Here is a 72,089-nt window from a genome sequence, read left to right as displayed (position 1 = left end):
AGATCACCATCCGATCCACTGAAGCTTGGTTCTTGAGACTTAATGTTCAATCGTCGAACGGCTATCTGATCCATAGCATATTGATCAATCGTCGAACGGTTATCCGATCCAAAGCATATTGATCAATCGTCGAACGACCATTCGATCCAAAGCAGAAGTGTCAATCTTTGGATCACCATCCGATCCATAGCACTTTGTTTGATTTGATAAGTGTCAATTGTCGAACGGCAATCCGAACAGATTGCCATCCGACACCCAGCAACTATATAATCTTTGACTGGTGTTGACCTGGTTCGATCGGATTGACATCTGATCCACATGCCATCCGATCCATCTGTCATCGAATTCAATTGATTGAGTTTGTTTAAAACTGATTATTGTTTGGTTGTATTCGCAGGTTATAAACGAGAAACATCATGAGTGAAGAATTCTATAACACTTTTTACAAAGCTTTCACATCAGAATCTTCGGAAACTTCAACCGTTACACCAAAAACCATAACAAAAGCAATCAATGATAACATTAAACATGATAACTTCTATGGGACTTATTCTAAACCACCTAAACTTGAGAATATAGAAGATTACAAATGGTGGAAAGGGAGGTTTCTTAACTGGACAATGGCATATGCTCATGAGAGTTGGTTCTGTTTGGAGTTTGGATATAGCAGACCGATAAATGATAAGTATGAAGAGGTTCATCTCAATGATCTTTCCGATGAAGACAAATAAAAATTTTCATATGAACATAAAATGATTGCACTGATTCAGCAATCTATCAGAGATGATATTTTCTCTTTGTTAATTCATGATGGTTCTTCAAAATCGGTTTGGGAAGCTTTAAGGGTAAAAGCTGAAGGGGGAAAACAGACTAAAAAGAACAAAATTGCTTTACTAAAAAAGGAATTTGATCTGTTTGACAGCTTAAAAGGAGAGTCGGTGAGACAAATGATTGAGCAATTTTTTCATTTAAAAATTGAGCTTGATAGATTTGGGATAGTAAAAACTCGAGAGGAAGTGATTGACAAGATAATTGAAGCGTTACCACGAGCTGATCAGTGGCAAACGTTCGTGTTTATTTTAAAAAACGATGTGTTGTTTGATACAATTACTCTTGATGTTTTGATAGAAAAAATAGAAAGTCATGAGCTTGAGCTACAGAAGCAAAGCAAGATGAACAATTCTTCGCATCAACAGAATGTCGGTCTTTACTACAAGGGCAGTGTACCTTCGGTGATAGTGAGTGAACCAATAAAGACTGCATACAGTGTTGAAAAGACGAAAGACTCACAGAAAAGCTTATCAAGCTACGACCCGAGATATCATTCATCATCAACAACATCAAACTCTGAAGAACCTGATGAGATTCTCTGTAACATTGCTTTAAAGCTGAAGAATTCTCCATCAATGAACATCAATGCTGCTAAACAGCAAATGAGTCTTCTTGGATCCATTCTAGAATCATACGAAGATCTGGTAGCTGGTAAAATTGGAAATTTCGAACTAACAAAGGAAGATTACAACCAGATTGATCCAGAAGAGATGGAACTCATTGAACTTAAATGGTGTTTAGCAAGCTGCATTCGAAGAGCTCAGCGGTTCATGGACATTACTGGCGGACAATCAATCTGTGGACCATCAACAAAGCTAGGATTCGACAAATCAAAAGTGACCTGTTTCAAATGCAAGCAAAAGGGTCATTTCAAAAGAGAATGCAGAAACTCTGTTGTTGAAGAACTGCTAATCCGTTTAAAGAAGATTACTATCAAAAGGCGATCTATCACAAGAACAGAGAGGAATCACCAAGGTTGAAACAAATTGAAGACAATCCTGAAAAGGAGAAATCAAGAGCTTGTGTTGTGATTCAAGATGATGAAGGGTTTGAGTGGAGCGAATTCCTTCCAGAAGATGATCTTATTGATGATCGGTTCACATCACATGGCAGAACTGTATCAAAGAATAAGCATCGTGCATTTGTTGCTGATATAAAAGAGAAAACACGAGAAGACATTCTGAAAGAAAAAACTGAAAGAGAAAGATTCTTTGCAGGTTTTCGAATTGAGAAAATGCATGAAGAGTATGAGGAAGCAAAGTATTATGGGAGATATGACAAGAAACTAGATTGCTATATCAACAAAAATTGTGATCCTATCGTTCATCAAAAAGAAGTGGTGTTTGATGATGTTCTTGCAGTAATTCCTCTGTCTGGCGAATATTACTCAAATGTAAAAGATAAAACTTATCTAAAAGAGCTGGACAAGATAATTCGTGATGTGATGACCGCGAGTTTGAAAAAGAGGGATGAAGAAAGAATGAAGAAGAATGTTGATGAGTTGGTGAATGATTTGAAGAAGGTAGCTGAGGAAGAGAAAGAAAAGAAAGACGAAGTAGTTGGTGAAGAAGCTGTTACTGAAAAACAGCAGAATGAAGAAGACCAGGAGAAGAAAGGAGAAATAAAGTGAAGGTGGAAAATTCAGTTGAAGTAGTTGATGGTGTTGATGCTGGTGGGAAACAACAGGAGAAAGAAGTTGCTCAGACACAAGAGAATGCCGAAGTACCGATCACTGAGGTAAAAACTGAATCTGAAATCTTAAAAACTGTTGAACAGTGCAATAAATGCATGGAAACGTGCAGTGCTTATACTGAAAAAGGTGAAAAATTCAGAACAAGAGACTTAGAATTCATTAAAATCGAAAAAGTTTTCAAAGATAAATGCAAGGAAATGTTAGAAAACGAAAAAAATTTGAAAGATAATGATGAAAAGCTCACACAAAAATGCAAGAATTTAGAAGAAGAAAATGAAATTTTGAAAGAAAAAGTTTCAAAAATGACAGAAGATTGTTTGAAAAAAGAAAATTCTTTTCAAGAAATGAAAACGGAGTATGATTCAATAAAATTGGCCAATCACATTACAAAAGAGTCATATGAAGATGTGAAGAGTCAAATGAAACTTGTTCAATCCTGATTGAAATATTGTTCTGAAACAACTAATACGCTTAAGCGACAGTATTCAATAAAGCAACAAGTTGTAAACTCTTACAAGATAATAACAAGTTACATAGTTATCACGCTTCATCATATGTGCTTGAACGTATTTTCAACTTAAAACCGGGTGATGATGATTCTGAGAAAAACAAGAAAGGTATTGGCTCAGAGTTTCATCAAGTTCCACCATCGGAAAAGTTCGCATTTTATGATGATGAGAAGGTCGAAAAAGCTTTCAACATGGTTGATCAATTGCCAGAAAACATTGACGTAACGTATTCCAAATCTAATTATTCTAGTGATTCAGAGGTGGTAGGTAAGGTTGTTGAAAGTGTCTTGAAAGAAGAGTTGGTTGAGACAGGTAAACCTGAATCACAGAATGAAAATGAAGGTAGTTTTCATGAAGGTTATCTGAAAAACTCAAAGTCTGAGAAAAATATGAATGATGATTCAAAAGGATTGGTTTATACCATGGTTGGATCGGACAAATTATTCTCAGATACTGAATTCCCGATTCAGAATGTGATTTCAGAAAAGACTGACAGAGTGTTCAAAATGATTGAAATTGAAAAATACGAAATTTCAAAGTTTGTTGGAAAGAGTCATAAAACTTTTTATAACAAACCTGGTTATAAAAAGAAAAACATGAAGGCTGGTTTGGGTTATAAAAAGAAACATAATTGGAAGAAAAATGAAACGCCAAATTATCAGACAAAGATGAATATTGTTCACGGAACAAGTTCTGAAGAAGAGAAAGAACTCCAATTTAGACGACAGTCTAATGAAGAGTTCTTTGCTCAGAAAAAACAACAACAACAGGTCAAAGATGTCTCAAGAACATGTTTTAAATGTGATCAAATTGGACATCTTGCACGCAAGTGTCCAAATCTGAAACCTGTTGGTGTTGAGACGAAGAAGAAGTCTGATGATGTTGAGAAACAGAAATCTGAGGATGTGAAACAAAGGTCAACCAGATTTGATTCAAAACAAACTTGGAGGTACAACACAAACAAGTTTGCTACGAATCAAACTTGGAAATCAAATCTGAATAGGTTTGATTCAAGACAAACCTGGAATTCTCACATACCCAGATTTAGAACAACACAAAGTTGGAAAACAATTGTCGATGCAACGAAACCAAATCAGTTTTGGAAGACAAAAGTTGTTGAAAATCAAAACACTCAAAATGAATCACATTTTTACAAGAGAAGTGCTTCAAAAGGACAAGGCTGGGTGGTTAAAACACAACCTGGTTCTGAGTAGAAAACTGATTCAATTAAAAAGGATGAAGTAAAAGATGAAAAGTTGTTTGTTCAAAACGATGTTAATTTTCCAAAGTTGAATGAATCATATTGTGTTGAAATGCCTAAGGTCAAACAGACCTGGGCTAACTTGTTCAAGTAATTGAGTAATTTGAATGTGCAGGTGCTTCAGAAAGAGGATGAAAGTCAAATCAACGGAGGAAGCAGCCTGGCACGAGAGAAAGAAACTGTTGGTCCCTGCGACTGTTAAACAGGGAGTTTGTTTGATTTCTGTACATAAATAAACAATATTTCAAAAACCCTAAAAATTGAAAAATTTAAAAACCAAAAGTATGTTTTTATTTTGTCAAAAATTTAAAAAATTAAAAACACGATTGTTTTTAAATTTTGTCAAAAATTAAAAATTTCAAAAATTTGTTGAGTGAATATGCTGAAACCCTCACGGCTGAACAAACATGATTAATTTCACAAGATTGAAAAACGGTTTTCAAACTGTAAAATATCAATGTGTTGTTAATTATGGGGGTACATTATATTTTCTGCAAAACAGAGCATGTGAAGCAGAAAATGGATGGCGAGACAAAGCTATCTACATCGGTTATCAAATTTTCTTTAAATGGTTTTGAATTTTAGGGGGAGTAAGAGTAGTTAGTTGTCAGAAAATGTCCCAAAAAAAACATGATAAAATTCAAAAATGAGTTTTTGTGTAAAAAGAGGAAATGATAGTACATCAGTAGACAATCAAAGTACGCTAAAGAAATGGAATGTTAAAATGTGATAAACGGTCTCACTGATGATATGCCAGTAGGTTTTTACACGCTTAGTAGATTGTTTTTGAGATATAAACCTAAATATCAAATACTTACTTATCTCGTGGGGAACATCTCTCGGATATATGGTAACCCCTGAAATCTTGTTTGAGAGATTGCTTGATTCTGAGATACTAGGTCTTTATACTATTTGATATCTGGGGTATTATACCTGGTCTTCTGATATTGTGGAAGCAATGGCCTAGACCTCGTATAATACTTTACGCGCTTTTTAAAAGCTTACCCTCTGCATAAAAATTGAAAAATATCGAAAGATATGAATCAATTGTAGTTGAAGAAAAGATTCTCTAAAGGGAACATACCTAAAGTCGAGCCTTCATCTCTTTGACTGAACGGAAGTTCATACCTGAGCTCTCAAGGTCTCGTACTAACCCAGAATACAGATATCAAATTGGTATACTCACCTGTAAGACTGAATCTAGGGAATTTTGATACGGGAGTACATTCTGAGGTGGGACACGCGAATAAGTTAAGTCCTTAAAACACTAATCTCGTATCTCGAATCTATTAAACTTTGTGTGAAAATTTAAGTGGATCAGTATACTGACAATCTAAGTGAATCGTTTAAAACTTAAAGTGTTTAAAGCTCAATGGTGCTAGTGATTTGTCATAAACTAATATGATCCTCTGACGCAAACTCAAACAAAAATATTTTCTGTAAATATGTTTCTAAATATTTCTTTACAGCTTTATGTTTCAAAAAAAATACAAAAAGATTTTTGAAAACCGATGTCCGAGAGCTGAGTTTTAAAATCTAAATATGTTGATTGTGTTTCTGAGAATAAAACAAGTTCATTAATTTGAAACTTGAAGTTTTTAAATCAAAAATCAAAAACAGTTTGTGAAATCTCCAAGGTCGTTAAGTTGGACTTGGATGATTAACTGTGAGGGATTTGGATACTTAAATTGTAAAATCAGTTGTAAAGAGCTAGCTTTCGATCTTGGATACTTAACACTGCCAAATCTATAAAGATTGTTGATAGGGGGAGAAAATCAAGTAATCCTGGATATATTCATATTATTAAATTTAGATCCAGATTCTTGATTCAAAAAGTGTTCGAGAGCCAGGTCATCATTCCTGGAGAACCGAAAACGCTTTCACTATCGAAATGTTTTGGCTTATGCTAAGAGAGCCAGGTTTTTCAATCCTGGATGTTCAAAATGTTGTCACTTATAAATGTTTGAGAAATTGTAGATGTTGTACCAGATTACGATCCCGATAGCCGAGTCTAAGGGGGAGTCTGAAGACGAGCTCAACGCAAGGGGGAGCTTGTATCCGGAAAGCCAAGTGTCGATCCCAAAAGCATAGAAGCTTGACGAAAGGGGGAGCCTGAAGAAAGAGTCTACCGAAATGGGGAGCAGCTGAAGCTGAAGACAGATCCACGGGGATTCTGTTCAAGAAAGAGGGAGTCTATGTTGCTAAAGATGTAATAAAGCTTCAAGAAGACTCAGAGAGAGAGAGAGCGAGAGAGAGAGAGACAAGACGCTATGAGATTGACTGCGGCAATATCCAAGGGGGAGTCTGTTGGTGCATTTATGTTTATCGCCTCCGTCAATACGATTCTTAGCTGAAATGAGAAGAAATCAAGACATTATAGTGTTATATTTAGTGAAAAGGCAAGGTGGCAATATTGTAATTAATGAGAAATCTCATTAAACCCCTTGGCCTATAAATAGGAGAGTAGTGTCTTAGTTTTAGAACTTTTTCCATTTTGAAGACTTTGGAGGATAGGAGCTAGAGAGAGAAAGTAGAGAGAGAGAGGCAAAAGATGATTCAAGGCTCTTTGTACGTTTTCACATATTCAATCGAATCACAGATTATAGTACGGTTCGTGTGTTCGGTTCACGCACGTGTACGAATTCCGCACGTCACACGTGTTATACGCAATCGTTCGGGAGTCAAAAACCGATCCTACACCATGCTTATTAGCATATCATTTTCTTTTCCATAATTCATCAATAATCATCAACAATTATCCTACAACTTACCATGAGCCATAACTTGCACTTCTACAAGATGGTATGAACTTGAAGTTTTGTAAAATCTTGTAGTATTTTGACCTGATGTTTATCATGATTTACTAACACTAAAAACATGGTTTTTATTTCATAAAACTCATTCTTACAAAATTTCAACATTTACAACTTGTAACACATTTTCACAAAAATTCATCTTCTTGAATCTTTCATGTTTTCCATACATTAAGTGTTCCATTTTACACTTAAAACATGTTTACTTTCTTTCAAAAACCAAGCCATGTAAATCAAGAAGTAAACTTTATTTCTCTTGAAACTTTTATGTTTAAAATCTTTCACTTTCAGAACCTACATCTTGTAAGAATCATCATTCTTCACAAAATCAAGTTTATATTAAAGTCCATACTTAACATAAAGGATGATCATTGTGGATATTTCAAGATTCATCCTCATAATTGCTAGATCATGTTTTAAATCATCATCTAGCAGGCTTTTATGTGGTGATCTACACCATACACTCAAGAAATCAACAAACAAGTTCATTACATACACTAAACAACTTAGATCTTCATGATTTCAAGCTTTATTCTTATGTTCATGTTCTTGTTTTGGTGTGATTCTTTAGATCTTTAGTTACTACATACTTTAATCACTAAAACAAAGTGTAAACACAAGATCAAGAGGGCTTACTACTAGCACAAAGGCTAGGGATGAGCAAGATGCAAGATGAAGAAGAAAATAGGTGGTTAGTAGCTCCTCAAGGTGGTCCTTGCACTTCTGAAGCTTGAATCCTTCTTAAGTAGCCTTGATTCACCTTGGAGAATGCTTAGATTATGTTGAAGTGAGCTAGAAAATGGAGGTGATGAAGAGGGTGTTTGGGCCGTGAGTTATGGAGAGGAGAAGAGAGTTTGTGAGTTTGAAATTTGTGAGAAGATGATTATGTAAAGTCTAGTGGGTCTTGTACCTTTTAACCTCCAACAACAAATTATACAATGGATTAAGTGCTCCATATCTAAACAACATGTTCAATATTATAATCAAGAAAATGGTGGGGGTATGGGACCCCTTTGTAACCGTCCATTGGGGGGGGGGTATCTAGTTTGATTTTGATGGTAAGTTACATAATCTAGTTCAATTTCAAGTGTTTAGTTAGGGGTTTAATGTGTTTAGGGATTTTAAGGTGTAATATGGTGTTTAGTGTTAATAACTAGTTTTGTAACATTAAAACAATGCTTCTAGTTCAATTTTGGTGTTTCGGGTAGTGTCCAGGTATTCGTTTGGTTACCAGTTCGTTAAGGTGCTAAATTGCGCAGTTTAATGTGTTATGAGATACCTTTTATGATAGTTTTCATTCCCGACACTTTACAGGTTATTCTGGACAATTAAACCCTATTTATGCATTGTATTTTGGTGTTAAATTTCTGAATTTTGCAGAATTATGCATTTAGGGTGTGTTTGAGGTACTTTTTAGTGCTTAATAGTCACTCGCAAGGCAGTTTCATAATCCATACTTTCCTACATAGGATTCTAGTGTAAATCTTTGTTCTAAGACTCAATCTGTGTCCTAACATGACGTATGTCTGAGTACTAAACTCCCGTCAGTACTACTAGTTTGTCTGCTAATCGTGCTAGTTTTGTTCTGTGCACTAATTGAATTCTCTCGAGTTGCATTTAATAATCATAAGCAACATGCAACATGTAATGTATTAGTGAGTTCTTTGAAAAGAAACAGGAAATCATTCATATCATAAGTTCAAGCATGCACAGTCATATAGTACAAATTACTGTTCACATCGTACGGAAATACATGAAAAAGTGCCAGTTGTCACAGAACCAATGTGAACACAACCAAAAATACCTAAAAAATCTAAAAAAACACCCAATTTTTTTTACTATTTTTTTTGGAAAAATCGCTATATTTCGTGAATAATAAAAAAATTTTCAAAAAAAAAATTCGAGTAACAGTTATCTATGCACATGTGCATATGTATCATTTCTTTGAAAAATTCCGTAATTCATTACAAATATTAGACAATTTCACTTTCAATTAGATTACCATATGTAATACACTATTTTTTACATTACCAATATTAGAAATGCACATGTGCATCTATATGTATCAACATGAAATTAGGTGTTTTGGTACACTACTTTGAATACACTTTCCCTTTCATCTATCATACCATCCATAATACACTACTATTACCTCCTACCATCCATAATAAAATACCATTACCTCCTACCATCCATACTACAATACCATTACCAATATTCTCACTTTATTACATGTATATCAACGCCATTTATACCATCCAATCAACATATTACATCATAAAGTAACAACTATAGCCAAACCATCAACCACTTGATATAACTAACCAAAAAACATGTATATGGGCCTACTTCTCCATTCAAAATCACAAACTTTTTGTACCAAAACACGTTATATCATGGTTATACCTAATGATGCACATGTGCATTTTGAATATTGGTAATGTAAAAAGTAGTGTATTACGGATGATATTGTAAATTAAAGTGCAATTGTCTATTACTGATAACGTATTACGGAATTTCTCGAAGTAATGATACATATACACATGTGCATGGAGAAGTAATGATATATATGCACATGTGCATGGATAACTGTTACTCGAAAAAAAAGTTTTTTTTGTAACGAAATATAACGTTTTTTAAAAAAAATATTAAAAAAAATTGAGTGCTCTTTTGATTTTTTTAGATTTTATTTTGTGTTCACATTGGTTCTCGCGTTTCTCGCAATAAGGGTGGTTCTCAAATGAACCTTACCCTATATATATATATATATATATATATATATATATGTAAGACCCTTAATTTATAAATCGAAAGTTCATATAAGTTTCTCATATAAATGTGTATATACAAATACACATCCATTTAAAACTACGAGTTTCATAAAACATCTTGAAATTTAAAACATTTCAACATAATATCGTTGTTTAATTTCGTAACGACGAAACGTAATACGGAAGCTTACATTTTTTGGTTCTTTATTGAGCTTGATCGTCATCTGGTACTTCAAGATATGCCTACATTTCATAAATCATGAAATGTGTTAGTTATATGAAGTTTATAACATATCTAAGTGAGTCCTCAAAACAAATAAAATAAACAAGTTTTGCCAATTCTGGAGCCTGTCGAGGGTCGCGACAGGATGAGGCTAAGGCCTCGCGGGTGGCGAAAGGTTGTGGCGGGGTGCAACACCAAAGGGCGTTACCCGTCGCGGGCCGCGACAGCCCATTTTTCATAGAAAGTTATTAGTCGGGAGCTGCAAACTCCCATCTCTACCATTTGTCTTTAAAAGCTCGTAACTTCTACAATTCTCATCTGTTTTGCTTCAAAATTGTTTCTAAATGAGCGTGAAACCACGGCCTACATATTTAACCCAAAATCTTTAACCCGGGTTCATAACTTTTATGAATTACGCAACCATTACCCGGTTTATGCGTATTTTTTTTTACCCGTAATGAGATTTAAGCACTTTAAGCTTAAATTATCTACAACCCTTCTTAACTCTTATTCTCGCTTGAGGATCTTTATTCATCTATCATCACAACTTCAATTGTGAAGGATTATAATAGAAAATTTCTTTATATTCCCATTCTACCCTCATTATGTCATTTTTACGAAATTAACACATGATGTAGCATTAAACCAAAAAGGGTTCAAGGCTTCCATTTTAGATTACCGGAATGATTTGTACAAGTATAAAACTCATAATTGAACCACCCTCAAGGTCAGTTACCTGGTCTATCATTCAAGGGCATTCCGGTCAACTTTAGTCCTTTATTCGACGAAGGATTTTCGATAGCATGTTTTGACCAATTTTGCACATTTTAACCATACTCTTATTTAAAATCATTATGTTTCTAAGAATGTAATGTCTACAATTTAGATTATTAAATTTACCTACTTTAGGTAACCCAATGTTCATTCGTGATATCGTTTTACTCTCATCGGACCTTAAGTCCTAAATGAGAGTTTGACTTATTACACGTACCTGGCTCGGGTCAAAGCATAGACCCGTTTTAATACCTTGCCTTAACAGTTACTAATTAATAGCAACACAAATTCCATACGCTATTCACCCCTGTGAGCATAAGACTCGACAAGTGATCATTAGTCGTTATTATCAAAAGGTGATAACATCACCATTTGACCCGTTTGTCCTAAACGACCAAACATTATGTATATATAGAGGAATGATATTTATTTACCATTTCACTCATTTGACCCATTATGGATTTTCACCATATGGTCATATTCCTAAAGTCCTTTCCTTACGCATTTAACCCATCATGGCTTACGCCATAGGGTGTCTTTTAGAAAATTCAACTTTCATTCGTTTACATGGGACTAAATTACCATTTTACCCTTATTATTCATTATGGCTTACACCATAAGGTAACTGATGTGATTAAAATACAACATATAAATTATGTCAAATACGGCGTAAAAACAACCCTTTTTAGAACTAATGTTGGAAAAGCTCGTGTTTCGTTCCTTTTATATTTTCAGGGATAAAAGAGCTTAAATTTGCAAAAGGAGCAAAAAGATAGCAAACTCCAACATAAATGTAGAGAAGAAGGTATTGCCGCAGCTCGCCAAGCCCCGATTCACATCCAAACCTCAAAATAACAAGAACAGATGGTTGACACGGGGTTGTGTCCACCTGACACGGGCCGTGTCCAAGGATGGATACTGGGCAGAAGAAAACGATAACTGCAAAACACAAAAATGGCAGCCAACACGGGGCCGTGCTAGGCCAACACGGGGTGTGGTTAACTCAAAGATTTGCAGAATCTACGATAGTACAGCAAGTACTTTGGCCACGGGCCGTGCCGTTGACACACGGGGCCGTGTTACTACAACATCTAACAAGCAGTTAATGAGGAAGAGAGAGAGAGAGAGAGAGAGAGAGAGAGACATGGGCACGGGTCTATGCCAGGCGGGCACGGGCCGTGCTGAAGCTTCTGTTTACAGCTATAAATAAAAGTGCTTGGTTCCACTTCAACGCATCCCTTGGCAAACCACTTCTCTCTCACTTGCCACCACTCCATCAGCACTACTACACCATCATCCACCACCATTATCTATTTTCCATCTTTAGAGTGTGTGTGTAGTCTCAGGATCCAAGATTGATCATAAGAATCTTTGTCAAACAAAGGCCATGCTTGGCTAAATTCTTACATCACTTGGTGAAGACTTATCTTCTATGTATTTTCTTTTATGATTTACAATCTTTGGCTACTTTTTAATTGGGTATGTATTAATGACTTTAATAATTAGTTTTTTTTATATTGAAGGCGAATTTATTCAAATACTCTTCATATGTTCATTTACTCAACATTTTATGTCTTTACGGTCTATATAAAGCATGTTAATTAACCCGAAAGGGAGATTAGAAGGGTGGTTTAGGTAATTCTATGTCTCGTTTCAGTATATAGATCATGCGAGAACCTGATTCAAGCCTAGTAACACCTCACGAGTCGGAGCGGCCATTACCCACCACAGGAGAGGTGCAAAAAGCTTGAATCCCTTATTTTTAAACTACTATTAAAACTTTAAACCAACCCCGCGAAGACTGTATCCCTGCTGACTCAGACCAACGGGTTGAGGGTGATCGCCGCCCTTTACGAGGGGTCCACCACATTTTGTATTAATAACTTGCTTAATTATCTTTCAATATTCCGACCTAGTGGGATTGTATCCTTGCTGACTCAAACCACTAAGTTGAGGGTAACATCGCCTCCAAAAGAGGGGCCTACAACTATAACTAAGATAATATCTTAAAATGCCCAAAGTGCGGAAACCATCAAAAGGATACATGAATGATAAGTTGGATCCAAGTGATTCTTTCTTGTCTATCATTTTTATAATATGTTTTTTTTATCTTTTACTTAGTTTAAAAATATTTTCTCAAAAGTTGGTTCGATTAGACGTTGATGATAATCCGGTACTAAAAGCTCTTGTGTCCTTGGACGACCTGGTATCTCGCCATCACTATACTACGTCAGCGATGGATATACTTGCTCTAGCGTGTGTGTAGAGTGATAGTAGAATATCGTGTTTTATAAATTTAAAAATTGAAATCGGCGAGTAAAAATAGCTAAAAATATAATTAAAAATATAGACACCCGCACGCACGTCAAGTTTTTGGCGCCGTTGCCGGGGACACAAGGATCTTAGGAAAGCTTAAAATTAACGGCCTAATCATTTTCTTCCTTTTCTTTTTAGGTTTTTCTTCTTTTTCTTTTATTTTTCCTCTTTCTGTAGAATTGACACGGGGCCGTGCCAACTCTCCAGAATCTTAAAGTTATTTTCTCCCAGATACAGAGTGCAGCACTGGGCCGTGTTGTTCCAACACGGGGTTGTGCCAAACTCTCTGTTTGTAAGAAAATAGTGGCCGACTGATCCCAATGGTCTAATATATATATATATATATATATATATATATATATATATATATATACCGGAGAGAGATTCGTTAGGAACTACCCTTTATTGCAAGAATCGTGAGAACCAATGTGAACACAACCAAAAATACCTAAAAATAGCAAAAAAAAAACACACAAAAAAAGTTTTTTTTAATATATTTACCTCAAAATCGCTAATTTTCGTTACCAATTTTTTTGTGGTACTAAAAGTAGCGATTTTGAGGTAAAATATTAAAAAAAATTATTTTTTTGTATTTTTTAGGTTTTTTGGGGGTTTAGTTTTTAGCATTTTAGCTTGGGTGGGGGGGTTATTTATTTATTTATTTTTTTTTTTTGGGGGGGGGGGGGTAGTTTTATCATTTAGCTTGAGGAGGGGGGGGGGTTAGGTTTGGTTTGGGGGGTGGTTTTTTTTTTTTTGGTTGGGGGAGGGGGGTTAGGTTTTTGGGACGGGGTGGGGGTTAGGTTTTTTTTGATGTGTTCACATTGGTTCTCATTGTTCTCACAATAAATGTGGTTCTAAAATGAACCTTACCCTATTATATATATATATATATATATATATATATATATATATATAGGGATCATAAGAGAAGTCCACCCTATTTGAGAAACTTGAGAAGCATTCTGAACCACACATTTCCCTAAGCTTTTCGTAATATACACATATGTATAGCTTAAAATTGACTATATACATATATGTATATTGTCAAATCTTGAAATATACACATATGTATATAGTCAATTTTAACCTATACATATGTGTATATTACAAAAAGCTTAGGGAAAATGTGTGGTCCAGAATGCTTCTCAAGTGTCTCAATTAGCGTAGTGTTTCTCATACGATCCTAACCCTATATATATATATATATAGGAGAATGATCCGTTAGGAACCACCCTTTATTGCGAGAACCGCGAGAACCAGTGTGAACACAAACAGTAATACCTAAAAAATCTAAAAAAACACCCAATTTTTTTTTACTATTTTTTTGGATAAATCGCTATATTTCGTTTAGAATAAAAAAAAAATTCAAAAAAAAATCGAGTCACAATTATCCATGCACATGTGCATTTGTGTCATTTCTTTGACAATTTCCGTAATTCATTACAAATATTAGACAATTGCACTTTCATTTACACCACCACGCGTAATGCACTACTTTTTACGTTAACAATATTAGAAATGCACATGTGCATCTATATGTATCAACATGAAATAAGGTGTGTTGGTACACTAGTTTCTCTTTCTTCTATCATTCCATCCATAATACACAAACATGCACATGTGCATTTTTGTCATGTCTTTGACAAATTCCGTAATTCATTCCAAATATCAGACAATTGCACTTTCATTTATACTACCATATGTAATACACTACTTTTTACATTACCAATATTAGAAACGCACATGTGCATCTATATGTATCAACATGAAATAAAGTGTTTTGGTACACTACTTTGAATACACTTTCCCTTTCATCTATCATATCATCCATAATACACTACCATTACCTTCTACCATCCATAATACAATATCATTACCTCCTACCATCCATAATACAACACCATTACCAATATTTTCACTTTATTACATGTATATCGACACCGTTTATACCATCCAATCATCATATTACATCATAAAGTAACAACTACGGCCAAACCATCAACAACTAGATATAACTAACCAAAAAACATGTATATGGGCCTACTTCTCCATTCAAAATCACAAACTTTTTGTACCAAAACATGTTATATCATGGTTATACCTAATGATGCACAATGTGCATTTTGAATATTGGTAATGTAAAATATAGTGTATTGCGGATAGTACTGTAAATTAAAGTGCAATTGTCTATTGTTGATAACGTATTACGAAATTTGTCGAAGTAATGATACATATGCACATGTGCATGGATAACTGTTACTCAAAAAATAAAGTTTTTTTTTTGTAACTAAATATAGCGATTTTTTGTTAAAAAAATATTAAAAAAAGTTGAGTTTTTTTTTATTTTTTTAGATTTCATTTTGTGTTCACATTGGTTCTCGAGGTTCTCGCAATAAGGGTGGATCTCAAATGAATCTTACCCATATATATATATATATATATATATGTATATATATAGGTAAAGAGTATGGTACAAATTACCTAATCGTACATTACATAAGCGACGATAATAGCCATACACGTGTCCTGATTCGTTTTTTTATATATAAGGTTTAATCAGGCAATTAATTCAATCAACTGAGGGCAAATTCATCTCTTCATTTAATCAGTGAGCGAGAAGTTCGTTACACTAATATCCCGGTAATTATCATTCGAATCAATTTCAAATTTTTCATAATTCTCAAATTGCAGTTTTCATTCTTCTGTGTTAGAGTTTCATTCAATTGTTTTTTTTCGATGGATCCATAGAGCAGCACAGGATGAGCAAATGTTGATTTTGAAGAAAGTCGACCGATCGGTAATAATGCTCAATTATCTGTATATCAGAGAGTTTCCATTGAGGATGTTTTAAATCCGCGACCTGCAAATCCAAATCCAATTGCAAGTTCAAGTGCTATAAACGATTGTTCTAATGGTAATTATGTTAATTCAGATCTCTAAATTGTTCGTATACTTGTTTTTTGTTTAATCGTACCATTGATTTTACATTGTTGTAACTGTTTTTGAAGTTTGAATGTTGAGTATATTTTTCACATGAAAGCAACATGTACAAATTCGCATGTTATGAGTCTTTCAATTCGCATTTGATTTTTATTTTCTTTAAGTATTTCGCATGTTATGGTATAATAAATCGCATGTATAAAACAGATTAATCAAAATCATCAATTTCGCATGTTTTTTTCATAGATTTCGCATGTGTTGGCGTTCTTTAAAATGAAATTATGTTGTTATTAATATATCGCATGTAAATAGTCCGATAATTCGCATGTGTTTCTGATTTGATTCATTTAGATGAAAGGGTTTACACTCCGGAGGTTCAAGCATCAGCTACACCTGTTGTTGGAATGCAATTTATCTATATTGAACAAGCATATGCGTTTTACCAATCATATGCTAAGTTAGCTGGTTTTTCTATTCGGAAAGGTGGTGAAGTGCACAGTGGTGGTATAATCAAAACTAAGTATTTTGTTTGTTCTAAAGAGGGACATAAGCCACTGTGTATTGACGATCGTTATTCGAAGTCAAAGAAGCAATTCAAAACAAGGAACAGGAGGACTATTAGAACTGGATGCAAAGCTCAACTTATGATTTGCAATGTGGATGGTAGATTATATACAATAAAGAGATTTGTTCATGGCCATAATCATAAGTTTGTATGTCAAAATGATATTCACATGCTGCCAGCTTACAGACAATTGTCAGATGTCCAGGAGGAGATGGTATGGGAACTAGGCACTTTAAACCTTGGTCCTGTCAAAGCTTTACATATAATGAGGAAACGTTATGGTGGTTTCGAGAACGTTGGTGCCACGGTTGATGATTGCAAAAATTTTAGGAAGCGAATTAATAGCTATATAGGAGAATATGATGCTGATATGGTGATTAATAGGATGACTGACAAAAAACAGTATTTAGCTGATTATTCGTTTGAATATTCTGTTGATGATGACAAACGGTTAACTGGTTTGTTCTGGGCTGATGGTTTATGCAAGCTTAACTATATGGAATTTGGGGAAGTGATATCGTTCGATGCAACTTTCAAGACAAACAGGTTAGTGTTTCAAGACAAACATGTTTTTTTACTATTTTCGCATGTTATATGTCTTCATGAGCTTGTAATATCGCATGTGTAGAAGTGGTGTTGAATATATCGCATGTTATACTTTTTGTTTTCGCATGTGGTTTTTTATAATTCGCATGTTTTCAACGTGTTTTCGCATGTGTTGTTCAGGTACAAGATGGTGTTTGTTCCATTCACTGGCATTGACAATCACTGTCGAAATGTAACACTTGGAGCTGGGTTGTTGTCATCGGAGAGCATTGAATCATATAAATGGCTTCTGAATTCATTCTTAAAGTCATTTGGTCAGTAGCCAAAGGTTGTAGTGACGGATCAAGACCCTGCTATGAAACAAGCTATTGAGGAGGTTTTCCCTATCAGCAGACACAGATTGTGCATGTGGCACATAATGAAAAAAGTGGCAGATACGGTATAGCATGCTATATTGTCTTCTGTTAGCGTTATTTTTTTATATTATATATTTTTGTTATAGGCTGATATAAAAAGCATTTATTGTTATAGGTTGGACACGAGTTGTGCAATAACGATGAGTTTAAAAGGAGGATGTACGACATTGTATGGACTGATTCGATTGAGCCCGAAGAATTCGAGAGACAGTGGAAGTTGGTGATGATTGAGTTCGGTCTCACAGAAAACAAATGGATTGAAGATATGTTTGTGATGAGATCCATGTGGATTCTGGCTTTTTACCGTCACGAGCCAATGTCGGGACTTATGAGAACAACTTCAAGATCAGAGAGTGAGAACCATTTTTCTGCCAGGTGGCTAATTCACAACTCACTCTCGTAGAGTTTATGAATCATTTTGATGGTGCAATGGATGTCCAATGTTTTAATCATAGAAAGAACGATCATATTTCAAGATATACTGAGCCTGCTGATTGGAGCGAAACTACTTTGGAAAAAGATGCTGCCAAGAGATTCACCAGGTCTATATTCTTTGATCAGCAAATAGAGATTTATGGTACAATTTCTGAATGTCTGCCGATGGACACCAAAATAGAGGGTCCACAGATCAGGATAATGTTGAAGGACTTTAAAGCCCATGGAGATGGTTTATTGGAGGTATTATAGCATATTTATTTTAAACATGCGATTTTTGATAACATACATGCAAATTTCTTTTTTTTTTTTTCAGATCATCATCTTGCAATATGCGATTTTGGTTTTTCTCATGCGATTTTAAAATTTATTCACTTGCATGATTTTTTTAGACATGCGAAATTGTTATGTTACATATGCGATTTTAATTTTTATTATATATTTTTTTTGGTTTTTCCTAGGTGTGGTTCAAGAATCTTGAAAATGATGTAACTGCACAGTGTAGCTGTTTGCGTTTTGAGCAGTATGGGCTGCTATGCAAACACATTTATTTTCTTTTCAAGATGTTTGGTGTTAAAGAAACACCAAACAAATATGTTACGAAGAGATGGACAAAGGATGTGGTGCCGAATGAGTTAAATGTGAAGTACAATTTAAATGTGGGTGGCAAGGATGTGCAACACAAGTCTAAACGGATTGCTCGTGAAATCATCCACACAGGGGAGTATTTGGTTAGTAATTTGATTTCCGACCTTGATCAACTTGTTTTAGTGAGGGATCAAATGATGCAGCTTAAAGAGAGAGTTGATCAGAGTCGAATAACCAAGCAACTTGATCTAAAATTTGACCGATTTTCAAAGTTGATTGGTTATCAACAACCAGTAACTAATGCAACTCCTACTGTCCGTGTGCCGGCTGGTATAAGAAACAAAGGTCGCGGCTCGCATAAAAGTATTAAATTTAAGAAGGAACAAATGATCAGCCGCAAAGGGAAAAGGTCAAGGACATGTAGCGTATGCAATGAAAAAGGTCATGACATTCGGACTTCCGAGGAGCTGAAAGCCAAACAACAAGGTAAACAGCAAAAAAAGAAGACGAAGGGCGTCCAGATCAAAAATGTTGCCAGAGACAAAGACAATGAGGTCGAAGACGATGAAGAGGAAGAGGAACATGAGTTTGAAGATTACAGTAGTGATGATGGATCTGAAGAAGAAGATCAGTGGGAGGAGTTTTCGGAAGATGGTGAGGATGAGTAGTTTTTTCTAAATGAACATGCGAATTTATACGAAACACATGCGATTTTTATATTCATCTGTTTATATCATTCTTACATGCGATTTCAGTATATAAACATGCGATTTTGTAAGCTTCAGTTTATAATCATTTTACATGCGATTTCACTTTTATTACATGTAATTTTGAGTTACCTTGTTTTGTTCTGTGACAATGATGGCTATATCATTCATGCGATTTAATATTATAAGCAAGCATAATATGTGTTCAAAACATGTACCCAAAATATAAGAATAGTTGTTATTGCCTAACACAACCACAAAACGATTAAAAAGAGATTTTAGTTACTTGAAGCAAATATTTTGTCACGTTTAGAAGAGCTGAACTCCATCTTCTCCTTCACAGTGTTCAGAGCATCTGTCAGGAAAGACAAGGCTAAGTCATCAGCTCGAGATTGCTCCTTTATGTGATCCATAGCTCTGTCTCTGAAGCTTGTGGGTGGTTCTTGAAGTAGTCTTTCCCATACATCTTGATTTTTCTTGATTTGTTCAAGAATTTTGCCCTGCACATCAAGAACCAGATGAGAAGAGGTGACATCGGTGCTTATTTCTGTCAACGTGCGAGTTGACAATAGCTCTTTGATTGCAATGTTTTTTATTTTTTCTGAATCTTCAGATGCCATTTTTATTGGTCTGTTTTTTGTGTGTGTTTTTTCGTCTTCTATGTCTTAATATGGAAGGTAGTTATATCTAGGTTTTTTATATTAATATAGTAAATTTATTATGTAGGTAGGGTGGTAAGTTCAGTAGTATTTATTGTAAATTTGATCATTACATGTCAAATTACAGTCACATCGGTAATAAATTAAGTTTTTTTATATAAAATACTTCTATTTTTAGTTTTTAAGATTCGTAATTTTTTTTTTTTTTTTGCATTTTTAGGACAAAGTAATTTTAAAGTATTTTGCAGTGTTTTTATTCAAAATCGCATTTGAATCGAAAACAAATTCGCAAACTTTAAGAAACCTAAATATAAATATCTTTTTTTTCTGATATCGCATGTGTAAAGCATGAATTCGCACACTATATGAAATTTAAAAGAATACTTAACTTTTTACTGAAATCGCATGTGTATTGTCATGAATTCGCACACTATATGAAATTTCAAATAATTCTTAACTTTTTACTGAATCGCATGTGCATTGTCATGAATTAGCGCACTATATGAAATTTCAAAGAATTCTTCTTTTTATTGAAATCGCATCTGCATTGTCATGAATTCGCACATTATATCACACCCTGCATCATCTTCTTCGATAGTCGGTCCATCGATTTGTTTCAGTTCTGAATTTCAAAATTCATCAGAAGTTCAATTCACAGAAGGATTTGGTGAATAGGAATCGATCGATTTTTGATTAATTGTTATAATTTCGATTACGGTTTTGATTTAGAATCTTACGTTATGATTTTTGAGGTTTTGTTTGCTGATTATCAGGGGTTTTGATCTCGCATTTGACAATTTTAACGTTGGCGGTTTCTTTTTATTAATTTTAATTTGATAAATTTAATAGTAAAACACGTTGTTTAAATGAGATGATCTGACGGTTGTGTATGAAGCGTACATAATGTACGATTAGGTTATTTGTATGATAACCGGCCTCTCTCTCTCTCTCTCTCTCTCTCTATATATATATATATATATATATATATATATATATATATATATATATATATATATATATATATATATATATGGATTTCTTTGATTATTTCTACCTTCACCACTCTTACGGGTTATGGTGCGATTTTTGTGGGGATGATCATGAAGAAGAGGAATGTGGCGTTCTAAACTTCACTCCCCACTATTTAGCTCGATTGTTTTCCTGTTACGAAACCCCCGAACCGAGCAGGAGTGGAGATAATGAGGAAATCCCTCCGCCTAAACCCCATCGATCCTCTTTCCTAGACGACCTAGAACCCATAGGTGAAATAGAAAAGAGGATCATCCAAAAAATCTAAGAGATAGAATCTTACTTGAAGGCGCGAGATTCATGAAAGATTCCATCCGATAGAGAACCGATGGAGGAAAAAATAGGCCTACACGACAACACCGAGGTCAACCAAACCTCTACCATAGACGATCGCGAAAACGAAAGCGATAGTCGTCCCTGTATCGATTCAGCCATGACGGTCCCCCTAACCGTGTGTGAATCTCACACCAACAGCATGGACAGGAGCGAATCGACTCACATCTTCTTTAACAAGATCCCGGAAAAGGTAAATAAGGAAAGATCCCATTTTTCCATTTTTAAAGAACTCTTCTACCTTTCCGACAACCTCTTGCGTTTTCGTAACCCTCGCCTAAGTCTGCGGTATATCCGACAGTACGGTGTTGTTCCAACTAGTAAGGAACCGCCCGACATCGGATAATTCCTTAAATATATACATAAAAATTATTCGTGTTCCTTGAACACGGGGTCGTTCCCACTCTCTTCCAGTAACATGGGGCATGTCGAACTAACACGGGGCCGTGCCACTCGTATTTTTTCGACACAAAGTCAGCCTTTTAGAGAATGTTTGGAACCATTCTCAAAAGGTAAGATCTCTAAGATTCTTCACACATACCAGAAGAGGTATGTTCTTAAAAAGTTTTCAATTGAGCTTCTTGTCTTTTCCTCTTTTGTGCATTTCCTCTTCTTCATCATCCATGAACTCCATTGAAGTTTGAAGCTTCAAGCTTCAAAAACTTCAATAGGAGGCTCATACTCTTGATTTTTAGCTCAAGGTTTTGCAAATTTACGTTAGTAAAACATTATTTTAAGTTATTTACGTTCAGAAAATGAAAAAACAGTCAAAACTAACTTAAAATAAAATTTTTAGATCTAAAAATCTGGAGCAGATGGAGCAGCACGGGGCCGTGCTGAACGGTCTGATCTTTCATTTCTTTCTAACGGTTAGTCATCTTCTCTCAAGATAGCGAGCCAACAGAGTAGAACATCGTCGACGAGCTCTAGAAGTCAAAGGAGAGGAAGAAGGCTCTCAATCGAGGCCACTCTCGTAAGATACGTGAGTGCCTTAAGAGAGAGCGTTCATGAGATGACATTGGTGGAGGAGGTTCTCATAGACCGAGTGAACTACCTTACCATGGGGCTGGAGGATTGTTTTAGAGAAATCAACCTTTTACACCAAAGGTTGAATATCTTGGCTTTACCTCCCATGGAGCCAGTCTTCCCACAAGAAGATTGGAACCTAGCCAACGAGATCATACAACCTACGGGTTGGGATGTTGAGATTCCGGAACTTCCTCCTATTGGCGCCACTTTTGAGGTCCCGATCGATCCCGCACCCGCTCAAGACGAGGCGGAAGAAGAGCCCTTTATCTTCCTACCAAGGAAGATTGAAGAAATGCTCAACGACCTCTAGCTTGAGTATTTCCGATAAAAGCTATTAGTCCTCTATCTTCCAACATTCATAAATCTAGGAATATAGCTTTTAGGTTGTTAAAAATCGATCTAGTAAAGGTATTTCCAAGATTTTATCTATCTAGCTTTAGTTTATGTAGGTTTGTAATTTTTCATTTCCTTGTAATATTTCTATTTTAATGAAAAAAATGGATGTTTGGATTGTGGTATTTCAAATAAATGTGTTAGAGAAAACGGAAACACGAAATGGATGATGAAATGGAACCCATGCACGTAAAACAAAAGCCTCCCGACTCATTTTTTGCAAAACAATGGCTGCAGCATGGGGTCGTGCTCACTTAGCACGCCTCCGTGCCCGTCTTACTATTGTCAAACATTCCCTGACCAGAAGGTGGCGCGGGGCCGTGCTCACTCAGCATGCCCCTGTGCCCGTCTTACTATCGTCAAACATTCCCTGACCAGAAGGTGGCACCGATCGTGCTCACCCAGCACGCCCCATGGCCACCCCACTGTAAGTCTTCTTATTTCATTTGTTACTGGCACTTTGGACACGGGGCCGTGTCCCCATAGCACGGGGCCGTGCTGCAAGTGTCAGTAACAATTTTTTTTTCATACTTTTTACACATTTTTCCAAAATAAATCCTTTTTGGGACACATTGGGGACAATGTGTAATTTAAGAGTGGGGGGGAGATAATAAGAACCTTGAATCGTTTATCCTAAATCAAGCCTTACACAAAAATATACATCTTTACTAATTGCTCAATTTTCGTTTCTTGTGTGAATAGCCCGTTTGGTTCTCACGAATCTAGAACTTGACAACCCGATACGTTCCAAGTCCTTACCGACAAAAATCCAAGCAAGTAAATGATAGAGGCATCAGGACAAACCCATTTTTCAAACAAAACCTTTATTTTCTTTGCTTTATCCAAAAACATCCCTTTAGTTAAATCCTTTGACCCTTAAAACCTTTTTCATTTCAAACCCACAAAAACTACCCTTTTCATTTTTCATCCTTCATTTTTGTAAATTTATCGGTTTTGAAGTTACGACTATGGCTCAGTTTCAACTTTGGAAACCAAAACAAAAAAAATCAGAAAAATTTGAAAAATATGCCAAGGTTTTTTTTGCTAAGCCAAAAAGCAATAGAAAAACCGATAGTTTACGCTTTTACCCCTTTCCCGAATAAAACTTACCAAACCCGAACCACCACCTACCCTTCAAAGTCCTCTTGATACTTATAAGGATTTAACGTCAAAAGGTGAGGTTTGATCGATTGTCAAGCCTATGGTAGGAGTAAGTTCCAAATCGGGCACGAGCGTTTCACTTAATATTGGCCGAGTGTTGAGTGAATACTTGTGAAGTGTGTAAATTTGTATATAACTAAATAGAATTTTATAGAGGCATATTATGCCCAAAGTAAATAATTTTTCGTAAATTAAGTTTTAAATAAATCATGACGAATAGAATTGTAAATAAAATAAAAACAAAATAAATTTAGAATTTGGATACTCGACACTATAAAGATAGGACCAAAAAACCTTCTCTTCTACCTATTCTGTTTGGGTGTGTAAGCCACGTAATAGAGTTTTGCTTGAGGACAAGCAAAGATTCAAGTGTGGGGGTATTTGATGTGATTAAAAGACAACATATAAATTATGTCAAATACGGTGTCAAAGCAACCCTTTTTAGTACTAATGTTGGAAAAAGCTCGTGTTTCGTTCCTTTTATATTTTCAGGGATAAAAGAGCTTATATTTGCAAAAGAAGCAAAAAGACAGCAAAATCCAACATAAATGTAAAGAAGAAGGTATTGCCGCAGCTCGCCAAGCCCCGCTTCACATCCAAACCTCAAAATAGCAAGAACAGATGGCTGACACAGGGCTGTGTCCACCTGACACGGGCCGTGTCCAAGGATGGATACTGGGCAGAAGAGAAAGATAACGACAAAAAACAAAAATGGCAGCCAACACGGGGCCGTGCTACGCCAACACGGGGCATGGTTGTAGGATCGTCGTGCGACCTTAATGAGTCGATCAGAAGAGTTCTTAGACAGAATCAGAGGCGGAATTCAATGATTCACTTTTCGTTCAGCTTGTATAACACTAGAATATCATTAATCTGTCTTGTTTATTGATTTCACAATATTTTACAGGCTAGAGACACTTCGAAAGCACTTCGGCGTCGGAATCAAGAAGCATACAAACGAAATGACATCACAGGTATTTATAGGCAGTTGATTTCGTACGAAACAGGCATGTGTCATTTTGTACGAAATGAAAAATGTTCATTTCGTGCGAAATGACCTTCTCATTTCGTGCGAAATCACCAGTTTCACCTGAAAACCTATTTTCTCGTACAACGTGACCTGGACTTATCATTTCTAAATACTAGACTCGAACAAAGACGAAGTCGACAGACGTATGCACCAACAGACTCCCCCTCGGATGTTGACGAAGTCTTCGGTACGAGTCTTCAGCATGTCAACTCTTCAGTCTTGATCGATCTACTCATTTTTACAGAATTTGACACTGAAGGAATACTCAAACTCTATTTTCACTTTATCAACAACAACACTCTCCCTTGAATGTTGATTTCATAAAATTTTCAGCATCTGCATCCGTTCTTTCTCGAATGTTGTTCCAGGATCTATCTCTGGCTCTAGCCTCGTCAGACTCCCCCTTTCATCAAGCTGGGATCGCTGTCTGGAATTAGCTATCACCTTAAGATCAAATCCTGGTTCAAATTCTGCTTAGGTTTTCACAGGATCTGAAACATCTTTTGGCTCTTCATAGCAACAGGATCAGAAACCTGGCTTTATCCTGCAAAATTCTCAACCACATGTAAGATAAACAAATTTAACATTTATAATTTTCTTGAATTTGAAACATTCACAATTTTGATTCAAATTAATGAACCATGTTATACATTTCAAATTTATTTCTCATCTCAAACAATTTTCTCAACCCTGTTCATCATGTTTAGCACTTGGAATTTTGAAAGTCAGCTCATCAACATCAGTTGTCAAAAATCTTTTTGTATTGTCAAAATTTCAAACTAAAACACAATATTTTTGGATTTTTTATATTAATGGAAAGCAGTAAAGAAATCTATACAAACAATATTTTTGTGAGTTTGTGTTAGGGAATCATATCAGCTACTGACAAGTTACAAGTACCGTTAAGCTTTGATTTCATATTCAGAATTTAACAATTCGCTTAGATTGTCGATATACTGATCCTCTTAAATTTTCATACAAATTTCAATCTGTTCAGGATACGAATTTAATATTTTATGAATTTAACTTATACGCGTGTACCATCTCAGAATATACTCCCGTATCCAGACTACTATATTCAGTCTTACAGGTGAATGCACATTAATGATATCTATAAGGGGTAAATGCGAGGCCATGAGAGCTTAGGTTAGAACTTCTGTTCGTACAGAGAGATGATGGCTCGACTTTAGGTGGGTCCCCTTTGGAGATCTTTTCTTCAACAGCACATGATTAACATTTTTCAATGTGTCATCATTTTTTGTACTGAGGGCGAGTTTTAAGAATAAAGCAATGCAAAGTATTATACGAGGACTAGGCTATTGCTCCCGCAAAATCAGAAGTCCTGGTATAATACCCCAGATATCATCACGTACAAAGACCTAGTATGTCAGAAATAGAGTCTTTCAAACAGGATTTCAGGGGTTACCTATATATCCTGGAGATGTTCCCCACGTAATAAGCAAGTGATGATTTAGGTTTATATCCTGAATAAACTTACTAATTGTATAAAAACCTATCGGTATATCATCAGCGAGACTGCTTAATGCTTTAAAACTTTGCATTTCTTTAGCATACTGCAACTGTCTAGCTGATGTACTATCATTTTCCCTTTTTCACAACAAAACTCATTTTGAATTTTTTTTTCAATGTTTTTGAATTTTTCAAATTTTCAAATTTTTCTAAAATTTTTACTCCCCCTAAAATCAAAATATGTTTCAATTTTGATTTCCTGGGAAAATTTAAAAGCAAATTGTACAGACAAATTGACAACTTGATGTGAATTGCTTCAATTCGCCATCCACTTGGCATAAACAATCAGAACTCCCCCTTACAACAAACTATTTTCCCATTATGACTTCAAAACACTTAAGTTTGTTTTAATCAAAATAGTTTTTCCAGAAATTAGTTGTGTTGTTACCACTTGTAGAATAGGGGATAAACTCATCACTTTGTATCTCTTTTTCAACCATATATACGAAAGTTAAATCAAGTACAACTTAATGTCCTTGATAAAACATTTCTTCAAGAAAGATGCCGATTCCTACTCCCCAATTACCAACCTGGGAGTTCCGGCAAGTCAGGTTTTTCATTTGAAGAGATCCACCCAAGCCTGACGAACCTTGGGTGTCTTTGAGTGATCGTCACTCGGTTTCTTTTCAATTTTTTTTGTTTTAAATTTCCGTTTGACAATGATGGAAAACTTGCATCATCCATTGTCTTAACGGAATTATCACCTTTTATCTCAACAAATGGCTCTTCTGGCTTTGACGAACCAGATTCATCGCCCGAACGTGGCTCCTTTGACTTTGATGAGTCAAATTCATCGCCAGGAAGTGAAAATCTCACTTTCTTTGATTTGTTAATCTTTTGATTAACCACTTTTTCTTTCTTTACTCTCTCTTCTGTCCTCAGATTTGTATTTGATGAATTAGTTTTACTCGGCTGATCATTCTTTGGAGAGCAAAACAATTTATCAGAACTATTATCTGATTTTCTGGTTGTATCCGAGGACAAAATCCTTTCAAGATACTCTCTCGCTTTCTTTCTTTTCTTTCTCAGTCTGTCTTTTTGCCCTTGTGAAAGTTTCACTTTTTGTTCTTTCTTTTTCTGTTCTTTGGGCTTTTCTTCGACTTTGACTGATTTTTTCATCTTTCCATGAGATTCATCCCTCGATCGTCTCTTTAATCTCATTGAGCAATCTCTGGCAATATGACATCTGATTTGACATTCATAGCATCTCCTAGTCTCAAAACTCTTATTCTGGCAATTAACAGCAATGTGTCCTTGAAAACCACATTTGTAGCACACCCTGTTATCGTACCAATCACCATTTTCAAACCACACACTCAAATCATAACATTGTTTGGCTTTGTTGTAATCATCACTCTTCTTCTAAGCTGGATTTGACTTTTGAGCATTGTGGTCAAACATGCACCACTTATTTCCAACTTTTTGTGAGTTTTGATTTTTCAATTTTTGTGGTTTTTTATCACAATTGGATGATTGAACTGATGAACTTTTATTTTTACTTTGACAATTTTCTGAATTTTTCATGTTTTGTTTTTGTTCTACATTCTTCTTCAAAGGTTTTTGCGTTGAGCATTCACCTTTTTCAGTAGATTGTAAAACAGTTTCCTGAAATTTTTCTGTTAATTTCAAAAATATTTTCTTTTTCTTTTCTTCATCATCAGTTTTATCATCACAATCTTCAATTATGACCTTGTCATAATTTGTGACATTGTCACTTATTGGAATTTCATTGATCGGTTTTGGACATAAATGATTTCAGAAATGCTGATGAGGTCACAAAACCTTTCAATTTCTTTTCTAATTCATCAATTTTATTTCTAGCACACTCAACTTCACTTTCAAGTTAAGTGATTTTATCAAGATGAGAATTTATTGCTTTTTCATTTTCAATTTTATTTTCTTCAAGAACAAGTTTTTCATTTTCCAAAACTTTTATTTGACTTTGAAATTTTGTTTCTTTTTCTTTAAAATTTTTGTTTTCAAATTTTATCCAAAAATCTTCATTTTCTGAAGATTTTATTTTGTTTTCAAACTCTTTTTCTTTTTCTTTCAAATTTTTGACTTCCAATGTCAAACTCTCCACATCTTTCAAGAGTTTGACATTGTCTGCTTTGAGTTCATCACATTTTGAGCACACAATATCAGTCATCTTTTCAACCTCAGCTTTCTTCTCAGTTTTGAAAGCTGGAATTTCTTTAACCTGTTCTTTTACCACTCGACCATTTTCTTCAGGTTTTACTTCACTATTTTCTGACAACTCAGTCGTCTCATCTTGTTTAGATTTTTCTTGATGAGCACCATCAACCTGTTTCTTCTCAGAGTTAACATCTTCTTTAATACATTAGTTGCCTTTTGATTCTTCTTTCTCGCAACTTGTTTATTTTTGAGCCTTTCCATTGTTGCTGCAAAAAACATATTATACAAATCAGGTGAAAATAATCTTTTATAATATTCAAGTTTTTCAATTTCTCCACTGTCATCATCACTCTCTTCATCTGATGAGTGATAAAAAAACTGGAGCTTTTTCTGAAACAACTTCTGAAATCTTTTCAACTTTATCTAAACCAACATCTAAAACCTTTTCTTTTGAAACTAGTTCTTCTTTGATCTTTAAAGGAATCTCTTCTTGAGATACATAGTAATAAACTGCTATATCCTCTTCAGAATCCATGTTTTGGTTTTCGAGAATTCACAAACTCACAACTTTCAAGCGAAATGAAAATTCAAACGGAATGAACTTTTGATGCGAAATGACAGCTACAAACGATATAGCCTTTGGTATGAAATAGCACAATTCAAACGAAATGGATGATTTCGTACGGAATAACACGCTTTCAAACGAAATGAGTGATTTCGTGCGAAATGTTCAAACGAAATGCCAACTTGGTGCAAATGGGTTGTTTTCGTACGGAATAGCACAACTTTCAAACGAAATGGACCTCTATACCTATTTCGTGCGAAATGAAGTGTTGTTTCGTGCGAAATAAGAATCTGTTTCACACGAAATAGACTATTCCGTGCGAAATGTTGCTGATGTCACATGTTCGATCGGTTTTAGAGAAAATTGATCAAGTTCTAGGTCGATTTTAGGTCTGATTCTTTCAAGGATTTGTCAAAACAGTGTTTCGCACATTATATGTCAAAATCAGTCCATTTTAACCATGAAATCCTGATTAATTTTGAAAAGAAGGTGTAGAAATCAGAATTTTCCAGCGAAAACAAGCTAAATGGTAAGAACTCTTCCTCCTGAGCTCTGATACCACTTGTAGGATCGTCGTGCGACCTTAATGAGTCGACCAGAAGAGTTCTTAGACAGAATCAGAGGCGGAATTCATTGATTCAGTCTTCGTTCAACTTGTATGACACTAGAATATCATTAATTTGTCTTGTTTATTGATTTCACAACAGTTTACAGGCTAGAGACACTTCGACAGCACTTCGGCGTCAGAATCAAGAAGCATACAAACGAAATGACATCACAGGTATTTATAGGCAGTTGATTTCATACGAAACAGGCATGTGTCATTTCGTACGAAATGAACAATGTTCATTTCGTGCGAAATGACCTTCTCATTTCGTGCGAAATCACCAGTTTCACCTGAAAACCTATTTTCTCATACAACGTGACCTGGACTTATCATTTCTAAATACTAGACTCGAACAAAGACGAAGTCGACAGACGTATGCACCAACAATGGTCAACTCAAAGATTTGCAGAATCTACAATAGTACAGTAAGTACTTTGGCCACGGGCCGTGCCATTGACACATGAGGTCGTGTTACTACAACATCTGATAATCAGTTACTGAGGAAGAGAGAAAGAGAGAAAGAGAGAGATGGGCACGGGGCCGCGCCAGGCGGGCACGGACCATGCTGAAGCTTCTGTTTACAGCTATAAATAGAAGTGCTTGGTTCCACTTCAACTCATCCCTTGGCAAACCACTTCTCTCTCACTTGCCACCACTCCACCACCACTACAACACCATCATCCACCACCATCATCTATTTTCCATCTTTAGAGTGTGTGTGTAGTCTCAGGATCCAAGATTGATCGTAAGAATCTTTGTCAAACAAAGGCCATGCTTGGCCAAATTCTTACATCACTTGGTGAAGACTTATCTTTTATGTATTTTCTTTTATAATTTCCAATCTTTGGCTACTTTTTAATTGGGTATGTATTAATGACTATAATAATTAGTTTTTTTATATTGAAGGTGAATTTATTCAAATACTCTTCATATGTTCGTTTACTCAACATGTTCATGTCTTTACGCTCTATATAAAGCATGTTAATTAACCCGAAAGGGAGATTAGAAGGTTGGTTTGGGTAATTCTATGTCTCGTTCAGTATATAGATCCTGCGAGAACCTGGTTCAAGCCTAGTAACACCTCACGAGTCGGAGCGGGCATTACCCACCACGCGAGAGGTGCAAAAAGCTTGAATCCCTTATTCTTAAACTAATATTAAAACTTTAAACCAATCCCGCGAGGACTGTATCCCTACTGACTCAGACCAACGGATTGAGGGTGATCGTCGCCTTTTACGAGGGGTCCACCACATTTTGCATTAATAACTTACTTAATTATCTTTCAATATTCCGACCTAGTGAGATTGTATCCTTGCTGGCCCAAACCACTAGGTTGAGCGTAATGTCCCCTCCAAAAGAGGGGCTTACTACTATAACTAAGATAATCTCTTAAAATGCCGAAAGTGCGGAAATCATCAAAAGGGTACATGAAAGATAAGTTGGATCCAAGTGATTCTTTCTTCTCTATCATTTTTACTTTATTTTTATTTTCTATTTTACCTTTTAATTAGTTTAAAAATCTTTTCTCGAAAGTTGGTTTGATTAGACGTTGACGATAAGCCGGTACTAAAAGCTCTTATGTCCTTGGACGACCTCGGTATCTTGCCATCACTATACTATATCCGCGATGGGTATACTTGCCCTAGCGTGTGTGTAGAGTGATAGTAGAACATCGTGTTTTTTAAATTTAAAACTTGAAATCAGCGAGTAAAAAGTGCTAAAAATATAATTAAAAATATAGACACCCGCACGCACGTCCCTTTCAAAAACTCATTGTATGTTCGTCATTTCATGACCGAATTTCCGTTTTGCCCCGTTTTACCATCAAATATGGTTTTTCATCATTTTCACTTGTGCCGACCCGTATCATTTCGCGTCGGAACATCATATTTCAAATATTAATTTATCTTATTCATAACCCGTACAATAAATAGGTATTTTACAAAAAAAAAAAAAAGTGTAAGCTTTACTTACCTTGCATCCAAATATGTTTTTCCTTCGTACGTGATCCGTTTGACTCGCTTCTTCCCCAAGCTTCCACCTAGCTTGTCAAGCGTCAAATTATCATTTATAATTCACAAGATGGTTAGATTAGTCATCAATTATCATGAATATTCCATCTTACGGATTGTAAATCAAAATTATCATTCGATCGTATTATAGGTTAGTTTGACTTTTAAAAGTCAACTGCCTATTAGCATATGTATATCTACAAATCGGTTCAATGAACTCACTTAGACATTTCATCAAATAGTCGGTAGGCGTTATTTCTAGGCTACCCTTTTAACTCAGTTCCCAACCAAGTTCATCTCATCCCTTTCACTTTAACAAGTTCGAGCAATTATTAATATCAAGTTAACTTAGATTTCGATTATCAATGCTAATTTATCGATTCATTATGCATAGAACTAAGGGTTTTCACCTAAATGTAAAAACGTTTCATCATATTACTAGGCATTCATCCGGATACCTAATATAATCAAGTTCTACATGCAAACTAGTAGATAACATGATTTCAAGCATCTATTTACATGGATATAACATCAATTTCTTCTTAACATACAAAACCCATTTCATGGCAACTATGAACACATACTCAAACTCATAAATTGTTCAATTATCTTCCTATTACTACCATCCATGATGGTTTTAAACATAAGTATATCATAAACTTAATCATATTATCAAAACCCACTTGATAATCTACTTGTTAATCACTTACAAGTAACCTTACATCAAGTATTTCATAATTTCATTATATCTAACGAAAATAAGCATACATATACATCTAATTTCATCTTTATATCATTACCCAACAATCTAATTGCAAGTATTTTACTTGTCTTAAGCTATGACTTTCACCAAATCTAGGTTTGTAAACATACCTTATGATCTCCCCTTGTTTAGGTCATCGATAATACGCGTTCATGCACTGATTTAGGGCTCGAATTGATCTTCAATTTGGTGGATTTAGCTTGAACAGGGGTTCTGCCCTTGTTCTTCCTCCTGAGGATCGACCAACACACACACACACTATGTGTGATATGTTTTTTTAATTCTTGTGTTTTAAAACACAAGTTTCCCTTTTGGCAACTTTGGTCCCCCGAGTTTAGTTTTGATTAGATAAAGCTACAACTCGTTGTTTTATTACTTATTTACATGTTAATAACTAGGTAAATTTGTTCCTAGTTATTTTGTTTACGAGTTAACTTTTATCACTAACGGAACTTTACCCACCCTTTAATATTAACGTGGTTTGATAACCAAACCCGTTTTTGTAGAGTTACAATATATACATACATACATACATATATATATATACACTTGAAACGTAACAGGCAATGATTATTAAAGGGTCGTTTTTAGTTAAAATCACGAGTATATGCTTTAGACATTTGATTGTTGTGGAAAAATTAGAAAACTTGTGTTGTTTGGGTTGTTTAGAAACAGGGGAAACTCTGCCCAAAATTTTATAAAAATAAATAAACGAGTAATTAAACTCTCAAAACGTTTTAAAGCTTGGATATCATCTGAAAACCGAAACCTTGTCCAGACTATTCAAGGTTTCAACAATTAAAACAATTAAACGACGAATTATTGCTCAAATTTCTAATGCATGTACGTTAGATTTATATACGTATATTCTAATAATAATAATAATAATAATAATAATAATAATAATAATAATAGTAATAATGATGATGATATTTATAAGCTCTGTTTGTAAACGAGCCGCTCGGCTCGGTTCGATTTGAAAACGAGCCAAGCACGAGCAAAGGTCCGCTCGCTCGTTGATCGCTCGGTTTGCTCGAATTATTTTTATTAAATAATTAGTATATATTATAGATTTTAAAGATTTATATATATATATATAGTTATATAGACAAGTAGCCCAAGAAACACACTTAGCCCAATTCAGTACTAAAACCTAACCCTAATTCCTAAACATTCAAATCAGCAGCTCAAAAAAAAACCTTTTGTTGGCGCTGCTCAACTCATACAAGCACACCAAATCTGCAGCTCAAAAACAACCTTAAAAACGTTGAAAGTAAGCTTTTGTTACATTTATAATCTATATTTACTTTTGTAGTTTATGCGTTAACATTTGTATTTTGTTTTTCTAATGTGTAGCAAGCTGCAAGAGATGAAGAAAAATTGAAAATTGATGTGTTGACTCCAGACGGGTCTGATAATAAATGAAAGGTATTTTTATAATTAACAAACCATAAAAGTTGTTATGTAATGTGTAGAACTTAATGGTTTTGTTTAATGCTTGTGTTAATAGGTTATATATGTTGATTTGAAGTGGAATTTTGTAGATGGAGATGATAAATCTTAAGGAAGAAGTTTATGGCTTTTGAGCTAAATGGCAATTTGTATTTCTCACTTTATTTTGTGCTTCAGATTTGATATTGTTAAGAACATTTTTAGGATCATGATTTTAGTTATGTACTGCTTTTGTTAGTAAGGTATTGGACATATTTTGATTAGGTTAGGATTTATTTTTGTTGAATGCAGCCTTGTAATAGTCTTGATTTCATTTTTTTTTGTTGCTGCACATGTTTTAATTAAGGTGCTGAGCAAAACCGAGCGAAAATGATCCGCTCGATTAAAATTCGAACCGAGCACGAGCATTACTTTTGTGCTCGGTTTTGCAAAATCGATCTGATCCGATCAGCTCGGTTGTAATTCAATCCGAGCACGAGCAGACCCTCGCTCGGATTGGATCCGCTCATGAACACCCCTAGTTCACGACCCCTACTCTTTTAAACGTTTTTAAAACACATGGGGAGAAAGCATGCGCTACATTACGCTAAAGTAAAGTCACATTACGGTAAAGTAATGTCAAACTGTTACGGTAAGGTAACGTCACAACTATTAGGGTTTTTGTTATATTAGTTATGGCCACAAAGTAGCATTTATCACATAAATTCCTCACAAACCTCGGACCGTTAGTATTGGGTGGATAGGGGAGGAATTTTGAGTAGTACTACTGGGCCCGACAAGCCCCACCCGAGCTAGTCGCCCTAGCTAGACTAGTAATGGTCAATGGGTGTAGAATTGGCCTAACTTATCGCCATGGTCAGTGATAGACCTGGCACACAGAGGCAACAACAGTAAGCTTCGGTTTCGAACTCTTTCGTGACATAAGTTAGGTTAGCTACCTACAAATATAACAAGTAACTGCTAAACACTTCAACTTACTATTTCGGGTTTGAAACAGTGAAAAACTCTTGAGAAACAACTTACTTTATAACTGTAACCTTAAAAGTTAAACCTGTGAACTCACTCATCATTATGTGTTAACACTTGTTCTTGCATGTCTTTCTCAGGTTGCTAAGGTATCAGATATCACGATTAGGATGCATCATAGAGTCGCATTGGTTTCATCTAATATTTATAGGGCTGTAAACGAACCGAACGTTCAGCGAACAGTTCGTGAACCGTTCGACGGGAATTTCGTTTATGTTCGTTCGTTTAATAAACGAACGAACATGAACAAGAAATTCCGTTCGATTAGTTAAATGAACGAACATGAACAAAGGTCTTGTTCGTTCAATTGTGTTCGTGAACGTTCGGTAAGGTGTTCATGAACATTCATTCATTTGTGTTCGTTTATGTTCGTGTTTTAATTAAAGATTTTTATAGTTTCATATATTTTATCTATACTTTTTATACTATTAAACTTTTATTTATATCATTACCCTAACAATTAAACTAGGAAACCCTTTTTCACCTTGTTTATGCACTATTCCCCTATCTTTTCTCATTATTTACATCGACGAATATGATCTACCTCCGTTCCACAATAAGGGATTCAAGTTCTAGTGCTACTCTCTGGGCCATCCACCTTTATCCTTCATCGCGTTCGCCAAATTTATTTGTGTTCGCTTGTGTTCGTGAACCGTTTGTGAACACGCTCATTTCCTTAATGAACGAACACGAACATAAAATCTCGTTCGGTAAGTGTTCATGAATCGTTCGTGAACAGATTTATTTCCTTAACGAACGAACACGAACAAGGCCTCGTTCGTGTTCGTTCGGTTCGTTTACAGCCCTAAATATTTAGACACAACTTTAAATTACATTAGCTATTTTGGTTTTGTAATTGTTTACGCTTCCGCAACTCAATTATATAAACAGTATTTTCTCATGAATGAGCAAACAGGAAAATTTTAAACTCATACAGTGGTCGTTCAATATGACTAATGACTGTGATCCTGGTGGTGGTGGAAAAAGGTGGTTGATCTTAGGTATTTTAAAATACCTTTTTAGATTGTAACATCCCACAATGGTTGTGAAGGGGAACGAAGGCTTTCTTATAAGTTGATACCTTCACCATCATGACGCGTTTTAAATCTGTGAGGCGATGGTGGTTCGTCCCGGCCATAGCGGACAATATCATGGTACGGTTATGCAGGGCTGTTATAGATGGTAGCAAAGCCAGGGACCGGACTGGTGTGCCAGCGTAAGGAGGGTGGATTGTAACATTCCACATTGGTTGTGAAGGGGAACGAAGGCTTCCTTATAAGGGGCTTAATATCTTCACCATCATGACGCGTTTTAAATCCGTGAGGCGATGGTGGTTCGTCCCGGCCACAGCGGATAATATCATGGTGCGGTTACGCTGGGCTGTTACATTATTGAGTCATAAGCACCTGTATTTTCAACATAAACACTTATGACTGGGGGCTGATAGCATGGGCGTCCGGAAGCTCCCACTCAGCAAAGCTGAAATAACAAACCAAACAAAGTAACACTAGTGACTAGAAGCTTGAAACCGGAAGCCGAAAGCAGTCACACTGACTAGCAGCTGGAAGCTTATGTTATTGTACACACATCGCGTCTTGAACCTGCAATGTCAAAGTGATGAGACTTTGCCCAATAGTGAATAAAGTAGCATTGAGACATAAATCTAATATTTACCAAAGAGGCAAAGCCACTCGTGCAAGCAACCTCGCCAGAGGATAAGGCTTACCATAAATAGAAGGTATGAATTGTAAAGGAGACTCCTAGGGAAGAGATCTCTTCCTATAAAAAGGGGAGTCTCATGTAGCCACAAAAGGTATGTTTTACTTCACACTCTCTCTCTCTCTCTCTCTCTCTCTCTAACTATTCTCTCCTGCTTAACTTTTAAAGATCTCTTTACTGATTCTCACGCTGGAGTCCAAACACGGGAGGCCACCTCTCGCGTTAAGGCTAAGGTGTTCTTTGCGTGTACATTCTGATCAAGAAGCTATTTGCCGAAGTGGATCCTGATCTTTCCCCCTACCATATTCTTGTTTTAAGATACACAATCTATGAAGAACGAACAATTTCTTCAATTGAATGGATATGTTACAAATGGTGGCCGATGACTGTATTTATAGTCATTAGAGGAAACGATGCGACGGTTCACCAAAGAACACGTCAGTCTGTTTAACTTGCAACACTTTCACATCTAACCCTATTATTTACAATGGTTACACTTTAAGCACTAACCATACTAACAAATTTTTTTAACTTAGCTAACGAGATTAACCATAGGTGTTGAAACATGATTCGATGGATGCCTACAGTTTAAATCACGCCAAAAATTATTTGCATGATACCTTTTGGTATAATAAATTATTCGACCAAGTAATTATCATTTCTAAGTCCTAACTTTATACGGTTAGCAACACAAAACCTCATAGCACCAATAACTAGTGGTTTAGATAAACAGACATCGCCTACACATACTTACACAAACAAGTTAATCTTGCTAGTTTGTGTGCCGCTCATCTTTGGAAGGTATTACACGATGAAATCAATGAATCTAATCTACGTTTAGCCATTACACGGAGAGCTAATTCTTTGCAAGTATTTTTTTCATTATTGTTTTTAAACTACTAAATGAGAGGGAAATTCCTATGTGCCCATGAGCCAAACTAGGCGGAAACAGTACCGTTACGTTGTCATATAACCAAGAACTTTACAAAACAGTGCCAACCAATCAAAGAATATGATGCCAAAACGCGGAAATTAAACTAAAAAACGGCGCAAATCTTCCCACGCGCAATAAAAAAGCGAGGACAAGACTATCCACTTATCTGCTTACTTGCAGGAAGAATGTCCATCAAAGAGAAATCATGATGAGGGGGGCCTGTAATAGTACAACATAATCATAAGTCAAAACAACCAGAATTTATCAACAAAGAAAGAAACAGCTCGTACGACAGCTAAAAACTAGAGCATTCATGTCGGTTTTACCTTCTTGTCCACCGAGAATATAAAATGGGATGTTGGCGATTATCTTTGTTTTACCCTCACTCCAATTGATGGTCCCTGGCTTTTGTACGGACCCACTTGACGGTCCTGAGGGGCCGAGTACAGACAAACAGATTGCAGGCTCGTTCATTAGTCCCAAATAGTCACGAGCACGCTTCCAGACTCTTGCATCAGAGATTCGTGAATGAGCCACCTGTAATCCACATTCATTGCAACTTATGTCAAGTCTGTTTTTCTGACCACACGGACTCTCTGAAAAGACTAAACTGAGTAACTGACCTTGCCCAGTGACACGCGTGCACGGGGTAGTAATTCGCGATGGTGCGTTGCGATTTTGGCTATTGCTGTCACAACGAAACAGAGTAGCCTAGACTGTGATGATCTTCTAACAGTTGTGCTACTCGAGCCAAGAACAGAATCTCCTACACCTAGACGGCTTCTCAATAGAAAGAATATGCTTATAACATAAGGAACAAACATTGAACATTATATTATACTAGAAGGGTCCCCGCGCGATGTGGCGGGAAACACAGACACTGCACGGACGTGCATGGTTCGATTGGTTCTGTTCCTCAACCAAACCCGGAACCGACGTAATCGGTTAGTCTATTTTATTAACAAATCTGTTTTCAGTTAAGCAGTTTGGTTTATTTCTGTTAGATTGACGGTTTTTTGTTTGGTTTGTTTATTTTATGTTAATAGCCAAAACCAAACTTGGGCTAAAACTTTTGTTTAGAAATAAATGAAATTGAGGGATAGATGAAATATAAATACATAAACTGGAGGCATAAAAGCTAGAAATATAGAGAAATACGAGTTGTTCAGTTCGATTCAGTTAATTTTGGTTGACGTACAAAAAAACGATAACTAGTTTTTGGTTGATTTCAGTTCGGTTTATTCTGTTTCCGGTTTTGGTTAATAAACAACTTTAGCCCCTCAACTTTAAAAATGACATGCTTAGCCCCTCAACTTTAATAATGACATGTTTAGCCCCTTAACTAAAACAACTTTAGCTCCTCAACTTTTATAATGGCATGTGTAGCCCCTTAACTAAAACATCAAATAACTTTAAATGTCGAGATTTGCTTATTTTTTATCTATGTTTCGAAGTTCGAACCCATACGAAGCACGTAGGGTAACCCACTAGTTTATATATATTTACATAAATGTAGATTTTTGTAGCATACCTTGAGGAAAGATTTTCATAGAGAAGAAGTTCTAGACTCTCGAAAAGTTCACGAGCCGCATCTTTGTGAGATGCGCCGCCCCCTCCATGCTCCCCAATGGCCCAACATAATTGTAACGCCAACTCAGTCTGTCGTGTAATCAATTGAGAGAAATGGTGAAATATTATTCAACATGTTGGTGGTCCACTATTTGAGGCCATGGGGGGTAATTAACGCAAACCTTTTCGGGACTGTCGTAAGCTTCTCCGAGTCTGTCTACTATGGGCTTCTGCAGAAGTAGCAATAGTTGATATCCTCATTAACAGCAAATGACAAGGTGCATTCACACAAATTATATTTAACAAACACTATAGTGCTATACATATTATTTAGACCTGAAAAGATGTATTTTGATATCTAATATTTGCTTTTAAATCGGATATGGGACTGGCTTCTCATAGTCACACGAAAAGACATATATATGATAGTAATGTGAAGGAAAATCCTTAGAAAGAATACCTTCAGAATTGCAACAAACTCTGGAGATTGATGAAATGCAGCCAATGTGAAATTTAGAAGCCTCTTCCGTACCTATATCAAGTAAATAAAAAACGAACTATTATTGTGCAAAGTTATTGAAAAAAAAAAGGCGACTCATGTAGCAGTTAACAAAACATGGTATATTTTCAGATTGATGGTGAAGTTTATATGACATTAATGTTACAAAGCAAATCATTTCAGATATTAATTTGAGTGAATTTACTTACTTCATAGGAGAAAATTTTGTCAGGAAATAGCTTAGAATATCTGTCGAGAAGCATGGGGATTAAAGCACATTTCAAAGCTGCAACAAAACAAGCATATCAGACATTTTTAAAAGAGAAAATTACTTTTTGAGTCCCTGTGTTTTAGTGGTTTTAACCACTTGAGTCCAAATCCAAAAAGATTAACTACCTGAGTCCCTAGCCATTTATTTTATAACGTTTTGAGTCCAATTTTGTTCATTTTATAATGGTCTAAGTCCAATTTTGTTAAAAAAAAAATTGGACTCAAAAGGTTAAAATTTGGACTTAAAAGGACTCAAATGGTTATAAAAAAAGTATCTAGGGACTCAGGGCGTTAAACATTTTGATTTTGGACCAAATGGTTAAAACCAATAAAACACAAGGACTCGAACAGTAATTTACTCGCTTTAAAATAAGTATCCGTTATCATTAAGTTTTATATCAAAGTATAGATGATATACCCTGATTGACATCATGCAATGCTATTGAAAAATACACATTAAGAAGCCGAGGTGACATTTTGAGTGCTTGTTTTAGTCTATCAGATGGCGCAGAAATTGCTGCCTGCAATGTCGCTTCCATTGCGGGAGAAGTCCAATGGCGTTGCTGTAATTTCAATTGTATGAGCAAATCATATTTGGAAAGTTTTCCAAAGGGAGATCGTAAAATACTTCCTCCTTTTTGCACCCATTTTGAACTTTTAAGGTAACATTTCAATATCTATGATAAATTTCTTTTAGGCAGCATCCCTTAGAAAACAGGAAGTTATCGAATCCAGTAAATCAGATTACTTAGGTACCTATTCGAAATGACACTTTCGTCAATCGATAAAACTGACAGTAGAGGTGGCAAATCAGGCATGTTGGTAAAATAGGTAATTTTTAACACGGGTCAAAAGAGGTAGGGTCGGATTTGATTGACCCGCCAACATTGTGTCCCATTTTTTTAGAATAGTAAAATGCCATTTTCGTCTCTGACGACCAGTTTTGCGACTTTCGTCCAAAGGTTTGTTTTTCCGCATCTGGATCCAAAAGGTTTGAAATATTGTCTTTTTCATCCGGCTCATTAACTCCATTCATTTTTCTCCATTAAGTCAGGGGTATTTTCGTCTTTTTTGTTAACTTAAAGGGCAATTCAGTCTTTTTCACTTTACATACAAGCATTTAGCGTAATTTACAAGTATTCAAAAACGATGAAAAAGACGAAAATGCCCCTGACTGAACGGAGAAAAGGGATAGAGTTAACGAGCCAGATGAAAATGGCAAGATTTCAAACCTTTTGGATCCAGATGCAAAAAAAAAAACAAACCTTTGGGCGAAAGTCGCAAAACTGGCCAAACCTCAAAGACGAAAATGGCATTTTACACTTTTTAGAATTTTAAAATATTTTAATGTTAAAGAAAATTATTACAAAAGGTATTTTGTGAAAATAATATGTATTTTGTTTGAATAACTCTATATAGGATGATGAAAACATTTAAATTACACTGTGGGCGACTTTCAACCCATTTCATTTTAGGCAAGTTTTTTATCCAAACTAACTCGTTGGAGATGCAATAAAAATGTCGACCCATTTCACGTTAACGGGTTAAAAAGGCCACCTATGAAAATAGAGTATCAACCATACATGACTTCTATGCTAAATAAATATAAGAGTAAAGTACATGGATGGTCCCTCCAGTTTACCAAAATTTTGGATTTGGTCCCTAGCTTTTCAAAAGTACAAGGATGGTCCCTGTGTTTTGGCAGGTTCAAGTTAGGTACTAAATGCATTACAAAGTACAAATCACAGGGACCATCCATGTATTTTTGGAAAAAGCTAAGGACTAAATGCGTTACAAAGTGTAAATCACAGGCACCATCCTTGTACTTTTGGAAAGCTAGGGACCAAATCCAAAATTTTGGTAAACAACAAGAACCATCCGTGTACTTTAAATATAATGACACCATACCGCAAGGCCATCGTTTTCATCTTTAAGAAGTTCGAGAAACAATGGATCTGACGTGATTGAATTGCTGTCTTCAGATTCGGAATCTGCACCTCCATCTGCTATCGTTGAACCAGTATACGCTTCATCCATGAGGGCTAACAGCATCTGTGTCAATAAGGAATGATAAATCATCACAATTGATATATGGAGGTGCACACACAATTATATACACAAACGTTCCAAACAACGGTACCTCTGGAGCTGCACTCTTCTGGATTGTAGCTATGCTGCTACCAATTAGTGGTCCAGAATTCTTTTCCACCTTTTCCAGTGCCCCAGTCAACACTAATTGAGATGACAAAAAAAGTAAATATCACACTTCATGATAGTCAATATTTAGTCTAGCAAATTATAAAATATGGGTCTCACCTGGTAAGTCAACAAGTGATATAAATAGAGGAAGAAATGAACCGGGAGACATCAAGCCAGGAAACACTCTTAGGAATGGTTTTTCTAATCTGAATGAGAGAAAAAAAAAATGTGCGTGTAATATTAAAAAAGTGGAAAACATTGCAAATAGAAATATTTAAGATTAGGTCTTTAAACGAACCGAACGTTCATGAACTGTTCGTGAACTTGTTCGGCGGGAAGTTCGTTTATGTTCATTTAATAAACGAACGAACACGAGCACACGTATTGTTCGTTCATTTATGTTCGTGAACGTCCGTTTATGTTTGTTTACTTACATTTGTATACGTTCGTTCGTTTATGTTCGTATTTATTTAAATACATAAGTAGTATATTTATATAAATATCAAATCTAAAAAGAACTTTCTAACTGCTTATATAAATATAACTAATTGTTAATTGGCTTTCTAGTAATAAAAATGGGTTTTCCAATGGAATTTTTTGTAATTAATTACTAATTTTTTTGTTCAATTGTGTTGTTTATGTTCGTTTATATTTAGTCAATTATGTTCATTTATGTTTGTTCAGTTGTGTTGTTTATCGTTTGTTAAATTATGTTTGTTTAAGTTTGTTTATGTCCGTATACGTTTGTGAACTGTTCGTTTAGGTTTTAAACGAACGGACATAAAGGAACACGAACATGCCCGTTTTCTTAATAAAAGAACATGAACATGTTCGTGTTTTAAGTCAAATGAACGAACACGAACATGCTTCTATTCGTGTTCGTTTGGTTCATTTACAGGCCTATTTAAGATTAAACCATGTAATTAACGACTTTTTGCACATAGAATAACATTAAAAGAAAGGAAGCACTTACTTCTCTCCATTCCATGCAATCAACTTAAGCATCAACGGATAAAACTGAATGTACACAAGGAATAAATGTGAAATAAATAATATGTAACTAGTATCTAGGACCCTTGCTTTGTGCGGGACCGTTAAGCCAAACAAAGAGTAAACGTAAAAATGATGAATCGCGCACACACGTTACGGCATGTTAACTCGCAAAAATTTGACCGAAAAAGTAAAACATAGAAAAGAATAACCAAGTCAGCTTAGGACCCCGCGAGTTTCGACAGAGCCGTTAAACCCGTTAAACGGTAAAAAAATAGATGTAAAAACGTTAAACCACGCGCGCATGTTGCAACGTGTTAACTCGCAAACTTAGAACAAAACGTAAAAAAAAAAAAAGTCAAAGAGTCAAAGGAAAAATGAATAGTGAATATGTGTGGGGGAGAATTTTTGCAAATTAATATAGGGTAAATTGCAGAAACGTCTACTTGATATAAGTTTTGTTGTGTAACAAATTTTGTCCCAACGAAGTTCAACAAATGTATATAACATTAATGTATTAGTAACTATATGGTGATCTTTAGTTTACACAGCCCGGACAATACCTGAGGGAGTAAAGTAGGAAATGTGAGTAAGATTTTCCTCTTGTTCAGGTTCAAAAAATCTAGAGTTGCTTCTGCAACAACAGGGTCTGCAAACTCACTGCAGTCAATACAAAATAGATTGATCTGAACGAGATATCAAATTTAATTACACGTATATCTTAGTCACTATAAACGATTCACCATTAAAACTTATCAAGAAAATCAATGTATCAGAAACAAGGAAAGAACATGAGTAAACTATATCCTCCGACCCTTCATCCAACCAATATGGTCGATTTTGCCCATGAGTAGTTAACGGATTTGTTTTTGATCACCCGAGTAGCGTTCTCCTCTCATTCACAAATAATGCTCTCAAAACACGTTGGTGATATATGAGGTCGGACATTCCTTGTAATTGTTACAGTTTCTACTCAATCCTATAAATATCACTAAACCACAAGTACATTTCTAATCCTAACTACATAGAACCATTTACAGCCTCCATTATTATCGCAACACAAACTTAAAATCAGTAATGTATCTTACCGGCTCAAACACGAACGAAAGAAAGTCCGTAAACTAGGATCAGCATCATGCAAAACAAACTCTCCATAATCAACAAAAAACTGAAGAATGGCCTGAACACATAATCACAACACAACATAAATCCCCAAACCCTAACTAACTCAACACTTCACAACAAATTAACCACAAATCAACACATAAATGATAAAAGTACCAGCAAAAGGAGTCCAGCCGACGATCTAGACTGCGAAATAGACGAAACAGAACGCTGAAATATCCTATTGAGTTGCGGATAAACCCTAGCTATCAAATTCTCCGAATTCTCACTTTTACACAGCTCGATTAGCTTCCTAACCTACAATAAACATATAATTGTGACAATTGAATGGTGTGGCTGTTACGATGATGAATGATTTTGTTGAATTTGAACGGATTTGTGAAATTGAACTTACGGAGTGAAGAAGAGAGGAATCTGAAGCAGGATCGGTGGAGAAATTGGAGTCTCTGGCGCTTGAAGAGAGTGTTCGTAGGTGAATTTCCCAATCTTCCGCCATTGTTGAATGTAAAAGTTGCAGAAGAAGTGTTGATGAAAGAGATGAGTGTTTTGTTATGGTTTGGTGGAATGGAAGGGTTGTTGTGGTGTTGTTGGAAGTAGAAGGGGTTAAGTGAAAATTCGATAACTAACTAATTAGATTGGTTTTAGAGTTGGTTAATTGTAGTTTCTTGTGGTTAAACATGATTGAAATCTAATTAGGCTATGTCATGATAGAGCTTTTGAAAGGTTGGTTTGATGTTATAGTTAGTGATAGTTATTGTTTATTAACTATTCAAATTCAAAAGTAATATTTCATGGGTGTATAACATTATCACACAAAATTAAGAAGTTGAACACACATTCAAAGGCGAGGAGAAAACCTTCTCGCGATTAGATACAACAACAGACAAGACGGAGCAATCGTTCATAGATATAAGTAGAGTTGTAAACGAATCAAACGAACACAAACAAAGCCTTGTTCGTGTTCATTCGTTAAGAAAATACATGTGTTTATGAACGGTTCATGAACACTTACCGAACGAGATATTATGTTCTTGTTTGTTCATAAAGAAAATAAACGTGTTCACGAGCACAAATGAAAATTGGTGAAAGCGACAGAGGCTAAAGGTGAATGGAGCAGCGTTGGAACTAGAAGCCATAATTATGGAACGAATGTCAATAGTGTTCGTCGATGTGAATATTAAAGAAGGAAAGGGGAACGGTGCATAAATAAGGTGAGAATAGGGTTTCTTGTTTTAATTTTTTGGGTTATAAAATAAATAAAATTAAAGAGTATAAAAAATTTAGATAAAATAATAAAAATACAAAAATCTTTCATGAACAACATAAACGAACGAACATGAACAAACGCTCACGAACACGTTACCAAACGTTCACGAACACAAGTGAACGAATGGGACCTATGTTCATGTTCATTCATTTAACTAATCGAACAAAATATATTGTTCATGTTAGCTCATTTATAAAACAAACGAACGTAAACAAACTTCATGTTAAGCGGTTCACGAACTGTTCGCTAAACGTTTGGTTCATTTACAGCTCTAGAAATAAGTTTGACGGTGGAGGAGGCCACAAATGTAACACCTCGAAAAATTTCGTCCAATAATGCATTGACACGTGTCATAGACTTTGGATATGTGAAAATATACTTTAGAGGGACTAAAGTTGACAAACAGTGAAAACTATGGAATATAAGGGTCCAAAGTGTCAACAATGGATAAATAGACTCTACAATAACCCTACATGGTGTTTATAACCCTAAACGGATAAATCATGGATCATACGAAGCGGAAATTGCACGAAAGTGAGGAATTACAAACTACATGGGCTAAAAGTGTCAACATGTTGAATTTATACCTCCGAGTGATCTTTTGGCAGACCCGAAGCTTTGTAATGATAAAATATACTCACTAGAATATGTGGTAAAAATTTCATGATGTTTCGTTATCGTATGAGAAAGTTATGGCCAAAACCGTACATGAAGGGTTAAAAGCGTCAACGTCGAATTTCATGACTTTTCGGGTGAGCGCAAAGTTAACCGAGGACTTTACCATGTTGGTAAATGTCCCAAGGTCCATAAAAACCAAGTTTGAGGGTCTAATGAGCAAGATTGATAGCCAAAACCACGTAATAAAGGACCAAGGACCAAAACTTCAACATTAAAAGAGATTTGAGGATCAGATGGGGCTAGGTGTCACACCTAGGGCCCTAGGCGTGACGCGAGGCCTGCCCAGCGACAGAAACATAAGGACAGCTGCCAGTTGATCAAATTTTGAGTTGGTTACAGCTTTTATCACCTCCCAATTCCACCAATCGACTCTCATGCATGCTAGGACACCTGTAACACTCTTACCACTCCTGAATCACCTTATATTCAGATCAAAATCACCACAATTTGGGTCTTGAGTAGTAACCAAGAACACTTACAACTTTCAAAATTCACAAGAAGGATTCTGGAGCTTTCTGGTCGGCAAGGCTGCTTCATAGTGATCTCTAAGCTTCATTAGGACTCTTGTAAGCATTCATAACCCTCTCTAATTCGTTCTAGCTTAGATTATTAGCCGAAAGTCAATCCGTCGTAACTCTAGTTTGACTTTTTGATTAAACGAAAATGGCTCAGTCATTTCTCAAATTGAAAGTACCTACAAGTTGGTATTTATGTGGGAAACAAACCCTCAAAAGGGTATTTTCTGATTCCCACTCTAAGCATGATTATTGTCGAGTCAAAGATGTTCTTAAAAAGTCAACAGAATGCGTTTATGCAAAATTTATCATAAATGGTAATGTAGATTACATGCAATCAGTTTGATCATCAAAATAACTTTGTAATGAATGTAAGAATATGTTTTATCATAATCAACTCGACAATTTTTAGTATAAACCCGGATCGGAACCGAAAGTCTTATAAAATGACTTTTTCTTTGACTCTCGACTCGGATCCGTACATGCATGTTTGAGATCTGCCTTAGAGCTTATTTTGGACCATTTTTATATATGTGTAACTCTCTGAGATTTTAAGACTTGATTCAACTCTTGTCCGATTCATATGCATGTTACCGGTTTATGCTTAAATATGACTATTTTGCCCTTTTTGCTATAAAACATGATTTTTGGAAAAGTGAAAGAGTAGAAACCTTTATTACTGATTTATAAACTTGCACCGAAAATTTGATATCAATTGGAAGTCCAGATTTAGAGTTATGTCCGATATCGTAAATCTAAAGCTTTATGTTAAATAAACGGCGTAATTAGCATATAACCTATTTAAGCCCACTGTTTGATACCAAACTTTTTACCAACTGATGTTATATAATATTTTGGGATTTTTGAAGATTTTTATTTAATTTTTGGCTGATCGTATCATAGGTCTCTAAGTTTAGTTCGGTTAATACCGGTTTTGACCTTTTAAGCCATAAAATGAGTTTTATAAATCTTTTTGACCCCAAACCTTTTTCTACTGATTTTATTTGTCAAATAAAATATTTTGAGCATTCTGGAAATATAAAAATATCAGCTTTCCTTTGAAAACCCAGAAACGGCTCTAAATCGCCTTTTTAAGCGTTTTTAACGCCTAGTATGTACTATAACCATGTTAAGCATATAAGGGTTATACCTACTGATGTATTTAGCATATTTTTATAAAATAACAGTAAGTATAAGTTTTTGAACTCAGGTTTCCAGTTTTGACCGTTTTAGCCCTTGTGAAATTACCAAAATACCCCTAAGGTGCATAGTTCGATTTTAAATGATAAGTTTCATATATGGGACATGCCCTACTGTTATAATATGTCAAATTAGGTATATTTACTGTATAAATCAGACCTGTAACTCAGATTTCCAATTTAACTCTTTTATAATCTTTTAAATGACCAAAATGCCCTTATGAGGCGTAAATTGAGTTTATTTCCGTATGGGGCAAAATAGAAGTTATCTTACTGATATTATAACATATTTAAAGCATATTATCTCAGGGAACTTGCATATGACTCTTATGGTTACCCGTAACGCTCTTTTAGCGTTCGGTTCGGTTTATGTAACTAGTTTGCATAAATTGACCGAAACGGGTCAAACATTATCATTTTTGTCTCAAAATCCAGAATGTATTTAGCATACCCAAATTATACAAGTATTTAAACTTGTCGGGTCTAAATCACATTCTATCCGGTCTTCGCTTAATCGTGCGCTTGAACCGTATCATCCTTAAAACTAATCGGTCTAAGCTTAGGCTTAAATAAAAGACCCGTTAGGAATCTAATAGGTTATTATAAACCTTTGTTCCAGAATAGGAGACCCAGTAAAAGCTACCTCCACTTGCTAATTGTGATTCATACTTACCAAGGTAAATACTTTTTAACTTATTTTCCCTATACGGGCTTGGGGTACGGTATATAAAATACCGCTTGGTCCGGCATCGAATTCTTTAATCGAATAGTGGTTAAATTTATTGAGATGACCCTGTTTTGAAGGTGTTTTATTGCTTGAAGCCTTTGGGGGGTTAATGACCATGTCCCGGATATCCTTGGCATCATCTTACGAGATGGCCACGACCTGAGCACGGGGTGTAGGCGTACACCCGTCAGTGTATAACTCTATATTGTGGTGTGTCTATTAATCTTTAACCCGGTCTACGGATCGGGCTACTGAACGCAGAGTAACATGTAAATCCCTTACAAGATTATATTGTATAATTATCCCAAGTTATAAAAATATTTTATGCCTTGTGCATTTAAATCAATTTTCAATCTTTTCAAAATGAGTCAGTTAAATTGTATTTACCAGTGTAAACTGACGTATTTTCCCAAAAGGTTAAGTGCAGGTACTACACGTACTAGGCTGGCTGTCTTCTAGAGCGTCCACAATAAGTCTCGCAAGCTTGGATGACATTAAAACTGTTGAACAATATCTTATTTTATTTTGATCCGCCTGTGGATCCGTTTCAACTATCAGTGATATTTAATATTACATCTTATTTAAGTTGAAATGAATCTATCTTTGCTTCCGCTGTGCATTTATATATTGTGTTGTTTGTCTATGATGATGCCAACTACGTCACTATACTCCCCACCGGGCCCACCGGTGACACGTGGAAATTAGGGGTGTGACAACAAAGCACCTTAATACACCAAAATCCAATTGCAATTCCTTACCAGTAAAAGATTCAATAGGAACAATATAATCAACATGAATTAATCAAGCAACTCATTCTGGCACAGACGATTTTCCTTGATTTAATGGATATGAGTTGATTGTTTAGATGAGATACTTCTTCCTAGTAGACGAAACCTCTTATAGTCTTAAACTAAGATGCAAATGTGATACATCTTGAGGGTGATGTGTTGCAACGACATCAGAACGTATAAGAAGACTTGGGGCATGTCAATCACTGTGTTACCAAGGAAAGGGTATGCATGGTAGATTATGCGCATGGTTGCATACTCAATGCTTGAATGATGCAATGGAAGAATAGCAACATTGTTTACAACGAGATTGTTGAAAGAATAATACTATTCTTTTAGTGCAATGCTAAATGTGAAAATTGTGCATGTGGCATGTTCCTTAGGGCACTAAAGCCAGAAATTAAGTGTCATGTGAAAATTCTCAAGGTGGAGACACCGTGATGCACATTCATTGGCCATGTTGCATGGTAATTCCAAATTAACATTATCCATCAAGATTAAGGTTTGCTTCTACTAATTCTTCAACATATTGTAACTATACATATATGTCTGAAAGTTAGTTGATGGTAGTTAGCTAGTTATTATGTAACACCTCGTAAAAATCACGTCCAATAATGTATTGACACGTGTAATAAACCCTAATGAAGTCAAATGTTGAATTTAAGGGATTAATTTTTCGAAAAATCGAAAACTTTAATAATGAAAGGACTGGAAGTGTTAGCATACCTAAAATAAGTTTCTAAATAACCTCTCACAATGATTATATTCACAAATGAGCCACTTGTCGATCGAGTGTAGCCGTTTGCGTAATTAATTGAAAGTTGCGCAATGAAGGGTTAAAAGCGTCAACATGTTAATTCTTACCTCTGAGTGGCCTTTTAAAAAAACGGGAGCTTCATGATATTTGATTACACTCTCGGGATTGCCAATTATTGGCCATCTAAGGTTCTTATGCCTATAAGTAAAGTTACGCGCAACTTTGCAAGTTAGAGGGACTAAAAGTGTCAATATGTTTAATTATACCTCTGAATGACCTTTTAGCGAACCCGAAGCAACGTGATGTTTAATAATACTTTCAAGAATGCCTAATATGGATTAGACGAGGCTTCAATGCTATTAAATGATGAGATGCGCAAGTTTGCGCAATAGAGGGACCTAAAGCGTCAACTTTTGAATCTACGCCTTTCGGTGACCATTTAAGCAAACAGGAGTGTAGTAATATTTAAGTATATGCTTGGGAATGCCCATTATGGGCCATGGAAGGCTTGGATGTCAGTAAACGACATTTCACGCTACTTTGTGCGATTAAAGGATTAATTGCGTCAAACTGCTAAAGTATGCCGATTCGTATGGTAACGGACCTTCCGGAATATGACCATGAGTTAAACATGCCCTAATTATCCTTTATGTAGCTTAGATATAGGCTTAGAGGTGTTTGGTGCGCAAAAATAAACTTCTAAGTCATGCAAGGACTAAAAGTGTCAAAAAGTGCACAAGTTTGCACTTACGCGCATATCTCACATTTTGAATATACCCGGGCACCCAAAAATTTATGTAAGCACTAAAATATTTTATTTTAGTGTTTGGCTTGTTAAATTTCCATTCGTCGCATAGTTTGGACCATTTTTCGCGTCCGTTCGTGTTTCGTCGTAATTAGACGAACAATGTGACCGTACGACCAAACGAACCGACATCCGACATGTTTTTGAGCATGTTTCATGTCCCTCATGTTTAGGCTTCATTGTAGATCCTTGTAAATAGCTTAACGGACCTTAAACGTGCCAAACGTGACCTTAAAAGCTATCAGGGACCATTTCTGTAATTATTTCAAACTTGATTGCTGAACCAGGAACCTCAGGCGGCCCGCGTAAGCATCTCTGGAACCTTACGCGGCCCGTGTGAGCATGTCAGAGCTGCAAAACTGATTTCCCAGCTGTTTTCAGCTGTTCCAGCTGTTTGAATCACTTGCAAATGGTATTTCTTCAATCTTTGGGCACCCATAGTATTGAAAAACAGTGGGTAATAGGTGTATGGTCCAGATTTAATCACGTTTATCGAGGAACGATCCTTACAATCCTCTAAATCCTATAAATACCCCATTGATTTTGGGTTTCTCTTACACCTTCATTCTTTTCTGCCTTGGCTCTCTAAATTCAAGGGGATCCTGATCATATTAGGAACCTCCTTCAGTCCATTGCTTTCGTGCTTAGATAAATCGTTTAGCGTTTATAGCCGAAATGTGACACCTGTGTCACTTCAACCATCAAACAAATGCCAAACCAAGGAAATATTGTATTTCATACTTGGGATTTGTATAAATATGTGTATGCTTTGCACATATCAATTCTTGTTCAATTTCATACTCTACAACGCTTTCTGGAGAATTATACGCAAACCGGTGCATAAACGTACTCAGTTTAATGCGACAAATACTCCGGGAGACCATCATACACTTAACATACCTTAAATAACCTTTACATAACTTAGAAATAAGTTTTGAAGGCTTTGGTATGGCAAAAACAAGTTAATTCGCTTACAGGGACTAAACTTGACAAACTGCGAAAGTATGCCAATTTGAACTGTAACGAACATTCCGGAACATGTCCATAAGTTAAACATACCATATATATCCTTTACATAGCTTAGAAATAGGCTTTGAGGGGTTTGGTATGCTAAAACAGACTTTTGGATCATTCAGGGACTAAAAGTGTCAAAAAGTGCATAAGTTTGCACTTTCGCGCATAACTCACGTTCTGAATACATCCGGACATCCAAAAATTTATGTAAGCATCCTTATATTATGCCTTAGTGTTTGGCATGAGAAAAATCCATTCGTCGCGTCATTTGGATCGTCTTTCACGCTTATGCGCATTCCGTCGTAATTAAGCGAACATCGCGATCGTACGGCCAAACGAACCGACATCCGACATATTTTTGGACATGTTTCATGTCCACAATGTTTAGGCATCATTTTAGGGCCTTAAAGATGACTTTACAGGTCTTAAAGGGGCTGGAAATAGCTTAAAAACGCAACAGGGGCTGAATATGTAAATTCTGCAAGTGGTGCAGATCAGAGGGGCCAGGCGGCCCGCGTAAGGATTGCCCAAAACATGAGGCAGGCCGCGTGAACATGTCTGACAGAAGATTTTGCATTTAATGCAGAATCTGGCCTTTCGTTCGATCAAGGGGCGATGCCTTTTCACCCAACGAAGAGCCAAGGGTCAAGTTCACTGAACTTATCCACTTGGACACATGTACGCACGAGATCAAGGCACGATATTCGATAAAACGATCCTAACGGCTCCACTTTTCCTATAAATACCCCCCCCCTTTAGTGTAAAATTCACAAAATCAGATCTTAGAGCTCTAAGTTGAAACCATTGTTTCATACCTGAGCTATTTGGTCTTGATTAGCACTCGGGGACCCTCCGTAAGTCTTCTTTCGCTCTTTTATTCGCTTTTCGAGTCCAAAAGTCAACGTTTTGTTGACTTTCTGCATTGACCAGCTTTTGGTCAATGTGAAGTTCATGGAACTTCATAACGTGAGCGTGATCACGATGGTTATGGTCCATAGTGACCATACCTACTGATTACCACGTTATCTAGGCTCAGTGACGAGTCGTAGTTTCGGCCAAAATGCGCATTCTTGCGTATTTTGTAACCAAACTACTCGTGGGCATCAAAGCCGTTTGTTTTGATGCCAAACCTGTTTCTAAACTTAGTTAAGCATGTTCTAACATGCTTAGCTCGTCACTTTTAGTTTAGTGCTTATATAGGGTCGTAAGGTAAGCGATTTAAACCATCGCTTATACTTTCGAACCCGACCCATTTGGTCGGTCATTAGGACCCGACCAAACACATTAGGTGACCATAGCTATAACTTTCCGAGGTTATACCGTGTGGTCGCAATGTTAGGCGTTCCGAACGCGTTCCACGCGAACGACGCGTTAGGGTAGCATAAGCTACCTAAACGGGTCGTGATGGACCGTAAGCACTTAGATTAGGTTTCATTTTAGTATGTAGGCTTTGTTAAGCCATATTACACGAGTCTCCATACTCGTTTGGTTTACGAACCCGCGTACTGTCCGATCCTTCCGATTTGGTCCGGTATATTAACATAAGCTACCTATTAGGTGCCGTTGATATTCCGTGATCTTTAGCATTATCCGGTTATTATACAAGGAATCCAAAGCAATCTCAGGTGAGTACATTGAACCCCTCTTTTACTGTTTTCTGAACTGTTTTGGGGTGAAGCATGTGTACCTATCTGTTATTTTCATGATTTCAAAGTATAATTGATTATACATGATAGTATTTATCTTTTGACAAACTAAATGACTATCTATGGTTTAAACACTGATTTCTCAAAAAAATTACAAAAGTAATTGTTGGAATAGTACCTATTTTGTTCACCAGACCGATTGGTAGTATGATATAGCGCTATAGGACTAGACACCCCATTCCTGTTGTCATGGAATGTCTGAAACCAATTTGTTTCTCCATCCAAATAGGGATTTCCTTTGTGGTATCCTTATAGTCTCAAAGGTGTAGTTTGATGCACCAGGTCTGAATGAATTCTTAAATCGCACCTTTAAAGTATATTTTGATATACTCCCAAAAAGTATAGTTTGATATACTCTCATGTGTGGTATTGTACAGAACCAACATATATTTTGTAATCATCCAAAGCATATTGTGATATGTTACTTACATAACTAAAACATAGTTTAATATGTTATTTATCACATCCAAAGCATGTACTGATATGTTAGTTACAAAACTAAAACATGGTTTAATGTGTTATTTATAAATCCAAGGTATACTTGTAATATACTACTGAAAACTATTATTTTGAACAACTAAAGTATATTTAATATGCTATCTATCAAACGATTTGGTTTTGGTTAGTGTTTAGATAACAGAACGAGTGTAATGTGATGAAAACATGGTAGATACGCCGCTGGTACTTCTTATATATAAGTGTTTTCATTGCATTACATACCGTGGCGTTATTTAGTACACTTGGGTTAACAATATTGGAACTGAAATATATTTTAATATATTACTTATTCAACTTTCTTAAAACCAAGGTATATTTTATATATACCATAAACGTTTTATTAAAACATTGTTTTTTTCAAACAAACTTAACTTATACAAACTCATTTTACATGGTTATTCAGTTAACCATACATTATTCTCTTATTTATACATATCATCTGATCCTATCGTTTTTCAAATGATTTACAAGACAAAGCAAAAATACGAGGTTCATGACTAAACATTTTCTCAAACTCAAGTCATGAACTCCGTTTTCACAAAACCTATGTATCTCACAGGCATTTTTATGCTGACGTACCTATTTTTACACATGTTTCAGGTGCTGTCTTGAGATGATTATTTATGCATGCTACATTTAGGATGGACTCGTGCCTTAGCAACTTTAAAACTTGGAAGATCATAGTTGTACTTATGTGATTGTAATAGAACAACGAGTTCATTTAATCAATAAAACAATATTTAAATTTCCATGTGTTATGAAACAATGATTCTGTCCCAACACTCCCCGACGTTTCCGCCACGTTTTGTATGTTCTACGTGGTCGGGGTGTGACAGAAAAGTTGGTATCAGAGCTCATGGTTATAGGGAATTAGGTTATTAGTAATGCTTTGACCTAGTCTATAACCTTCCAAGGACCCTAATGCGAGTTTACTTGCGTTTAGTCATAAAACAATATTGTCACCTATCCTTAGGCGACGACCCCAACAAGAACATAAATTTCAAAACCACTTTGAAAACTAATCATCTGTTCTAGGATGATTGATTTCTAGGTTTTGAACCCTCTGTTATAGGGTTTTGAACCCCTTTGAATTTTCAAAATCCCGTCAAAGTTGGTCTAAATAATGTGAACACATGCAAACTGGAAGGGTGGATGCCTGTACCCTGAGTTTTCTGTCTAAGGCTAGAGTGTTCGTACAAATCCACATAATCGGACCAGTCACTCTTACCTGGGAACTCTTGGGGTGAGTGTCCACTTATAGGCGAGCATGTCTTCGCGATACATTATTTTTGGCCTATTTGCTTTGATTAATCACCGAGGTCGTTTGTTACTTTGTAGTAACAAACAAATGACCACTATCCATGCTTTCATCAGATTTGTTTCATCTCATTCTTTTCGTCTAATTCTCTCACTCGTTTCCTCTCATGTTTCCCCTTTTAGAATGCCTCCTCGACGCGACAATCAGATGGCGAATGCCGAACTGGCGGAAATCATCGCGCAACAAATGGCTGCTGCCTTCCCAATTCTTTATGCTCAAATAACTCAAGCCATCAACAACAACAATGCTCCATGCAATTTCAAGATTTTTAACTCGGCTAAACCGCTCAAGTTTAATGGTTCTGAGGGAGCAATTGGTCTTCTTCAATGGTTCGAGAGAATTGAGAATACTTTTCGTCACGTTCAGTGTCCTGAAAATCGCAAGGTCGAGTTTTCTTCGAGTGTGTTTCAGAAGAGGGCTCTTACGTGGTGGAACGGGGTTATGAGAGACCGCGGTGCAGAGGTTGCATTAGCACAGACTTGGGCCGAGCTTAGGGCTCTTATGATGAAGGAGTTCTGTCCTCGTCATGAGCTTAGGGCTCTAGAAAGGGAATTTGATGATTTAAAGCAAGACAGTGGGGAACATCGAGCCTATACTGATCGCTATGAGGAATTGAGCTTGTTATGCCCTACTATGGTTACGCCTCTGGATAAGGCGATTGAGAAATACATTGATGGGCTTCCTGACGTAGTTCAGGACATCGTTACTGGCAGCAACCCTACTACTGTCAGACAAGCCATTGAATTGGCTGCCACTCTGACTGAATCCCAAATCAGGAAGCACAAGCTGTTTCGGAAGGGCGACTTAAGACCATCTGACAAGACTGCTCATGTGGAAACAAAGGAAGAAAGTGCTGAGGTGCCCAAGAAGAAAAAGCGCAAAGCCTCTCAAAGCTACGCTGTAACTGCTCAAGACAAACAAGTTGCACCAAACCAGCCAACACAACCTCGTAAAAGACAAAACTATGTTGGTACTGCACCGTTGTGCAACAAATGCAACCGTCATCATCTAGAGCAAGAGCAGTGTCACAAATGTACCCACTGTGGGCGGTTGGGACATTTGATCAATGTTTGTCGTTATGCAAATCAAGCTGCTGCAAACCCTGCTGCTGTTCAAGCACGGTTCCCTCCAGGGTCATGTTATAACTGTGGTGACCTTACCCACTACAGGAACAATTGCCCAAGGCTTGTTAACATACCTCCAGCGCGTGGACGAGTGTTCAACATCAATGAGGCAAACATGAACAATGATGCAGCAGTGAACAATTAGTGTTTTGTATTTCCTTAGTTGCTATCTTTTGACACTTCAAGACAATTCCGTTGTTACATAAATAAAGATTTGTTGTTTTTATTTCTGCAAAATTTATGCGTTTGTGTGAATGCTTGATGCAACTTTATGATGTCAACCCAAAAACAAACTACTCGTATGGTTCTGTCATATTATGATCACTTGTGATCTTCCCAAGAACCTTAAACTCTCGTTTCTTTTAAGAAACAAAGTCAAACACTTATTGAGAATCCCTCTATCTTTATAGATAGATCTTCATAAATCGTCAAAGTGCCAAATGAAATCCATAGGTTGGATTCCTAGTGTGCCTTAATATCCATACCTAAGGATAACAAAATAAAGAATCAAGTTAACTAAATTTGTGCTAATGTATTTTCTTACATGTTTTGTGGTTGTATGTGATCCATCCAAATCCTCATAGAATCTTTCATATCTTCATACGAGAGATTCATAATGGGATATCCAAAGATACTATCTTAAACCCTCAATGGATTTCAACAGTGTAGTTAAGTCACTCGGGTTATAAAGTATTGTTCTATAATTGGACCTCTTGAAAGGTCTGCTTAAACAGATTGATTTTGAAAATCTGATTAGAAATATCATGTGATGATATAAAAATGATCCCTTAAGCGGTCTATTTAAAGAGATCGTACGACGGTCTAGTTAAGAAGATCATGTGTTGATCTAGTTAAAAAGATCGTTCGTTGATCGAATTAAAAGGATCCCTTGGTGGTCTAGTCAAATCGCTTCATATTTATTCAAGAAATTTTTCCTACGGATTATGAAATGGACTGTGCGGACTGTGCAAGGAATTACGTAATTATGGAGGCCTACATAATTATGGAATTCAGTGCACAGGAACCACAGGAAGTTTCATCATGTGTTAAGACCTAGTGACAAGAATAATGATACGGGAGAAGTCTCGGACCTCGACCAATGTCATTTATTCTCACACTCCCCCAATTCTGATCTCAATCACACACCAAGTTTTCCTATGATAAGCCTTCATAAGAAACGTTCGTCAATCAGTAGTTCAAAATTTCATGTTTTACTATTTCAAGGAATTCACTCTGAGGGTTAACAAATTCGCTAAGAATCCTAACATGGCCCAGGGTTTTACCTAAGGGTTCAATGGATCTATTATAAGGCGAAACCTTCACAGCTGTCCTCACGAGTTTCCTCAGAATTAAATTTCGGGACGAAATTTCCTAAAGTAGGGGAGACTGTGACACCTGTGTCACTTCAACCATCAAACAAATGCCAAACCAAGGAAATATTGTATTTCATACTTGGGATTTGTATAAATATGTGTATGCTTTGCACATATCAATTCTTGTTCAATTTCATACTCTACAACGCTTTCTGGAGAATTATACGCAAACCGGTGCATAAACGTACTCAGTTTAATGCGACAAATACTCCGGGAGACCATCATACACTTAACATACCTTAAATAACCTTTACATAACTTAGAAATAAGTTTTGAAGGCTTTGGTATGGCAAAAACAAGTTAATTCGCTTACAGGGACTAAACTTGACAAACTGCGAAAGTATGCCAATTTGAACTGTAACGAACATTCCGGAACATGTCCATAAGTTAAACATACCATATATATCCTTTACATAGCTTAGAAATAGGCTTTGAGGGGTTTGGTATGCTAAAACAGACTTTTGGATCATTCAGGGACTAAAAGTGTCAAAAAGTGCATAAGTTTGCACTTTCGCGCATAACTCACGTTCTGAATACATCCGGACATCCAAAAATTTATGTAAGCATCCTTATATTATGCCTTAGTGTTTGGCATGAGAAAAATCCATTCGTCGCGTCATTTGGATCGTCTTTCACGCTTATGCGCATTCCGTCGTAATTAAGCGAACATCGCGATCGTACGGCCAAACGAACCGACATCCGACATATTTTTGGGCATGTTTCATGTCCACAATGTTTAGGCATCATTTTAGGGCCTTAAAGATGACTTTACAGGTCTTAAAGGGGCTGGAAATAGCTTAAAAACGCAACAGGGGCTGAATATGTAAATTCTGCAAGTGGTGCAGATCAGAGGGGCCAGGCGGCCCGCGTAAGGATTGCCCAAAACATGAGGCAGGCCGCGTGAACATGTCTGACAGAAGATTTTGCATTTAATGCAGAATCTGGCCTTTCGTTCGATCAAGGGGCGATGCCTTTTCACCCAACGAAGAGCCAAGGGTCAAGTTCACTGAACTTATCCACTTGGACACATGTACGCACGAGATCAAGGCACGATATTCGATAAAACGATCCTAACGGCTCCACTTTTCCTATAAATACCCCCCCCCCTTTAGTGTAAAATTCACAAAATCAGATCTTAGAGCTCTAAGTTGAAACCATTGTTTCATACCTGAGCTATTTGGTCTTGATTAGCACTCGGGGACCCTCCGTAAGTCTTCTTTCGCTCTTTTATTCGCTTTTCGAGTCCAAAAGTCAACGTTTTGTTGACTTTCTGCATTGACCAGCTTTTGGTCAATGTGAAGTTCATGGAACTTCATAACGTGAGCGTGATCACGATGGTTATGGTCCATAGTGACCATACCTACTGATTACCACGTTATCTAGGCTCAGTGACGAGTCGTAGTTTCGGCCAAAATGCGCATTCTTGCGTATTTTGTAACCAAACTACTCGTGGGCATCAAAGCCGTTTGTTTTGATGCCAAACCTGTTTCTAAACTTAGTTAAGCATGTTCTAACATGCTTAGCTCGTCACTTTTAGTTTAGTGCTTATATAGGGTCGTAAGGTAAGCGATTTAAACCATCGCTTATACTTTCGAACCCGACCCATTTGGTCGGTCATTAGGACCCGACCAAACACATTAGGTGACCATAGCTATAACTTTCCGAGGTTATACCGTGTGGTCGCAATGTTAGGCGTTCCGAACGCGTTCCACGCGAACGACGCGTTAGGGTAGCATAAGCTACCTAAACGGGTCGTGATGGACCGTAAGCACTTAGATTAGGTTTCATTTTAGTATGTAGGCTTTGTTAAGCCATATTACACGAGTCTCCATACTCGTTTGGTTTACGAACCCGCGTACTGTCCGATCCTTCCGATTTGGTCCGGTATATTAACATAAGCTACCTATTAGGTGCCGTTGATATTCCGTGATCTTTAGCATTATCCGGTTATTATACAAGGAATCCAAAGCAATCTCAGGTGAGTACATTGAACCCCTCTTTTACTGTTTTCTGAACTGTTTTGGGGTGAAGCATGTGTACCTATCTGTTATTTTCATGATTTCAAAGTATAATTGATTATACATGATAGTATTTATCTTTTGACAAACTAAATGACTATCTATGGTTTAAACACTGATTTCTCAAAAAAATTACAAAAGTAATTGTTGGAATAGTACCTATTTTGTTCACCAGACCGATTGGTAGTATGATATAGCGCTATAGGACTAGACACCCCATTCCTGTTGTCATGGAATGTCTGAAACCAATTTGTTTCTCCATCCAAATAGGGATTTCCTTTGTGGTATCCTTATAGTCTCAAAGGTGTAGTTTGATGCACCAGGTCTGAATGAATTCTTAAATCGCACCTTTAAAGTATATTTTGATATACTCCCAAAAAGTATAGTTTGATATACTCTCATGTGTGGTATTGTACAGAACCAACATATATTTTGTAATCATCCAAAGCATATTGTGATATGTTACTTACATAACTAAAACATAGTTTAATATGTTATTTATCACATCCAAAGCATGTACTGATATGTTAGTTACAAAACTAAAACATGGTTTAATGTGTTATTTATAAATCCAAGGTATACTTGTAATATACTACTGAAAACTATTATTTTGAACAACTAAAGTATATTTAATATGCTATCTATCAAACGATTTGGTTTTGGTTAGTGTTTAGATAACAGAACGAGTGTAATGTGATGAAAACATGGTAGATACGCCGCTGGTACTTCTTATATATAAGTGTTTTCATTGCATTACATACCGTGGCGTTATTTAGTACACTTGGGTTAACAATATTGGAACTGAAATATATTTTAATATATTACTTATTCAACTTTCTTAAAACCAAGGTATATTTTATATATACCATAAACGTTTTATTAAAACATTGTTTTTTCAAACAAACTTAACTTATACAAACTCATTTTACATGGTTATTCAGTTAACCATACATTATTCTCTTATTTATACATATCATCTGATCCTATCGTTTTTCAAATGATTTACAAGACAAAGCAAAAATACGAGGTTCATGACTAAACATTTTCTCAAACTCAAGTCATGAACTCCGTTTTCACAAAACCTATGTATCTCACAGGCATTTTTATGCTGACGTACCTATTTTTACACATGTTTCAGGTGCTGTCTTGAGATGATTATTGATGCATGCTACATTTAGGATGGACTCGTGCCTTAGCAACTTTAAAACTTGGAAGATCATAGTTGTACTTATGTGATTGTAATAGAACAACGAGTTCATTTAATCAATAAAACAATATTTAAATTTCCATGTGTTATGAAACAATGATTCTGTCCCAACACTCCCCGACGTTTCCGCCACGTTTTGTATGTTCTACGTGGTCGGGGTGTGACACGAAAAGTCAAGCGTTTTCGATAAACACTTTGACTTTTAAATGGTTGAGCCATTGTTCGCATCAAACATGGCTACGTGACCGTAATTAGGTAGGTGTTAAACCCTCAAAAGGGCACCTCCTAATTACCACATTTACTTAGTTAAATTGTCGGCTCAAATAAAAGTCAACGGGTTAGTTTTAAATAAAATTCATAACTATTAATATAAAAGCCATAAAATCAGTTTTCTCACTTTATTAACTTGGTAAATATTAGTTGAACATGCCTAAGCATGATTCATCCCGACAATTCTAAGTATAGGCTCGGTTCGGAACCGAAAGTCGAGTTGACTTTTGCTTTGACTTTCAGTTCTGACCCGATTTAGCTTAGTTTAGATATGCCTTAGGATTCCTTTAGGACCACGTTATAGGTTGGTGTAACCCTCTGAGGTTATACAACTTGGATCCTTAGTTATCCTATTCATTGCATGTTTCCGTTATATGCTTAAATGTTGACCATTATGCCCTTTTGACCCTAAAACGAGAATTTTGAAAATGTGAGAGGACAATAAACTTTATTACTGATTTATAAACTCGTCCCTACAATTTGACATCAGTTTGAGGTCTAGATTAGGAGTTATGCTCATTAGCGTAAATGAAAAGCTTTTTATTAATTAAACGGCATGATTAGCATATATCCTATTGTCACACCCCTAATTTCCACGTGTCACCGGTGGGCCCGGTGGGGAGTATAGTGACGTAGTTGGCATCATCATAGACAACAACACAATATATAAATGCACAGCGGAAGCAAAGATAGATTCATTTCAACTTTAATAGAGTGTAATATCAAATATCACTAATTAGTTGAAACGGATCCACAGGCGGACCAAAATAAAAATAAGATATTGTTCAACAGATTTATTGTCATCCAAGCTTGCGAGACTTATTGTGGACGCTCTAGAAGACAGCCAGCCTATTACGTGTAGTACCTGCACTTAACCTTTTGGGAAAATACGTCAGTTTACACTGGTAAATACAATTTAACTGACTCATTTTGAAAAGATTGAAAATTAATTTAAATGCACATGGCATAAAACATTTTATAACTTGGAATAATTATGCAATATAATCTTGTAAGGGATTTACATGTTACTTATGCGTTCAGTAGCCCGATCCGTAGACCGGGTTAAAGATTAATAGACACACCACAATATAGAGTTATACACTGACGGGTGTACGCCTACACCCCGTGCTCAGGTCGTGGCCATCTCGTAAGATGATGCCAAGGATATCCAGGACATGGTCATTAACCCCCCAAAGGCTTTAAGCAATAAAACACATTCAAAACAAGGCATCTCAATAAATTTAACCTCTATTCGATTAAAGAATTCGATGCCGGACCAAGCGGTATTTTATATACCGTATCCCAAGCCCGTATAGGGAAAATAAGTTAAAAGTATTTACCTTGGTAAGTATAAATCACAACTAGCAAGTGAAGGTAGCTTTTACTGGTTCTTCTATTCTAGAACAAAGGTTTATAATAACCTATTAGACTCCTAACGGATCTTTATTTAAGCCTAAGCTTAGACCGGTAAGTTTTAAGGACGATACGGTTCAAACGCACGATTAAGCGAAGACCGGATAGAACGTGATTTAGACCCGACAAGTTTGAATACTTGTATAATATGGGTATGCTAAATACATTCTGGATTTTGAGACAAAACTGATAATGTTTGACCCGTTTCGGTCAATTTATGCAAACTAGTTACATAAACCGAACCGAACGCTAAAAGTGCGTTACGGGTCTCCATAAGAGTCATATGCAAGTTCCCTGAGATAATATGCTCTAAATATGTCATAATATCAGTAAGTTATGTTCTATTATGCCCCGAATGAATTTAAACTCAACTTATGCCTTATAAGGGCATTTTGGTCATTTAAAGATTATAAAAGAGTTAAATTTGTGATCTGAGTTGTAGGTCTGATTCTTACAGTAAAAATACTTAATTTAACATATTATAACAGTAGGGTATGACCCATATATGAAACTTATCATTTAAAATCAAACTATGCACCTTAGGGGTATTTTGGTAATTTCACAAGGGCTAAAAGTGTCAAAACTGGAAACCTGAGTTCAAAAACTTATACTTACTGTTATTTTATAAAAATATACTAAGAATATCAGTAGGTATCAACCTTATATGTTTAATATGGTTATAGTGCATACTAGGCGTTAAAAACGCTTAAATAGGCGATTTAGAGCCGTTTCCGGATTTTCAAAAGAAAGCTGATATTTTTATATTTCCAGAATGCTCAAAATAATTTATTTAACAAATGAAATCAGTGGAAAAAGGTTTGGGGTCAAAAAGATTTATAAAACTCATTTTATGGCTTAAAAGGGTAAATTCGTTATTTACCGAATTAAACTTAGAGACCTATGATACGATCAGCCAAAAATTAAATAAAAATCTCCAAAAATCCCAAAATATTATATAACATCAGTGGGTAAGAAGTTTTATATCAAAAAGTGGGTTTAAATAGGCTATACGCTAATTATGCCGTTTACTTAACATAAAGCTTCCAAATTACGATATTGAGCATAACTCTAAATCTGGACCTCAAACTGATATCAAATTTTTGGTGCAAGTTTATAAATCAGTAACAAACGTTTCTACTCTTTCACTTTTCAAAAATCGCGTTTTATAGCAAAAAGGGCAAAATAGTCATATTTAAGCATAAACCGGTAACATGCATATGAATCGGACAAGTGTAGAACTAAGTTGTAAAATCTCAGAGAGTTGTACATATATAAAGATGGTCCAAAATAAGCTCTAAGGCAGATCTCAAACATGCATGCACGGATCCGAATCGAGAGTCAAAGAAAAAGTAATTTTATAAGACTTTCGGTTCCAATCCGGGTTTAAACTGAAAATTGTCGAGTTGATCATGATGAAACATGTTCTTACATTAATTATAGAGTTATTTTGATGATCAAACAGGTTGCATGTGACCTACATTACTATTTATGCTAAATTTTGCAAAAACACATTCTGTTGACTTTTTAAGAAAAGCTTTGACTCGACAATCATCATGCTTAGAGTGAGAATCTGAAAATACCCTTTTGAGGGTTTGTTACCTACATAGATACCAACTTGTAGGTACCTTCAATTCGAGAAATGACTGAGCCATTTTCGTTTAATCGAAAAGTCAAACTAAATCTACGACGGATTGACTTTCGGTTGATTAACTAAGCTAGAACGAATTTGAAAGAGTTATGAATACTTACAAGAGTCCTAATAACAAGTAGAAAGCCCTATGAACCCTTGATGATGACCAGAGAGCTCCAGAATTGCTCTTGTGAATTTTTAAAGATGAAAGTGTTCTTGGTTTTACTACTTCAAGACCCTTATATGCAGAATTTGATCTCATTAAAGGGTGCCACAGAGGTCTAGAGGTGTTGTAAGAAGGTTACAAGTGCCCCTAGATGCATGTAAGTTGATTGGTGAGGCTTTAGAGTGGGTAACAGCTGGTTACAACTCGGAATCAGGCCCTTAACTGCAATAATCCATTTTCTGTCGCTGGGCAGGCCTCGCGTCACGCCTAGGGCCCTAGGTGTGACACCTAGCCCCATCTGATCCTCAAATCTCTTTTAATGTTGAAGTTTTGGTCCTTGGTCCTTTATTACGTGGTTTTGGCTATCAATCTTGCTCATTCGACCCTCAAACTTGATTTTTATGGACCTTGGGACATTTACAAACATGGTAAAGTCCTCGGTTAACTTTGCGCTCACCCGAAAAGTCATGAAATTCGACGTGACGCATTTAGCCCTTCGTGCACGGTTTTGATCATAACTTTCTCATACGATCACGAAACTTCATGAAATTTTTACCACATATTCTAGTGAGTATATTTTAGCATTACAAAGCTTCGGGTTTGCCAAAAGATCACTCAGAGGTATAATTTCAACATGTTGACACGTTTAGCCCCTGTAGTTTGTAATTCCTCACTTTCTTACATTTTCCGCTTTGTATGATCCATGATTTAACCGTTTGAGTCTATAAACAATATGTAGGGTTATTTTAGAGCCTATCTTTCCATTGTTGACACTTTGGACCCTTATAATTCCATAGTTTCACTGTTTGTCAACTCTAGTCCCTCTAAAGTATGTTTTCACATATCCAAAGGCTATGCCATGTGTCTATGCATTATTGGACGTAAATTTCCGAGGTGTTACATCCTCACCCCCTTAAAAGAAATCTCGACCTCGAGATTTACTGGAACAAATGAGGGTATTTTTCTTTCATCGTGGATTCTACCTCCCATGTGTATTCGGGACCTCTACGGGCATCCCACTTGACCTTAGCTATAGGTATGTACTTTCTTCGGAGCTTTTTCACCTGTCGATCTTCCATCGACAATGGTTTTTCCACAAACTTCAAGCTCTCATCAATGTGTATATCTGTATGCAGTATGATCAGTGATTCGTCAGCGAAACACTTCTTCAGATTACAGATGTGGAACACATTATGTATACTACTAAGCTCTTCCGGTAAGTTTAGCTTATAAGCAACTGATCCGACGCGTTCGATAACCTCAAAAGGTCCTCCGTATCTCGGGCTTAGCTTACCTTTCTTACCAAATCGCATCACTCCCTTCCAGGGTGATACCTTAAGCAATACTTTGTCACCTACTTCGAAGTGAAAAGGCTTACGCTTTGGATCAGCGTAGCTTTTCTGCCTATCTTGGGCAGCTTTCAAGCGATCGCGAATCTGGACAATTTTGTCCGTTGTTTCAAAAACCAAATCTGGTCCTGATAATTGAACTTCTCCTACTTCTGCCCAACAGATGGGTGTTCTGCATTTTCTACCATATAATGCCTCGAAAGGCGCAGCCTTAATACTAGTATGGTAGCTATTGTTATAGGAGAACTCTATCAAGGGTAGGTGGTTATCCCAACTGCCACCTAAATCAATCACACATGCTCGAAGCATGTCTTCCAATGTTTGGATGGTACGCTCACTCTGTCCGTCTGTCTGCCAACCGTTATGTGATAGTGCTTCTTGACTTATTGGCGAAACATATCCTTTAATCCTTAGGGTGTAATACATTGCGAGCTCCACCAAGCTCCTTAAATAGGTTTTAGCTCATAAGTTATTTGATCTTTGATACATTCGATCCCTTCGAATGATTTTATATATTCAGAGCTTAACTAGTCTGGTAATTAACAAATTGGCACACTCTTCCAGAGTGATATCTTTGTTGAACCTTATTCCTAAACAAGGACTTAGGAGGGTTGCTATTTTCATTAATCTTTGATTTTTCTGCCAAAACTGGCAATCTTACAGATGATCATGGATTGGTATGATCCTATTCGTTGTTTCCAAGGAAATTTTCAGATCCCGATGATTGGACGTACCAATCTTTTATTTAACAATAGGTATTCAACATTCCATCTAAGCAAGGTCTCCAAAGGAGCAGCCTTGATACTTATACATCAACTATTATAGAAAAGCTTATCTTAATGTGAAATGGTTATTCCAACCATTACTTAAAACTAATCTTAAGGGATAGTTAATCCTCACAGTTAGTCGAACAAATCGACGATCCTGGGCAGCTGATGGAAATTCTTAATTGTTGCCTAATTTGGGTTGCGGTATTCAATGCATAAGCAAAATGAACCGTCTTTCTTAATTAACAATACCGAATTCTTAGAATATAGGGTTAGGCTATATGAATTCTTTATTCTCAAAACTTATTTAATTGGGGTTTGGATTCTTCCAATAATGGCACTAGCCGTCTTGGAGATTTCGTAAAAATGCAACCCTAAATGGGATACATATCTTAATTCTACCTGCCTCTCAGGAGGTAAACAGGGTAATCAAGATACAATGAGGTTACAGAGATTTTCCAAATCTCAGGCTCCAGTTCATCTGTCATATTCTGTGTCAGATAAGTGACACATTTATGTCACAAGTCCATGAATTCCTTAATCGGGAACATTTACTTTGGCAAATCCATCCTGGATATCTTCCTTGAATACCATTAGTTGACTTTAGTACCATATGACTATTAGAATATCCTTGCGGTTCCATGCATTAAACCTCCATACTGATCAGGCATGGAAGCAATCTATGGAACATATTAAGATACACCAATCCTCATGTGGCGCTTTTATCATACCATCTGGTATTCGCAATCGATAGAGATCAAAGAGATATCAACTATATATGCTGACGCACTTCTTCTAGAGAGAGGATACTTCTAGAATTCCATAATTAGAGATTTCTAACAGAAACAGAAGAAATGGTTCTTATAATTTCGCCTGTAAGTTTTACCTTACACTTAATATCTGGGGTTCTTACGGTAAAATTTCTAAAAGTTTGCTAAGCTTAAAATCTTATGAGAGACTTAGCAGTACCTGAATCCAAACGTAACCCTTAACCAAAAGAATCACAATAAGGGTTTATCTGGCGTCATTATTAATGTGAACCGCCTCTAATTATTGATCAGGAAGGTTAAACGCCTCCATTCTTAATCCTTTTAAACTTAGCTATAAGATCTTTGACAATTTGTAGGGCAGTTTCGACCTTGACTGGTTATTCCTTAATCTATAAAACGTGAGTAGCTGAGGTGGATCCATAATGGATTCGTAGCAAGCAGGCTTTGAAACCTTAATGTGCCCTCTTATTGATGATGCTAAATCATAATATATATATATAGTGCATTATGCTTAAATTCTAGGTTAACCGAATAAGAGCACTATTTCAACCAATGAATCAATGTTTGCAACCTACTGCCGATAGTTTATAGCTCTTATGGGGGTCGGAAAAATTCTTATTCCATCTTTTCCACTTCGCAAAGCGGATACCAAGTTTTTCTGATAAGGTCCTTAAAATTTGGACCATCCCATACTGTATAAGGGGACTCCATTAGTGTCCTCACAAATCAAGGGTATTACCACCGAATGATTGGGACGCACACCTTACCGCATGCTTTCCAGCATAACCACTGTTATACCTAATGGTTTCTACTTCTTTTAACAATTCCTTGCAATCAATGGCCCCTTTTTAACTATTGAAGTCTCTTGACTTCCAAGAGACGAAGTACTTTTTTTTTTAAGTACATCCTAAAAAGAATGGGCTCCTTGCCACATATGATTTTATTTGGGTCATTCTTCGCATATGGAGTATGAATAAAACTCTTATTTTGAGTAGCGACATGTGTTTTAGAGTAAACAACATTTGGCTTCTTGAACTATTTCATGTGTTTTCTTATAACCTTTCTAACAACTGCGTTAACTTTGGTTTTGGAGATTAACTCCTTTAACATTGAGGTTCACTCTTGATGCACCGTTAACATTTGTCGCATCTCTAGCATTGCGACTGTTGTTTGTCTTATATGAGTTTTCCATACTCGAATCTTTTGGTAGTAAATACCAAATGTAACAATTTATTGTGTGCATTTCAACAGCTAGTCATCGTTCTGATGACTTATCATACATTAACCATGGTATTATTAAACCATATAAACATTCCTAAGGAGTGTTATTTGATTGTACATCAATCATATTCAGCCTAAGACACAAAAGGATCATTAATGGCCTTTAGGGTTTTGACCGAGTCCGTTACCCTTTTAACAGGGGATCAAAATGTCCCAGCTGTCTTTGGCATATAGATGATTTTAGATAGCTCGAAGGCTTGCCATAATGGCTTTCTAAAATATGAAACATTAGTCTGTCAGGAAGGACATAAATAATCATATGGCACGGAGGCCTTGTTGCATAGGACGTTATAAGATATGGCAACAAATGCCTGTCATAGAGGACATTAATTTATAATCCGTAATCTTATTAGATTAGGGGTTTTAAGATTTGAATCTAGTTCTTCACCATTGGACAGGGAGTCATAGGCTACCATTGTCATCGTCTTGAAAGGCGATTTATTTTGGCACATAGGCAAATCCTAGGACATCATTAATGGATGTTTACATATATACATATATGTATATATATGATTATCATCATTGAGTATATTAGTCATGATCTTATCGATCTCATAGACTTTAAGGCTTGGGCATTGCCCATCACCTTCGACGATGTACCACAATGGTCATATCTGACAAAGTCTCTAATGGACAATATAATATATAACCCGTGGGTGATATAGATCTTATCGGTGATTCAGGATAACACCACGAAGGGTAGTACAATAAACACACTTATATATAGGAAGTACCAGCAGCGTATCCACCATGTGTTTATTGTATTACTCTAGTTTCGTTATCTAAATCACCGTCAAGATGCATATAATCATAACCATTGAGTCGGAAAGTACTTCTTGAAATCTCCTTATGAAGATAGGAAGGCCCAAGACTGTACTTCCAATATCCTATAAAATAATATGATCATCGTATCAGATGATATTAGTCAAGATCGCACTGATCATATAGACTGTTAGGGTTGGGTATAACCCACCACTTTGAACAGGGGATCATAAGACCACCACTAGCTTTGTCCTATCTCAAATAGAACAAAATATAGCCCGTAGGCTTTTCATCACTAGGGATGTTAATATTATGGTGACCATACTGATGATACTGGTCAGGATCGCATTGATCATATAGACTGTTAGGGTTTGAGCATAGCTCACCCCCTTGGGCAAAGAATTATAAAAGATTACAATTGCCTTGTCACTATTGGACAATATATTATATCCCGTAGGCAAAATATCACTAAGGGATGTTAAATAACATGATCATCATATTATATGATATTAGTCATGATCGCATTGATTTTATAGACTATTATGTTTGGACCTAGTCCAATATATTTTTTTTTAGACAGGGAGTCGTAGACCACAACCGTCGTGTTGTCTTATTGGACAACAAGTTTAGCCCGTAGGCACTTCATCACTAACGGATGTTTATAATATGATCATCTTATAGAATGACATAAGCCATGATTCCTAATTGCTAGGCTAGACAAGAGAATTGGAAGAATCCAATATAAGGATGACTGTTGTGATTTTTCGAATCACATTTGTCAAGAGTGCTAACACGTTCTTAGGTGTTAACAAGGATCTGAATCCCTTGAGTAGATTTCACCATCTTGGCCACGTAGGCTAGGTCTCACCTTTAAGATTCTTTTTAAAATGCATACTGACAGGGAAGGAAGGATATTTATTTTATTCAGGATTTTTGTCATAAACCCTAATTTATAAGTTAATAATAGCACAAATGGCCTAGTCGCGTAGACAAGTTAGATTTTTAAGCCATGATTTCAGAGAATCATGGCATTAAGGTTTGAATCAAAGTTCATTACCTTTTCCTGACAGGAAGCTGTAGGTTACCACTGCCTTTAGTCTTATAGGACATTAACTATAGCCCGTAGGCAGTTCCCTTATAAGGGATGTTTATTACGGGATTGCCCCTTAGGGAAATTCATTAATCATGGTAAGCAGAGACCATATTTGATTAATTTATCAACCATTTTTAAGATTTCTATAATAATTTATCCTAATTATAAAACAATAACAGTTTTATTTGTGGCACAAAAGGCCTAGTCACATGGACAATTCAATTTATAAGTTATGATTTCAGAGAATCAAAACATGAAGGTTTGAACCTAGTTCATTACCTTTCTCTGACAGTGAGTCATCGCTACCACTGTCTCTTGGCTCATATGGAAATAAGCAGGGCCCGTAGGCACTATATTACCACGTATGGTAAAATTATGATCATCTTAATTGATGGCCTAAACCCATGATTCAGAGATCATAAGATTGGGTTAGGAATCTTTAGAAAGATCCTTTTATATAAAAGTGACGTGTGTGATTTTTAATGGATCATGTCTGCCAGGAGTGTTAACATTGTTTCAGATGTTAACAGGGATACGAATCTTTTAAACAGGTCTTACCATCTTGGCCCGGTCTTATAATTGACCCGAAGGCTAGGTTTCACTCTTAAGATTCTTAGTTTATAATTAACGCAGAACAAATTTTTAAATTGAAATGTTAATAAGGATCTGAATCTAAATTGAGGAACTGCCATCTTGGCCGGGTCTTAATATGACACGAGGCTAGGTCTTGTCCTTTTAGATTTTGCCATTTTATTATATTGGTAGATCTTGCAAAAGGAATGCTATTTTAATTTATTTCATATATTATATTCATATGTATTGAATAAATGAAATTTTTTATAAAGCATTCCAATGATTCTAAAAATACTGAATTACCCAAAAAGGGACTTAAAAGAAATGATGTTGTCCTCAAAGAGACTGAAAGATAAAAATGTCCTTACAAGGACTTACTAAGGAAACGAACTTCAGCAAAATGAGTTTCTTCTTTATTTTATTTCTGAATGCCTTCTTATCGGTTGTACATTAATCCTAGTCGCAATATGAAGCTCGGCCTTTCCTAGGCTTCAAATGGGGAGAAATTTCACTACAGCTCCTTACTTGGCGACATGTTAAAATATATATAATTGAAAGTAACAATCCTCTGAATAGAGTCAAGAGTATTCCTATGTTAAGTCT

The 72,089-nt window shown here is 36.1% G+C and overlaps 1 protein-coding gene across 1 annotated transcript; it reads right to left on the bottom strand.

The window, feature by feature from the left end:
• Nucleotides 1-37,692: 37,692 nt before the first annotated feature.
• Nucleotides 37,693-45,019, bottom strand: LOC110898935 (AP-5 complex subunit zeta-1). Its single transcript, XM_022145784.2, has 16 exons — nt 44,813-45,019; nt 44,575-44,715; nt 44,382-44,473; nt 43,857-43,953; nt 43,277-43,320; nt 42,421-42,509; nt 42,245-42,336; nt 42,013-42,156; nt 40,523-40,667; nt 40,044-40,120; nt 39,796-39,867; nt 39,518-39,565; nt 39,298-39,425; nt 38,390-38,546; nt 38,093-38,303; nt 37,693-37,985 (listed from the first exon to the last, which is right to left on the bottom strand). Exons 1-16 carry the CDS (start codon nt 44,912-44,914, stop codon nt 37,921-37,923), a joined length of 1,704 nt encoding a protein of 567 aa, XP_022001476.1. The 5' UTR covers nt 44,915-45,019; the 3' UTR covers nt 37,693-37,920.
• Nucleotides 45,020-72,089: the final 27,070 nt, after the last annotated feature.

This window comes from Helianthus annuus, chromosome 13 (genome assembly GCF_002127325.2).
Source record: "Helianthus annuus cultivar XRQ/B chromosome 13, HanXRQr2.0-SUNRISE, whole genome shotgun sequence".
In the NCBI taxonomy this organism is placed as follows: Eukaryota; Viridiplantae; Streptophyta; class Magnoliopsida; order Asterales; family Asteraceae; genus Helianthus; species Helianthus annuus.
The sequence above is the reverse complement of the archived record's forward strand: the minus strand, read 5'-3'. Positions and strand labels throughout refer to the sequence as shown.

What these genes read in the sequence shown, in the direction of transcription:
- LOC110898935 (XM_022145784.2), bottom strand. Translation starts at nt 44,914, where the DNA reads ATGGCGGAAGATTGGGAAATTCACCTACGAACACTCTCTTCAAGCGCC. An exon ending in CGGCTGGACTCCTTTTGCTG is followed by an intron (nt 44,474 to 44,574) that starts GTACTTTTATCA and finishes TTATGTGTTCAG; the next exon opens with GCCATTCTTCAGTTTTTTGT. An exon ending in ATGAAAACGATGGCCTTGCG is followed by an intron (nt 40,668 to 42,012) that starts GTATGGTGTCAT and finishes TTGAAATTACAG; the next exon opens with CAACGCCATTGGACTTCTCC.